The following is a 59,461-nucleotide window of genomic DNA, read 5'->3' on the forward strand; positions in this document are numbered from 1 at the left end:
GGTTGTGAATTAAATATGTTTTGTTGTGAAAACATGTTACTGTCGATGTTCCTGAACAGATTTCACTTGGTTTCCAAAATTAAGCACTAGGTAGCTGCATGGTTTGAGAGCCCATTGCATACAGAGTTTGTGCCGAATATCACCTGTCGCACAGCGACAGTCTGCATGCTCCTCAAACGGTGGTTGATGCATGAAGTGAAATAAGTGTTGTTATGAGCCCAGACATTTCTATATGGAATCCCGAGGGAAAGCAGAGTTTTGATGGTTGCCACTAAAAAGAAGAGGATCCCAGCAGCTACAATAGTTCTCAGCTGCTCTGCTATAGACCAGAGTAGCCTCCCGGCATGATTTAAACTGCAGACGGATTACATTTACTTTTCCCCTGCCCCTGTTCCTACCCATTCTATATTGAAACAAATTTGACATATTAGTAAAGACAAGACTCAATTGAGAATAGTCTGATGGGTGAAAATATGATCACTTGATGAGAGAACAGAGTGTGCAGCCTGATGCAAGGAACAGAGCGCTAGCTTTTTTTGCGAAATTATCTAATAGTCAATAGCCTATAGTCTCATCACGCATTCTTGATTTTCTAAGTCATTCTAAGGTTTGTATCATTCACAACTAAATTTGTCAAATAACTCAATCTAGTGTTTCAACTCATCACTTTTACACTCAACATAGCCACTTCATATGCACATTTGCGCCAGGATGGGAATAATATATTTTCTTTATTTTATAAAAAAAACAAGTTTTATCCCATCGTTGCAACTACTGTGCAGACTCGGGAGAGGCGAAGGTCGAGAGCCCTGCGTCCTCCTAAACACGACCCTGCCAAGCCGCACTGCTTCTTGACACACTACTCGCTTAAGCCAGTTGCACCAATGTGTCGGAGGAAACAATGTACAACTGGTGACCGAAGTCAGCGAGCATGCGCCCGGCCAGCTAAAAGGAGTCGCTAGAGCGCAATGACATTCCAACCGGCCAAACCCAATTGTGTGCTGCCTCATCAGTCTCCCGGTCACAGCCAGCTGTGACACCGCCTGGGATTGAACCCAGGTCTGTGGTGATGCCTCAAGCACTGCGATGCGGTGCCTTAAACTGCTGCACCACTTGGGAGGCCCTCCTTTCTATTTAATTAATTAATTAAACTTAAATTATATTATTGTTAATAAATTCATATCATATAAATGAATTGCACTGGACATATTCTTATTGAACTAGCCTAGAGCCTATGGATGGCGCTTAGCCAGATAACCTACAGTAGGAAATCAATTTTCTTCATATCATAATATTTCTTTAGACCTGCATAAAATAATTAATGGATTTATTATGATGTTGTATATTAAATGCATTTATTAGCCTTTTTAAATACAGATGTTTACATCAGCGGCTTGTATGAGTGGTGGCCTGGAGATGCAAAACATGTTTATATGAATTAACTGTCAATTACCGTGAGACCGGTAGTCGTTTGCATGACAATAACCAGCTGACAAAATGTTATAACCGCCACAGTGGTTAGCGATTATGGTATGAAGGTTTGGCTTGGAGAGGTTTTTGCCCCACATACAGCTGTTGTGTTGTGCACAGAAGTCCACAAGCAAAGGGAAAAGGTGAGAGGAGAGCACGTAGATGCGAGAAGGAATTATTGGCTACAATGAGCAAAGTGATGATGCTGTATGTGGCTGCTACGAAAGTGAACTAACTACGTGTGCGGGTGACACATTCCACCATTTTTGTTGCAAAACGTTTCTTAAATGGAAGCAAACAGAACGAAACTGGGAGGGACCTACCTGAACTCATTTTAGATGCAATACGAAACGTTTAGCAACTGTTTGACTAATGATTACACCCCAGTTGTCACCTTGACAACTCAAATTTGTCTCTCGGCCTGTGCACCTGTGTTATAAACTTTAAATTGTAGGCTAGGTTGTAGCAACCTCATGATAGGTATAGGGAAAATGTGAGTATCATGTAGTAGCCTAAACCTGTCAATTGTGGAGTTAGGTGAATAGAATATAAATGACAGTCATCCAATGTGGAGTAATAGAAATAAGGCCATGCTCATAAAAAAAATCAGTCTTGAACGGCACAAACCGCTTCCTTTTGGGAAGGGTAGCTCTCATTATACTATCGAACTACAAAAATCACTTATCTCCCTCACTAGCTTTAAGCACCAGTTGTCAGAGCAGCTCACAGATTACTGCACCTGTACATAGCCCACCTATAATTTAGCCCAAACAACTACCTCTTTCCCTACTGTATTTGTTTTATTTATTTTGCTCCTTTGCACCCCATAATTTTTATTTCTACTTTGCACATTCTTCCACTGCAAATCTACCATTCCAGTGTTTTACTTGCTATATTGTATTTACTTTGCCACCATGGCCTTTTTTTTTTGCCTTTACCTCCCTTATCTCACCTCATTTGCTCACATTGTATATAGACTTGTTTATACTGTATTATTGACTGTATGTTTGTTTTACTCCATGTGTAACTCTGTGTCGTTGTATGTGTCGAACTGCTTTGCTTTATCTTGGCCAGGTCGCAATTGTAAATGAGAACTTTTTCTCAACTTGCCTACCTAGTTAAATAAAGGTGAAATAAATAAAAATATATCAAATTGTAGACTTGTCCATGCAAGATGAATGAGCCGTGCAAGAAAAGCTATAGAAAAAACAATAACTATCTGTCCAACTATATTCCACTGACAAACAACAACAATGACCAGTAATGAGCACCATCTGAAGAACCAAACTCTCATGACTCCTGCTCTCTCTCCTTTTTAATATGGAACACCGCTGCAGCTGTCAAACAGTGCAGGGCTCGCTCCCCAGTGATTGACATGGCTGAGTGAGGACACATGGAGAACTGACTCTCACAGAGAGTACTCATGAATAACAACACTGTTGAGGCCCTTTACGTTTAACCCTTTGACCCACCACATAATGTCCTAGTTAGCAAACTTGCCCCTCTGTGTAATACACAAGTTAGACCAGTATCGGTTTATCAGGAAGTACCCCAGAGGGCTTGAAGGCCGGTGCTAGCAGGTATTCCAAGGAGGAGGGAAGTTTGCAGGCTTTCTGTACTGTATGTACTGTAGGTCTTCTCATCTGGAGTTATGGTTATAGTGCTAGAAATGTGAAGATTATAACTGGAGATCATATGTCACCACAAAATACATAACCAGATGACTTTATTACAAGAATGTTCTAAGACAAAATATAAAAATACGTATTCCCCCCCCCCCCCCCCCCCCCCCCACTGAGCAACAGATGAAGTGAAGCCTAACCACAATGACATGATAGCATAGCGTAGCTAGCGTAGCATATCATCGGTGAAGAGCTGCTATTTCAAACCTGACAAACACACAAAAGGCTTATCACTTTATGAAGGTCCAATCTTTCATTGGGATTGATACTGACCACCACTTTCTGTCCATTGTAAATGGATGGTTCCTGATTGATGTGTAAAATAACAAGTGGAGCGCAAACCTATGGCAAGAGTGAGTGAGAGAGACATGAGTGACGTAACTGTTGGTTCCAAGCCAACCGTTGCTTGGTACCAGATGGCAACGCCTACTGTATCTGTTGGTCAGCAGTGTGTGCGTGTATCTCTGCGCGGGTGTGTATGTGTACTTGATGCAGGACGGGGGATGGCACCCTTAATCACAATATAAGCTCTCTTTTTGTAAAGGCAGATCAGCAAGTGTATTTATTAGCCTTGAAAAAGACAATGGAATAAGTTGGAAAGAAGAGCTTATGTGTGAGACTGGTTTGATAATGATTTGATATATAGGCAGGAAACAACAAATGTATATATGATCAGTTGTTCACAAAGAAAAAAAAAAGAAAAAAAGAAACTGCAGTCTATGTGCTTCCAGACAGCTCCCATGCACCCTGGGATGCCAAGTATAAAAAACGGTTCGAACCAAACTAGTCTAATGTCTCTAATTTGCTCATATTTTCTGTCTTTGTATGCGGCAGTCACACACCACTCTGTGCTATTGATCTTGAGTCATTTAAACAAACAAGCCATACACCTCAACCTAGAGTTTAGCAGTCATATCTTTGTATCAAGAATGTCAAGGTCGAGGTTAGGCATATGTAGGTAAGGTACTGATCACAGATTTGGCACATCATTGTGCACCTGTTGTTAAACCATGACATATTATTGAGGCAAAAATTACAACCAGTAGCCTACAATTAGCTAAATAAAAACTAAATTGATTGAACATGACATTTATTTAAAAATTAATGAAATACATATGCCTATGTAGACTATATCCTATAGGCCTACTGTAGTTGGCCTACTGTAGTTGAAGTCGGAAGTTTACATACACCTTAGCCAAATACATTTAAACTCAGTTTTTCACAATTCCGGACATTTAATCCTAGTAAAAATTCCCTGTTTTAGGCCAGTTAGGATCACCACTTTATTTTAAGAATGTGAAATGTCAGAATAATAGTAGCGAGAATGATTTATTTCAGCTTTTATTTCTTTCATCACATTACCAGTGGGTCAGAAGTTTACAAACACTCAATTAGTATTTCGTAGCATTGCTTTAAATTGTTTAACTTGGGTCAAACGTTTCAGGTAGCCTTCCACAAGCTTCCCACAATAAGTTGGATGAATTTTGGCCCATTCCTCCTGACAGAGCTGGTGTAACTGAGTCAGGTTTGTAGGCCTCCTTGCTCACACACGCTTTTTCAGTTCTGCCCACAAATGTTCTATAGGATTGAGGTCAGGGCCTTGTGTTGGCCACTCCAATACCTTGAGTTTGTTGTCCTTAAGCCATTTTGCCACAACTTTGGAAGTATGCGTGGAGTCATTGTCCATTTGGAAGACCCATTTGCGACCAACTGGTGTCTTGAGATGTTGCTTCAATATATCCACAGAATTTTCCTCCCTCATGATGCCATCTATATTGTGAAGTTCACCAGTCCCTCCTGCAGCAAAGCACCCCCACAACATGATGCTGCAACCCCCGTGCTTCACAGTTGGGATGGTGTTCTTTGGCTTGCAAGCCTCCCCCTTCTTCCTCCAAACATAATGATGGTCATTATGGCCAAACAGTTCTATTTTTGTTTCATCAGACCACAGGACATTTCTCCAAAAAGTATGATCTTTGTCCCCATGGCAGTTTTGGAGCAGTGGCTTCTTCCTTGCTGAGCGGCCTTTCAGGTTATGTCGATGTAGGGCTTGTTTTACTGTGGATATAGATAATTTTGTACCTGTTTCCTCCAGCATCTTCACAAGGTCCTTTGCTGTTCTTCTGGGACTGTTTTGCACTTATCGCACCAATGTACGTTCATCTCTAGGAGACAGAACGCGTCTCCTTCCTGAACGGTATGACAGCTGCGTGGTCCCATGGTGCTTATACTTGCGTACTATTGTTTGTCCAGATGAACATAGTACCTTCAGGAGTTTGGAAATTGCTCCCTAGGATGAACCAGACTTGTGGAGGTCTACCATTTTTTCTCTGAGGTCTTGGCTGATTTATTTTGATTTTCCCATGATGCCAAGCAAAAAGGCACTGAGTTTGAAGGTAGGCCTTGAAATACATCCACAGGTACAACTCCAATTGACTCAAATTATGTCAATTAGCCTGTCAATTATATGTCAATCAGAAGCTTCTAAAGCCATGACATCATTTTCTGGATTTTTCCAAGCTGTTTAAAGGCACAGTCAATTTACTGTATGCAAACCGCTGACCCACTGGAATTGTGATACAGTGAATTATAAGTGAAATAATCTGTCTGTAAACAGTTGTTGGAAAAATTACTTGTGTCATGTACAAAGTAGATGTCCTAACTGACTTGCCAAAACTGTAGTTTGTACACAAGAAATTTGTGGAGTGGTTGAAAAACGAGTTTTAATGTCTCCAACCTAAGTGTATGTAAAATCAAATCAAATCAAATGTATCTGTCACATACACATGGTTAGCAGGTGTTAATGCAAGTGTAGCGAAATGCTTGTGCTTCTAGTTCCGACCATGCAGTAATATCTAACAAGTAATACAACCTAACAATTTCACAACAACTACCTTATACACACAAGTGTAAAGGAATGAATATGAATATTTACATAAAAATATATAAATGAGTGATGGCCGAACGGCATTGGCAAGATGCAGTAGATGGTATAGAGTACAGTATAGACATATATAAATATATTATTATATATATATATGAGTAATGTAGGGTATGAAAACATATAAAGCGGCATTGTTTAAAGTGGCTAGTGATACATTTAATTACCTCAAGATGGCAAGATGCAGTAGATGGTATAGCGTACAGTATGAGATGAGTAATGTAAGGTAAGTAAACATTGTATAATATAAAGTGGCTAGTGATAAATTGATTACATGAATTTCCATTATTAAAGTGGCTGGAGTTGAGTCAGTATGTTGACAGCAACCACTCAATGTTAGTGATGGCTGTTTAACAGTCTGATGGTCTTGAGATAGAAGCTATTTTTCAGTCTCTCGGTCCCCGCTTTGATGCACCTGTACTGACCTCGCCTTCTGGGTGATGGCGGGGTGAACAGGAAGTGGCTCAGGTGGTTGCTGTCCTTGATGATCTTTTTGGCCTTCCTGTGACATCGGGTGGTGTAGGTGTCCTGGAGGGCAGGTAGTTTGCACCCGGTGATGCGTTGTGCAGACCTCACTACACTCTGGAGAGCCTGCCGGTTATGGGCGGAGCAGCTGCCGTACCAGGCGGTGATACAGCCCGACAGGATGATCTCGATTGTGCATCTGTAAAAGTTTGTGAGTGTTGTTGGTGACAAGCCAAATTTCTTCAGCCTCCTGAGGTTCTTCACCACACTGTCTGTGTGGGTGGACCATTTCAGTTTGTCTGTGATGTTTATGCCGAGGAACTTGAAACTCTCCACCCTCTCCACTACTGTCCCGTCAATGTAGATAGGGGGCTGCTCCCTCTGCTGTTTCCTGAAGTCCACGATCATCTCCTTTGTTTTGTTGACATTGAGTGTGAGGCTATTTTCCTGACACCACACTCCGAGGGCCCTCACCTCCTCCCTGTAGGCCGTCTCATTGTTGTTGGTAATCAAGCCTACCACTGTAGTGTCGTCTGCAAACTTGATGATTGAGTTGGAGGCGTGCATGGCCTCGCAGTCGTGGGTGAACAGGGAGTACAGGAGAGGGCTGAGAACGTATCCTTGTGGGGACCCAGTGTTGAGGATCAGTGGGATGGAGATGTTGTTACCTACCCTCACCACCTGGGGGCGGCCCGTCAGGAAGTCCAGGACCCAGTTGCACAGGGCAGGGTCGAGACCCAGGGTCTCGAGCTTAATGACGAGTTTGGAGGGTACTATGGTGTTAAATGCTGAGCTGTAATCGATGAACAGCATTCTTACATAGGTATTCCTCTTGTCCAGATGGGATAGGGCAGTGTGCAGTGTGATGGCGATTGCGTCGTCTGTGGACCTATTGGGGCGGTAAGCAAATTGGAATGGGTCTAGGGTGTCAGGTAGGGTGGAGGTGATATGATCCTTGACTAGTCTCTCAAAGCACTTCATGATGGCGGAAGTTAGTGCTACAGGGCGGTAGTCATTTAGCTCAGTTACCATAGCTTTCTTGGGAACAGGAACAATGGTGGCCCTCCTGAAGCATGTGGGAACAGCAGACACCAGCCAGCTGGTTTGTGCATACTCTGAGGACGCCTCTGCCTGCAGCCTTGCGAGGGTTAACACGTTTAAATGTTTTACTCACGTTGGCTACAGTGAAGGAGAGCCCGTGGGTTTTGGCGGCGGGCCGTGTCAGTGGCACTGTCTTGTCCTCAAAGCGAGCAAAAAAGTTGTTTAGTCTGTCTGGGAGCAAAGCATCGTGATCGGCGACGGGGCTGGTTTTTCTTTTGTAGTCCGTGATTGACTGATTGACTGATACCTCTAGTGTCTGAGCCGTTGAATTGCGACTCCACTTTGTCTCTGTACTGACACTTAGCTTGTTTGATTGCCTTGCGGAGGGAATAGCTACACTGTTTGTATTCGGTCATGTTTCTGGTCACCTTGCCCTGATTAAAAGCAGTGGTTTGCGCGTTCAGTTTTGTGCGAATGCTGCCATCAATCCACGGTTTCTGGTTGGGGAATGTTTAAATAAACGCTGTGGGTACAACATCACCGATGCAATTGTTAATAAACTCGCACACCGAATCAGCGTATTCGTCAATGTTGTTGTTCGCCGTAATGCGGAACATATCCCAGTCCACATGATCAAAGCAATCTTGAAGCGTGGAATCCGATTGGTCGGACCAGCGTTGAACAGACCGGAGCGCGGGAGCTTCCTGTTTAAGTTTCTGTCTATAGGCTGGGAGCAACAAAATGGAGTCGTGGTCAGCTTTTCCGAAGGGAGGGCGGGGGAGTGCCATATATGTTTCGCAGAAGTTAGAATAACAGTGGTCTAGGGTTTTGCCAGTCCTGGTAGCACAATCGATATGCTGATAGAATTTGGGGAGCCTTGTTTTCAAATTAGCCTTGTTAAAATCCCTGGCTACAATAAAAGCAGCCTCAGGATATGTGGTTTCCAGTTTACATAGTCCAATGAAGTTCTTTCAGGGCCGTCAATGTGTCTTCTTTGGGGGGGGGGGGGGGGGGGGGGGATATACACGATTGTGATTATGATTCAAGAGAATTCTCTTTGTAGATAATGCATTTGATTGTGAGGAAGTCAGGTGAACAAAAGGATTTAAGTTCCTGTCTGTTGTTATGATCACACCACGTCTCGTTAATCATAAGGCATACACCCCCGCCGTTCTTCTTACCAGAGAGATGCTTGTTTCTGTCTGCGCGATGCATGAAGAAACCAGGTGGCTGTTCCGACTCAGATAGCGTGTCTTGAGTGAGCCATGTTTCCGTGAAACAAAGAACTTTACAGTCTCTGATGTCTCTCTGGAATGCTACCATGCTTGGATTTCGTCTACCTTGATGTCAAGAGACTGGACATTGGCGAGTAGTATGCTCGGGAGCGGTGCGCGATGTGCCCGTCTACGGAGCCTGACCAGAAGACCGCTCCGTCTGCCGCCTCTTCTACGGCGTCGTTGTTTTGGGTCGCTGGCTGGGATCTGATCCATTGTCCTGGGTGGTAGGCCAAACAGAGGATCCGCTTCGGGAAAGTCGTATTCCTGGTCGTAATGATGGTGAGTTGACGTTGCTCTTATATCCAGTAGTTCCTCCCGACTGTATGTAATGAAACCTAAGATTTCCTGGGGTAACAATGTAATAAATAACACGTAAAAAAACTAAATACTGCATAGTTTCCTAGGAACTCGAAGCGAGGCGGCCATCTCTGTCGGCGCCGGAAGTAACTTCCGACTTCAACTGTATCTTTTAATGCAGTCGTCTCGGTTATCATTTGCTTGTTTGTAACAATTCAAAAGACATTGGCAATTTTGTTCTGAAGTTATCAATAAATATCTTGATTCTATATTTAGCGGCTATCTTCTGGGAAGGGCAAAAAAAACATCTAAGGCACACACAGCTGTTCTAGAGTGGTCTGAGGCAGTCCAAATCAAATCAAATCAAATATATTTTTTATTTGTCACATACACATGGTTAGCAGATGTTAATGTGAGTGTAGCGAAATGCTTGTGCTTTTAGTTCCGACCATGCAGTAATATCTAACAAGTAATCTAACAGTTTCACAACAACTACCTTTTACACAGAAGTGTAAAGGAAACTTTGGTAACGATGGTTTTGGGAAGCAGCTCTGACATTTAATGATGCTCCTACAAAGGTTCTAACAATGAACATAGCCTTAAGATGCTTTTGGGAAACCGGGCTCAGATAGCTACGTAGCAAGTAAACAGTAATAGTCTTCACACAGGAATCGTATTTCTCTTTCTTTGCCAGAGGTAGCCTACTCAAGGCTTTACCAATCACTAAGAGTGCTATCTGTATTATTAAGGCCAGGTTTCAATCCATTTCAATTGAATTTCCCGATTGAGCCAACATCTGCTGCGTTTTACCGTGAATGCAAACTCCTTGAACATGGTAACATTGCCTTTAAAAGCTGTATTTCAAACAACCCCTGACCGGATTGAATCCCGTCCTTACACTGGCTGCTATAAGTGGCTAGGCAATGCTTGACACCGGAACTAGATAAGTGTTTGCTCTCAGTAAAACTAGCCATCTAGGACATGACAAAACAAAAGCTTGTATGTAACTTAGCTAGCTACCAAATGAAACTGGATTCTGCGGGCAGGTAAGCATACATGGCTACAATAGCCAGGACAACTATATACTGTAGACTATATGCACGTTTCATTTGTGAAACTATTACTGTATGCGAAATGGCCCCTAGCCTCTCTCGGGACTGTTTTCCACTGAGGTATAATAAAACTGGACACTGCGTCCAAGATGTCTTCCTGTTGTTTTCAAGGTCATCTACTCACGTTCGCAATGGAGATTGATTCATGGACTGTCTACAGTGCCTTCGGAAAGTTTTCAGACCCTTGACGTTTTCCACATTTTGTTACCTTATTCTAAAATTGCTTAAATTATTTTTCCTCTTCATCAATCTACACACAACACCACATAATGACAAAGAGAAAACAGATTTTTCGATATTTTTTGCAACTGTATTATTAATAAACAGAAAAGGGCCTCCCGGGTGGCGCAGTGGTTAAGGGCGCCATACTGCAGCGCCAGCTGTGCCACCAGAGACCCTGGGTTCACGCCCAGGCTCTGTCATAACCGGCCGCGACCGGGAGATCCGTGGGGCGACGCACAATTGGCCTAGCGGCGTCCGGGTTAAGGAGGGCTTGGCCGGTAGGGATATCCTTGTCTCATCGTGCACCAGCGACTACTGTGGCGGGCCGGGTGCAGTGCTCGCTAACCAAGGTTGCCAGGTGCACGGTGTTTCCTCCAACACATTGGTGCGGCTGGCTTCCGGGTTGGATGCGCGCTGTGTTAAGAAGCAGTGCGGCTTGGTTGGGTTGTGTATTGGAGGATCCATGACTTTCAACCTTTGTCTTTCAGGCCATGAGATTGAGATTGAAGGAATTGTCCGTAGAGCTCCGAGACAGGATTGTGTTGAGGCACAGATCTGGGGAAGGGTATCAAAAATGTCTGCAGCATTGAAGGTCCCCAAGAACACAGTGGCCTCCATTCTTAAATGGAAGAAGTTTGGAACTGGCCACCCGGCCAAACTGAGCAATTGGGTGAGAAGGGCCTTGGTCAGGGAGGTGACCAATAACCCGATGGTCACTCTGACAGACTTACAGACTTCCTCTGTGGAGATGGGAGAAACTTCCAGAAGGACAACCATCTCTGCAGCACCCCAGCAATCAGGCCTTTATGGTAGAGTGGCCAGACAGAAGCCACTCCTCAGTAAAAGGCACATGACAGCCTGCTTGGAGTTTGTCAAAAGGCACCTAAAGACTCAGACCATGAGAAACAAGATTATCTGGTCTGATGAAACCAATAATTAACTATTTGGCCTGAATGCCAAGTGTCACGTCTGGAGGAAACATGGCACCATCCCAACGGGGAACCATGGTGGTGTCAGCATCATGCTGTGGGGATGTTTTTCAGCGGCGGGGACTGGGAGACTAGTCAGGATCGAGGGAAAGCTGAACGGAGCAAAGTATGATGAAAACATGTTCCAGTGCGCCCAGGACCTCCGACTGGGGTTCACCTTCCAACAGGACAACAACCCTAAGCACACAGCCAAGACAACGCAGGAGTGGCTTTGGTACTAGTCTCTTGAGTAGCCGAACCAAAGGCCAGACTTGAACTCGATAAAACATCTCTGGAGAGAACTGAAAATAGCTGTGCAGCGACGCTCCCCATACAACCTGACAGAGCTTGAGAGGGTTTGTGGAGAAGAATGGGAGAAACTCCCCAAATACAGGTGTGCCAGGCTTGTAGCATCATACCCAAGAAGACTCAAGGCTGTAATTGCTGCCAAAGGTGCTTCAACAAAGTACTCAGTAAAGGGTCTGAATACTAATGTAAATGTGAAATTTCTGTTTTTTTATATACATTTCCAAAAATGTCTAAAAACCTGTTTTTGCTTAGTCATTATGGGTTATTGTGTCTAGATTGATGAGAATAAGAAGAAGGCTGTAAAAATGTGGAAAAGGTCAAGGGGTCTGAATACTTTCTGAATGAATCCGGTTACATCCGGTTTATACGGACCAACATCACATGTGCACTAGCACTCAGTGAGCACAGGGAGTAGCGCGAGCAGCGACGACGTCATCCAAAAACATGGCAGATATTGGATGAATATAAAATGTTTATATCTTCAGCTACAGTGCCTTGCGAAAGTATTCGGCCCCCTTGAACTTTGCGACCTTTTGCCACATTTCAGGCTTCAAACATAAAGATATAAAACTGTATTTTTTTGTGAAGAATCAACAACAAGTGGGACACATTCATGAAGTGGAACGACATTTATTGGATATTTCAAACTTTTTTAACAAATCAAAAACTGAAAAATTGGGCCTGCAAAATTATTCAGCCCCTTTACTTTCAGTGCAGCAAACTCTCTCCAGAAGTTCAGTGAGGATCTCTGAATGAACCAATGTTGACCTAAATGACTAATGATGATAAATACAATCCACCTGTGTGTAATCAAGTGTCCGTATAAATGCACCTGCACTGTGATAGTCTCAGAGGTCCGTTAAAAGTGCAGAGAGCATCATGAAGAACAAGGAACACACCAGGCAGGTCCAAGATACTGTTGTGAAGAAGTTTAAAGCCGGATTTGGATACAAAAAGATTTCCCAAGCTTTAAACATCCCAAGGAGCACTGTGCAAGCGATAATATTGAAATGGAAGGAGTATCAGACCACTGCAAATCTACCAAGACCTGGCCGTCCCTCTAAACTTTCAGCTCATACAAGGAGAAGACTGATCAGAGATGCAGCCAAGAGGCCCATGATCACTCTGGATGAACTGCAGAGATCTACAGCTGAGGTGGGAGACTCTGTCCATAGGACAACAATCAGTCGTATATTGCACAAATCTGGCCTTTATGCAAGAGTGGCAAGAAGAAAGCCATTTCTTAAAGATATCCATAAAAAGTGTTGTTTAAAGTTTGCCACAAGCCACCTGGGAGACACACCAAACATGTGGAAGAAGGTGCTCTGTTCAGATGAAATCAAAATTGAACTTTTTGGCAACAATGCAAAACGTTATGTTTGGCGTAAAAGCAACACAGCTCATCACCCTGAACACACCATCCCCACTGTCAAACATGGTGGTGGCAGCATCATGGTTTGGGCCTGCTTTTCTTCAGCAGGGACAGGGAAGATGGTTAAAATTGATGGGAAGATGGATGGAGCCAAATACAGGACCATTCTGGAAGAAAACCTGATGGAGTCTGCAAAAGACCTGAGACTGGGACGGAGATTTGTCTTCCAACAAGACAATGATCCAAAACATAAAGCAAAATCTACAATGGAATTGTTCAATAATAAACATATCCAGGTTTTAGAATGGCCAAGTCAAAGTCCAGACCTGAATCCAATCGAGAATCTGTGGAAAGAACTGAAAACTGCTGTTCACAAATGCTCTCCATCCAACCTCACTGAGCTCGAGCTGTTTTGCAAGGAGGAATGGGAAAAAATGTCAGTCTCTCGATGTGCAAAACTGATAGAGACATACCCCAAGCGACTTACAGCTGTAATCGTAGCAAAAGGTGGCGCTACAAAGTATTAACTTAAGGGGGCTGAATAATTTTGCACGCCCAATTTTTTCAGTTTTTGATTTGTTAAAAAAGTTTGAAATATCCAATAAATGTCGTTCCACTTCATGATTGTGTCCCACTTGTTGTTGATTCTTCACAAAAAAATACAGTTTTATATCTTTATGTTTGAAGCCTGAAATGTGGCAAAAGGTCGCAAAGTTCAAGGGGGCCGAATACTTTCGCAAGGCACTGTATGAGTGATGACAAAAATGCCCTCAGCAACAATTATTTGAATAATTCAATGGATTTTTTTGTGTGCACAAAGGTGATGACTAAAGTGTCTTATTAGGAATTTGCAAATTTGACTTCTCTATGTGGCCATGTATCTCATCGCATCTCACCAAACTCCAAATTAGGTTGCATATCATTATCAGGCCTAAAAAATGTATAGCCTTAGTGCCAGGCCAAAGAAGTGCTGTGTAGGTCAATTCACAGTTCACTGAGCTGGAATGAACTCGCTCACAATCCTCTCTGTTTAAACAGAGTAGACTAAAGCCAGCCTGGGTCAAGCCAGCCAAACAGAGGAAGAACAGAGCAGAAAAAGAAACAGAGCGAGAGAGAGAGAGTGAGATGAGAGAGAGAGAGACAAGAGAGAGGTGAATGACTACATTTGAATCCCCTTTTCAATATCTGTTCAATAGAATGTATGCTTTACTATAGGCCTGCACCTGTTTTGCTTACTCACAAAATAACAAGAATAATGTATTACACCATACAGAATCATCTCAAAGTGCATCATTTTTTGAAAAAATACAAATATTAATAAAATATATAAAAAATGGACACATCTATCTATAGATCTGCAAGGTGCAATCAGTGACTGTCTGCCAATTGTTTTTTGGGGGGGTTCCACAATCGTTGATGTCGTGCAGCATGTGGATTTGCACAAAATGTCAGTGAGAATTACAGAAATATCCCCCTGCTGTACTCTCCTACATGGGTACTCCCACTCCCTCCTGTGAGAGTGCAATGTTCTGGGACTACCACGCAAATGTGGAATATTTTGGAAATATCTCTAGGGACTAGGGGGAGGCTCTAAATTTCAGACTAAAAGTTTCAATGTTAAATGGGAGGGAACACTTCTCCAATCAGAACACCCTGCAGAGGTAACTGCGAGCCAACAGCAGGAGTCAATAGACAGTTCTGAGCAGCGTCACTAAAAAAAGAGGCTAATCATTCCAACTCATTGTATTTCATCATTGTCATTCCTTGTTACTTTGCTTTTTTATCAGACGATACGATAGGATATTTTCAGTAGCAGTCGTTTGCTAATGAAAAGGCGGGTATATAGATCAGGGGAAAGCAGACGAGGTAATTGAAGCAATTTCAGCGCATCACTTTTAATGTAGCCTCTAATGGGGAGAATGGAGGACAGCTGACACAATGAGACTGTCTGTCCTCTGCTGAGAACTGTGCTCAGAGAAATAGAGAGTCAGATGGACAAGACACTGATGTAGCAGCAGATCTGAGGAGCAATAAGACTTAAGCCAACGGCGTGTCCACCATTTGAACACAATCTGTCCCCACCAATCTGTTCGATAGTCAAACATTTTTCAAGGACCTCCAGTGTGTGGGTGTGCATGCATAATTGCAGTATCTGGGTGTCAGGGTGTTTGTGCAGGCTTTAGTACACCATTTCTGTACTCAATGCATGGTGTGTGCAGGGGCCGTGAGTGGTTTTGGTGGCAGAGGTAGGTAATTGCCTGAAAAGAAACACAGCTTTTACTCAGTCAAATTGCACACCAAAAAAAACAGGAATGCTCAGTCTTGAGCAGCACCACAATATATACTTGCAAAGGAATGGAATAGCTGAATAAAAATGAAAGAAGTCCAGTAGCTAAATAAAAAATGTACATGGGCAAGCTAAAATTGTCATCCCTTACTTGTCTGCACAATCATTTTGCCAAACAGGGGAGGGGGGGTTTAGGGATGCTGTCTCTTTTAATCTCAGTTGTGGGGAGGGAGAGGGAGCAGGAGAACCTCACTGACTAGACACCTATCCTCTCTCTGAGGGGTTTGAACTCATCTCAAAGGACAGGATCAGCTGAGAAGGTGAAAAACCAAACCCGCGAGCAGCATGCACTGATTTCACACGCGCACTGAGTTGGTGGTGCCTTCTGTTTCAAGTAGCAAGGCTTTGAGCATCCTGTCATATCTTCACATTCAAGCTGAGAGTAAAGTTGAACTTTCCATATGAGGCTGCCTAGCAATTCGACAAAGTGGAAATTAGATCAAGCAAAGCATGAGCCCTTCTATGTTTTGGAGCTGCCTGCGCTGAAATGGACTCTTCTACAGTAGTTATTGCGTTATTCATAGGTTTAAATAGGCAATGCTTGCAGTATAATCTCGTGGAAAATAAAATGGCACGAACATCTGTAAGGAGTGATCAAGAGTGAGACAACCCAAAGCTTTAAGGAAATAACATGTTGTCTGCTTTTCTCAAAGACATCACAGCAACAGGGACATGGGTCTCTATTTTTAGACACCAATGTTCCGACCATAAATGAACAACTTGCTCCTAGATGTGATCTGATAGTGTGCGTTGCACCTGATCTAGAGTAGCCTACATCGCTGGAGAACATGGAACGCCGTTTACCTTATTCATTTTCCTCAAGGGTTGCAAAGTGATGAGAGGTTTCCGGAAAATCTCCTAGAAAGCGACATGGGAGACATATAACTTTTGCACAATGGAATCCAGAACACTTTTATCTGCTAATAGAGGTCGCTACTCCTGTGAGACTTTATGTCGTTTTTTTGTCTTTGAAATATAATTTCACAGCAATTGTTTGTGTCTGTAAATTACAAGTTGAGGAAAAGTGTGGACAAAAATAACTCCGACTAAACCATTTCAAAAATAATAATTTCATCCTATCGAGACCAAATCTCCTGGGCTTTTATGGGAATTAAACACTCCTCCCGCTGTATGCTGCTCAGGGGGAAAATGGCGGAGTCTGAGAGCACTGAGGTAGGTGTGCAATCTTCGATTAATTCATAGGCAAAGCTACACAACAACGTGAGTGATGAATAGTCTACTGCGCTGTTACTGTCAGGTTAATTTCTCATTTCAAGCATGGAAAGCACATCGCGCACAAGTGCATGCTGGTACCTCTGCAATATATGTATGTGTTGGTACTCTTTGGGTCCACTTTATGTGTTGGTACTCTTTGGGTCCACTTTTGTGCAACATAGACTATGCCCTGTAAAATGTCTATACCAATTGGCACGCTCCACTCATACAATATTTTTATCCTAAGCATACAGTGACTTCAAACTGTTAATTGACCATTAGTTGAGTTCCGTAAACGTAATTGATTCGTGTGACACTCTGTTTAATAGGAGCTACCCTAATGATAGCCTACTCGTGTCTGCCACTAATTATTTTGGCGTGTTGGTAATCCAGAGAAAGGTTGCACTCGGTCAGTCACAGGTCAATATTCAGAGACACGTGATTTAAGGCGCAAGCCCGCGTTTATAGCTCGTGCGCTGTCCTTGGTCCTGTAGCAACCTGAAACTGGAACGGCTATTTTGGCTTGCTCCCTGAGTGGACCATCCGGCGAAACGCATAGCCGCGGTTTGTAGGGGTGCTGAGGGTGCTGCAGCACCCCCTGATAAATCACAATAAAAAACGAATTTATATACATATGAAACATTCCACCAAATTACTGCACTAGGCCTTTATTACTCCCTGCATGAGCAGAGAGAGGAGAACAATTCTCAACAGCAGAGCAGGGAGTTTACTTTAGATGTAGTTAACATGAGAATTGTAGCATTCTATGTTTGAGAGTAAAAGTTTGAGGAACAGAAGATAGGTGGTGAAAAAAAGATGACTGTGGTACCCATATAGTTTTGATACACTTTTTTTCTTGTCTCTGTCTGTTTTTGCCCATCCTGTTTGTCCATCAGTGAAAGTAATGTTTGTTGCCATGTATCTTCCTGCTTACCCAGTATGTGAATAGAACAGGTTATTCTGTGTGAATGGAGCCAGTGGTTGGAGCTGCCTGTTGCTCCACCCCCTGTTGACAGACCATCCCCATTACTCAGCACAACAAGGACAAAGACAAAGCTGCACAGTCAGAGTGGCTGCCGAGCACAAGACTGAGGAGAAGGACTGACTATCTTTAAGGCCAGATCAATATCACTGATAGCCATGAGAGTGAAATCTAAATCTTAAGATATATGTGCACCAGGGAACAGAAGATGACATGGGTTGAGTTGAATGCTCAAATGAGTTTTCCCCCTTTTTCCTCTCTTGATAATATGTCTGGAAGGGAAGGGAAGGAAATCCTGGATCCTTTTTCTTCCGCTGAGCTATGGGCTGATCAGACAGGCTTCTGTCTGTACACTCCCAGCAGGCATTACAGGTGACAATCAGAGTTTTACAGGCACACCTTCTGTGTAGAATTCTGCATCTTCTGCTTTCCTCAGACAGACTGACAGACATACATCCTGTCAATACTGTTAGTGTTGTCTCTAGACAAATACGCTTGGTCCACTCACCTCTGCTGCTCCATGGGAAAGCCAATGACTGTTGAAAGAACAAATGAGATAGGAAAATAGCAAAGAATATAAACTGCTGCAAGATCTGTTCTTCCCGCAGATTGGGAGCAGAATGCAGAGTGTTGTGCTAACACAAAATCAATTCATTGGGTTTTACAGTTTTATCATCATACAGTATGTCCTTCACCCACTGTTTCTCTGTAGAAGACCTGACTTTTAGAAATCTGCTCCGGCCCCATGATGTCTTTATTGTGTGTTACCATTCTCTAAAAACCCTTAGCAACAGCAGCAGCCACAGCCAATCCGCATCATCCAATCTCAGCGCGTGCAGCCCACCTCGCTGCCCAAGCCTGTGCCCTCTGTCCACCATGTCCCGCGGCCGCCCCATACTCCCCACGCTGCCTCCCTGCCTAGCTGCCCTGGCCGGGGGAAGATGGCCAAGTTCCTCAACCCTGAGGAGATGACCTCCAGGGACTACTACTTTGACTCCTACGCCCACTTTGGAATCCATGAGGTAGGGCTGCCCAGGGGCTGTATGCATCAAGCTTCTCAAACTTAAAGTAGTAATGCTGATCTAGGATCAGCATAAGATTAGACGGAGGGTCTTGATTTTAGATGAGCCCTCATACTATTTTTTATTAATATTATTATTAGTATCATTATTATTATTGTTATTATTATTAGTATCATATTATTATTGTAGGTATTAGTATTCTTAGTATCATTATTATTATTAGTAGTAGTAGCAGTAGTATCATTATTATTATTATTATTAGGAGTAGTAGTATTATTCGTATCATTATTATTATTATTATTTTTATTATTATTGGAATTATTAGTATCATTAGTAGTATTATTATTAGTATCATTCTTCTTCTTATTAGTATTATCATTCTTCTTCGTATTATTAGTATTATTACTATTATTAGTATATTATTAGTAGTAGTAGTATCATCATTATTATTAGTAGTATCATTAGTTTGTATTATTAGTAGTATTATTAGTATCATTATTATTATTAGTAGTAGTATCATAATTATTATTATTATTATTATTATTATTAGTAGTAGTAGTAGTAGTAGTATCATTATAATTATTATTATTATTATTAGTAGTAGTAGTAGTAGTATTAGTATCAATATTTGTATTATTATTAGTAGTAGTAGTATCATTAAAATTATAATTATTATTAGTATCATTGTTATTATTAGTATCATTATTCTTATTATTATTCTTATTATTAGTATTAGTATAATCATTATTATTGTCATTATTATTATTATTATTAGTATCATTATTATTATTATTATCAGTATCATTATTATTAGTATCATTATTATTAGTATCATTATTATTATTATTCTACTTTAAGATGCTTTGTACATATATTCTCAGTTCTTACCAACTGTGTTCTTACATGACTCTATGTAAAGTTAGTTCCACTAAAGGCCAGCCCACATTAGACCACTTCACAGAACTGCAGCTCCTCCCCAGAGATGTACTGTGTTCCAGCTAGTTCCACTAAAGACCAGCCAACCAGCCTAACACTTCACAGAACTGCAGCTCCTCCCCAGAGATGTACTGTGTTCCAGCTAGTTCCACTAAAGACCAGCCAACCAGCCTAACACTTCACAGAACTGCAGCTCCTCCCCAGAGATGTACTGTGTTCCAGCTAGTTCCACTAAAGACCAGCCAACCAGCCTAACACTTCACAGAACTGCAGCTCCTCCCCAGAGATGTACTGTGTTCCAGCTAGTTCCACTAAAGACCAGCCAACCAGCCTAACACTTCACAGAACTGCAGCTCCTCCCCAGAGATGTACTGTGTTCCAGCTAGTTCCACTAAAGACCAGCCAACCAGCCTAACACTTCACAGAACTGCAGCTCCTCCCCAGAGATGTCCAACTGTTCCAGGGTATATGGGAGGAGGGTGTCAGAAGGGTAGAGAGCATGTTTCAAGTAAGACCTGTGAGATGGGGTTTGTTCTGTGACATTTTTTTAATTCACTAGGTCAGATTGGTTTTTATACTTTCTGCTCTGTGAATGTTCCTGACAGACAGAGAATGGTTGATTTGACTTAAGAGAGATATGCAGTAACCCCCCACTGTTTTTCAATGTGGACCAGTGTGTCTGAAATGGAACGGTGGGATTACAGTGACTGGCGGATTCATGTTTAATATACTGTATTTCATCCACTCACACTACACTCAGTCTACGTTCATATTGTCAGGTAAGTTAATATGGCTTTGATTGAAAAACACCTTGTTTTTCACCTGGATACAGTGTTAGAAGTGGTTTTGACATCTCCCACCCTGACACCAATCATTTGTCACTGAACAGGAGATGCTGAAGGACGAAGTGAGGACGCTGACCTACAGGAACGCCATGTACCACAACAAGCACGCCTTCAAGGACAAGATCGTCCTTGACGTCGGCAGCGGGACCGGCATCCTGTCCATGTTTGCAGCCAAGGCGGGAGCCAAGCACGTGTACGGGGTACGAGAAGCTGTCTCACTCCTTGCTCCCTGTCTGGCCTCGGACTAGAATGTTATCAGGCAGAACCATCATAACCGACAGCGTCAGGAAATGCTGTGAAGCCTAGCCTGACAAGCCGCTTGCTCTCCCCAGACCGTGTGCATGCGTGCGTCGCGTGAGTGTGTGTGCGTGCGAGTGTGTGTCTGTGTACTTGTATCTTTACATGTGTATATGCATATGTACATATATTTGTTTATGAATGTATGAGTTTGTCACGGTGCAGACTTGGTTTACCTCAGGTGGTTATTTGCTGTCTGCTTGTCAGGCAGGTTGTCTGGATAAGCTCTCTCTATTTTAGAGCTCTCAGATGCTGAGTTGTGCATTGTGGAGCAGAAGTAATTTCCACTCTAGGCAAATCTGAAAATGCATGCTGGATTTGGGCCAGTAGCTTGTTGACACCCCTGTGGTTCTCATTTAGTACATTGGTCTTGGACAGGATTTTTTGTCAGTTTGTGTAACTGTGTGTGTGCGTGTGCGCATGCGTGTGCGTGCATGTATATATTTATTGTTCTGGCAATAATCACCAAAAAATGTCATTGGGAGGAAGGGTGTTTGACATGCTTTTCACATTTGAAAGACCTTTGGCAGCAATTACAGCCTTGAGTCTTCTTGGGCATGACACTACAAGCTTGGCACACCTTTATTTGGGGAGTTTCTCCCATTCTTCTCTGCAAATCCTCTCAAGCTCTGCCAGGTTGGATGGCGGGCGTTACTGTACAGTTGTTTTCAGGTCTCTCCGAAGATGTTAGATCAGGTTCAAGTACGGGCTCTGGCTGGGCCCCTCATGGACATTCAGAGACTTGTCCTAAAGCCAATCCTGTGTTGTCTTTGCTGTGTGCTTAGAACCGTTGTCCTGTTGGAAGGTAAAACTTTGCCCTAGTCTGAGGTCCTGAGCGCTCTTGAGCAGGTTTTTATTGAGGTTCTCTCTGTACTTTGCTTCGTTCATCTTTCCCTCCATCCTGACTAGTCTCCCAGTCCCTACCGCTGAAAAACATCCCCACATCATGATGCTTCCACCACCATGCTTCACCGTAGGGATGGTGCCGGGTTTCCTCCAGACGTGACGCTTGGCATTCAGACTAAATAGTTCAATCTTGGTTTCATCAGATCAGAGAATCTTGTTTCTCAGAGTTTCTTGAGTCTTTAGGTGCCTTCTGGCAAACTCCAAGTTGGCTGTCATGTGCATTTTGCTGAGGAATGGTTTCTGTCTGGCCACTCTATGACCATAAAGGCCTGATAGGTGGAGTGCTGCAGAGATTGTTGTCCTTCTGGAAGTTTCTCCCATCTCCACAGAGGAACTCTAGAGCTCTGTCAGAGTGATCAGCGGGTTCTTGGTCACCTCCCTGACCAAGGACCTTCTCCCCCGATTGCTCAGTTTGGCCAGGCGGCCAGCTCTAGGAAGAGTCTTGGTGTTTCCAAACTTCTTCCATATAAGAATGATGGAAGCCACTGTGTTCTTGGGGAGCTTCAATGCTGCAGACATTTATTGGTACCCTTCCCCTGTACCCTTCCCCAGTAACCTTCCCCAGTCTCGGAGCTCTACGGAACATTCCTTCGACCTCATGGTTTGGTTTTTGCTCTGACATGTTCCGTCAACTGTGGGACCTTATATAGACAGGTGTGTGCCTTTCCGAATCATGTCCAAACAATGGAATTGACCACAGGTGGACTCCAATCAAGACGTAGAAACATCTCAAGGATGATCAATGGAAACAGGATGCGCCTGAGCTCAATTTCGAGTCTCATAGCAAAGGATACTGAATACTTATGCAAATAAGGTATTTCTGCTTTTTATTTTTAACACATTTGCAAACATTTCTAAAAACCTGTTTGCGTTTTGTCATTATGTGGTGTTGCGTGTATATTGCTGAGGATTTTTTCCCAATGTAATCCATTTCAGAATAAGGCTGTAACGTAACAAAATGTGGAAAAAGTCAAGGGATCTGAATACTTTCTGAAGGCACTGTGTATATGCCTCGTGTAAGATCTTATGATCTGTGAACGGTACATTATGCAGACAAAATCTTATTGCCGTTATGTCCCTTATAGTGTGCGCTAACATATGGAGTATGTCTAGTTTATAACCATTTTCACAAATGTATTCAACATTACAAATATGAATATGAATCTCAGAAGTGCCCTTTTCATTATAAGAGCTATTGTTTGGAACAATATGCTGCACAAGTACATCACATTTCCAGAGTGGGCTCTCTGTTAATTCTGAAGGTCTGATACATTTATTTATGAGCACCAACAACACAGTGAATGGTAAATGGATTCAATGGATTTGATCTCATGGATGGTCATTCCTTGCAGGGTTTTTCTTGATCAAAATGGGGCTTACAGTACCTACAGAAAGTAGAGTGCCTTGAGAATGTATTCACACCCCTTGACTTTTTCCAATTTGTTTTGTGTAACAGCCAGAATTGACATTTTATTCAATTGAGATTTTGTGTCACTGGCCTGCACACACTACCCCGTAATGTCAAAGTGGAATTATGTTTTTAAACATTTTTGCAAAAAAAAAGTCAATAACCATTCAATCCCTTTGTTACGGCAAGTCTAAATAAAAAATAAAAAATAAACAAGTCACATAATAGGTTTTATTGACTCACTCTGTTAACATAATTTTTGAATGACTACCTCATCTCTGTACCCCACACATACAATTTTCTGTAAGGTCCTTCAGTCGAGCAGAGCATTTCAAACACAGATTCCACCACAAAGACCAGGGAGGTTTTCCAATCCCTCGCAAAGAAGGGCACCTATTGGTAGATGGGTAAAAAATGTAAAAAAGCAGGCATTGAATATCCGTTTGAGCATGGTGAAGTTATTAATTAGACTTTGGATGGTGTGTCAATACACCCAGTCACTACAAAGATACAGGCGTCCTTCCTAACTCAGCTGTTGGAGAGGATTTCACCATGAGGCCAATGGTGACTTTAAAGCAGTTAAAGAGTTTAATGGCTGTGATAGGAGATAGCTGAGGATGGATCAACAACATTGTAGTTACTCCACAATACTAACATAAATTACAGAATGAAAAGAAGGATGCCTGTACAGAATAAAAATGTTCCAAAACATGCATCTTGTTTGCAATAAGGCACTAAAGTAAAAAAACATGAAATTCACTTTATGTTCTGAATACAAAGCAAATCCAACACAACACATCACTGAGTACCACTCTTCACTCTTTCAAGCATGGTGGTGGCTGCATCATGTTATGGGTATGCTTGTCATCGGCAAGGACTAGGGAGTTTTTGAGATAAAAATAAATGAAATAGGCCTCCCGGGTGGCGCAGTGGTTAAGGGCGCTGTACTGCAGCGTGCGCTAACCAAGGTGGCCAGGTGCACAGTGTTTCCTCTGGCGCATTGGTGCGGCTGACTTCCGGGTTGGATGTGCGCTGTGTTAAGAAGCAGTGCGGCTTGGACGCATGACTTTCAACCTTCGTCTCTCCCGAGCCCGTACGGGAGTTGTAGCGATGAGACAAGATAGTAGCTACTACAACAATTGGATACCACGAAATTGGGGAGAAAAAGGGGTAAAATAATAATAATAACAACAATTTTAAAAATGAAATAGAGCTAACAGGCAAAACCCTCGAAGAAAACATACAAATAAATGTAAAGTCTGCTTCCCAACAAATACTGGGAGATAAATTCACCTTTCCACAGTACAATAACTTTAAACACAAAGCCAAATATGCACTGGAGTTGCTTAGCAAGATGACATTGAATATTCCTGAGTGGCCTTGTTACAGTTTTGACTTTTTTGAATCGGTTTGAAAGACTTGAAAAAGACTGCCAAAAGTGTATTGACTCAGGGGTGTGAATACTTATATAAATGAGATGTTTCTGTATTTCATTTTCTATAAAATTGCAAATCATTTTAAAAACATGTTTTCACTTTGTCATTATGGGGGATTGTGTGTAGATGGGTGAGAATTCTTTAAATATTTAATCCATTTTGAATTCGGGCTGTAACACAACAAATGTGGAATAAGTCAACGGGTATGAATACTTTCTGAAGGCACTGTATCTAGGTAAGACAACCACATATCAGCATCAAATATATAGGATACCAACATTCAATTTCAGGTAAATAATTAATAAATAGCATTTTGCAAGAAAATCATTATAATTCATATCTGAAATCTATGAATAAAACGTCTGAGAACAGTGATATTTTACACAACATGAAGGTACCAGAAGCAATCATTTCTGATGACAAAGCACAAATGTGAAAATTTGGTCGATATAACGTTTTGGAAATAAACTCTTCAAATGTAAAAAGCATGTCAAACATCCTTCCTCCCAAGGAAGTTTCTACGCTGGCGTGGAATCTCCCAGTGGTACAACTAGCCTATGTGCAATTACACTGTGTACAAAATATTAGGAACACCTGCTCTTTCCATGACATAGACTGACCAGATGAAAGTTATCATCCCTTCTCACCTTCACCTTGAATCCACTTCAATCAGTGTAGATGGGGAGAAGACAAGTTAAAGACAATTTTAAACCCCTGAGACAATTGAGACATGCATTGTGTATGTGTGCCATTCAGAGGGTGAATGGGCAAGACAAGAGATATGAGTACCTCTGAACGGGGTATGGTAGTAGGTGCCAGGCGCACCGGTTTGAGTGTGTCAAGAACTCCAACTCTGCTGTCAAGAACTGTATGTCAGGAATGGTCCACTTCCCAAAGGACATCCAGCCAACTTGACACCACTGTGGGAAGCATTGGAGTCAATGGAACGCATTGGAACGTTTTTGACACCAGAGTACATGCACCTGATGAATTGAGGCTGTTCTGAGGCTGTGTGTGTGTGTGTGTTTGTGTGTGTGTGTGTGTGTGTGTGTGTGTGTGTGTGTGTGTGTGTGTGTGTGTGTGTGTGTGTGTGTGTGTGTGTGTGTGTGTGTGTGTGTGTGTGTGTGTGTGTGTGTATGTGTGTGGATCATCTGGTCAAATTACTGTTCTTCCAATACCGATACTGTGCAGCACTTAGTTGAACAGTCTGTATGCAGATATGTGCCTGCCTTTAAGCCAACCTTGTGGAATTTATTCCTTAGAGGTAGCTATGTGACAATTGGAGACTGTCTCCAGGGAGAAGGAGCTGTGTGACTGCATGTGGGTGAGAGACAGTTTGATGCCTTCTGGCATCATTGGGAGCTGGGAGGCAATGTGAGGGACATTCAGATCTCTGTGGGTGAGAGCGCCCACTCAGGCATGGCACTGAAGGTAGGTTCTGGATCTGTCACTGTCTTCGGCAAAGGGAGAAATCAGTACCAATTAGTGTGAGCTGACACACACACGCGCGCACACACACACACTCACAGGCAACACATTATCGATGACATTCTCTCCTCTACATGCCATTTTACAGCAGGCCAGGCCTGGGGGAACAGATGTGTGTGGCCAGTGGTGGCAGGCTGGCAGCTGACTGATTACCATGGGCACTGCTACTAATGGGCTGTAGAGGTCCAGCTGTGCCCAGGTTGACAGCTCCAGAACAGCAATGCAAAGAGAAGGCAGGCCACAGCTGGGTCCTTCTACCCCGGCATTACCAAGGGCTCCAGCATTAGCCAGCTTCACCCTGTCCTCTCTGTTTTCCAGAGAATAAATGGATAAATGGATGAAAAATGTAATAAATTACATTACCCGCAAAAATATTGTAATCAGATTAGAGATACTTTGAAAAACAAGATGATAACTTCTTGGATCACTTTTAAATTCAGAAAGGATGTTTGCAAAAAGTACATTATGACAACTTTCTGCTTTCTCAATGACATTCAATTCATAATTGAAAAAAAGGCACAAGTTTAAGTTTGTTCCACCTGAGCGAGTCTGACCACATGTCAGAGATAACTATGATGACACACCGAATGCGTTTGATGGATCCTTTTTGTCTTCTTGTAATGCCTCTTAAGGGGATAGTAATCAAAAAAGTAACTGAAAGTAATTAGATTACATTACTGAGTTTCAGTAATCCAAAGTTACGTTGCTGATAAAAATTTGGACAGGTAAGAGATTACATTTAGAAAGTAACCTACCTTACCCTGGATACAAGCCCATAGTGGGAGTTATTTAGCGTACATGGGAGTAGAAGTCTATACCTGCAGAATCCTGACATTTTCAAGGTTTAATATTGATCGCTATATAATTATTATTATTATTTTTCAACCTTATTTAGCCAAGTAAGCTAATTGAGAACAAGTTCTCATTTACAACTGCGACCTGGCCTAGATAAAGCAATGCAGTGTGTCACAAACAACAACACAGAGTTACACATGGTATAAACAAACATACAGTCAATAATACAATAGAAAAATACTATATACAGTGTGTGCAAATGAGGTAGGATAAGGGAGGTAAGGCAATAAATAGGCCACAGTGGCGAAATAATTACAATATGGAAATTAAACACTGGAGTGATAGATGTGCAGAAGATGAATGTGCAAGTAGAGATACTGGGATGCAAAGGAGCAAAATAAATATAATAAGTAACAGTATGGGGATGAGGTAGTTAAATGGGATATTTACAGATGGGCTATGTACAGGTGCAGTGATCTGTGAGCTGCTCTGACAGCTGGCGCTTAAAGTTATCGAGGGAGATATGAGTCTCCAGCTTCAGTGATTTTTGCAGTTCGTTCCAGTCATTGGCAGCAGAGAACTGGAAGGTAAGGCGGCCAAATGAGGAATTGGCTTTGGGGGTGACCAGTGAAATATACATGCTGGAGTGTGTGCTACGGGTGGGTGATGCTATGGTGACCAGTGAGCTGTGTCATTTTGTAAATGAAATAGGAGGCTGATTCTAGATTGAATTTTGGATTGGAGATGCTTAATGTGAGTCTGGAAGGAGAGTTTACAGTCTAACCAGACACCTAGGTATTTGTAGTTGTCCACATATTCTAAGTCAGAACCGTCCAGAGTAGTGATGCTGGACGGGCGGGCAGGTGTGGGCAGCGATCGGTTGAAGAGCATGCATTTAGTTTTACTTGCATTTAAGAGCAGTTGGCAGCCACAGAAGGAGAGTTGTATGGCATTGAAGCTCGTCTGGAGGTTAGTTAACACAGTGTCCAAAGAGGGGCCAGAAGTATGCAGAATGGTGTCATCTGCGTAGAGGTGGATCAGAGAATCACCAGCAGCAAGAGTGACATCCATTGTTACAGAGAAAAGAGTCGGCCCGAGAATTGGGGTTGGCACCCCCATAGAGACTGCCAGAGGTCCGGACAACAGGCCCTCCGATTTGACACACTGAACTCTATCTGAGACGTAGTTGGGCCAGGTCAATTAGAAAGGCCTGCTTGCTGAAGTGTTTTAGGGAGCGTTTGACAGTGATGAGGGCTGGTCGTTTGACCGCGGACCCAGTGTGCACGGCATGACTGTGTCCCTGCTTTATTCATGTGAAGGCTTTCAATTGAATTCTCTAAAGTTGATAGAGGAGAGCCTTCATTATATAAAAACGTCTTTATTGTATAAAAACTACATTTTTGTCAGTTCAATAAATCAAGCACATTGGAAGTGCAGTGAGCGCAGTTGGGCGCTCCTGGTGGGGTTCCAGTCTATGGGCCTCGGGCCCCTAAAGTGTGGCCATTGTGAAATCCAGACAGGACGGCAGAGTACCACTGACATGGGGTGAGCTGCTTTTTTTATGCAGGCAGAGATCAAGCTGTGCTAATGTGCTCTGTGTGTGTGTGTTCGTGTCAGTGTGCCTTGTGAGTGTGTCTGTGTTAAAGGGGGAGAGAGAGAGAGAGAGAGAGAGAGAGAGAGAGAGAGTGAGTGGGTGAGAGGTTCTTCGGGTCCTGCTTCCATTGGTAGGACTGCGGGCAGGCGACTTGTGAGTGACCTGTACTTGGCCCATTACCTGAAGTACGCAGCTTTGACAGCTGGGCACAGGAAAGGACAGACTGATATATTCTTTGTTTCTTTAACTTTACTTAAGAGCACTTCAAGTTCTGGTCTCCCAGTGCTAACTACCGTCTCAGACCCCACCTGGTTGGACATAGTTAGAGAGTGGCATATCCCACCATTATGATCCAAACATTCTCCACGTGCGATGCACAGTGATAACTTAAGCCTTGTTCAGTCCCGTAATGAGTTCAAGCATCTCTTTATTTTGGTGATCACTGGTATTAGTGGCAAAATGTTTGAAATTATTTATGTTTTGCTTTTTCCCCAGATTGAATGTTCCAGTATATCGGAATACTCTGAGAAAATCATCAAGTCTAACCACCTGGACAGTGGTAAGAGCTGAAGGTCTTTCTTATTCACTGTGCCTATTCACTATTCTCCTCAGAGATGCAGTACAACAGGGATGTGTGGCAGAGTCTCTGAAAGGGGAGGATACACCAAGAACATGGGAAGTTGTGTGCGATAGGTTAATTTAAAACATAATATGAAGGTAACCTCTATTCTCACTTATCTGTAGTACGGTCATATTTTACAGGGGAACAACAACACATTCATGGAAAATGGTCACTCAGCTATCAAATCAAATCAAATGTATTTATAAAGCCCTTCTTACGTCAGCTGATGTCACAAAGTGCTGTACAGAAACCAAGCCTAAAACCCCAAACAGCAAGCAATGTAGGTGTAGAAGCACGGTGGCTAGGAAAAACTCCCTAGAAAGGCCAGAACCTAGGAAGAAACCTAGAGAGGAACTAGGCTATGAGGGGTGGCCAGTCCTCTTCTGGCCGTGCCGGGTGGAGACTATAACAGAACATGGCCAAGATGTTCAAATGTTCATAGATGACCAGCAGGGTCATATAATAATAATCACTGTGGTTATAGAGGGTGCAACAGGTCAGCGCCTCAGGAGTAAATGTCAGTTGGCTTTTCATGGCCGATCATTCAGAGTATCTCTACCACTCCTGGTGTCTCTAGAGAGTTGAAAACAGCAGGTCTGGGACAGGTAGCACGTCCGGTGAACAGGTCAAGGTTCCATAGCTGCAGGCAGAACAGTTGAAAATGGAGCAGCAGGTGAAATGGAGCACCAGGTGAACTGGGGACAACAAGGAGTCATCAGGCCAGGTAATCCTGAGGCTTGGTCGTAGGGCTCAGGTCCTCCGAGAGACAGAAAGAGAGAAAGAAAGAAATAATTAGAGAGAACATACTTAAATTCACACAGGACACCGGATAAGACAGGAGAAATACTCCAGATAACAGACTGACCCTAGCCCAATACTGGAGGCTGAGACAGGAGGGGTCGGGAGACACTATGGCCCCGTCCGACAATACCCCCAGACAGGGCCAAACAGGCAGGATATAACCCCACCCACTTTGCCAAAGCACAGCCCCCACACCACTAGAGGGATATCTTCAACCACCAACTTACCATCCTGAGACAAGGCCGAGTATAGCCCACAAATATCTCCCCCACAGCTCAAACCCAAGGGGGGGAGCCAACAGCTAACAGCTTAGCCAAATTGAGATTTAAGCCCTAACAAAATAATAGCAGCATAAACAAAGTGGCACCAGCAAAATAGATCTAAATAAATATGGATGGGGTAATTGAGTGGACCAGCTCATTTGTCACCTCCAGTGTGTTTTGGAAAGCTTTTGGCAAGCCAAGGACAGAGTGCAAACTGGGACCAATCCTGGGGGGGGGGGGGGGGGGGGGCTAAGTGTTAATTTCATGCTGACAAATACTTCCTTTCCTGGAGAAACTGTATTCAATAACTTCCATTAGGAGGACAAAAGCGATTGTCGCCAACTCATTTCTGCCAGAGTGAGATTTGTTTTCTTTAACCTCCAGCTGAGCTGGTTTACATGAGAACACTAAGGGCTGGCTCTACATAGGGAAAGGTGGCACTGGGATACCATAATATGGTATATGACGTAATGAGCGCTCACCACTAAAAGTGTGTCTGAGATCTTTTGTGTTCGTATGTGACAAAATGGCGTCACGGCCCAATAACAGAGTGACACATCGGTAACACTTTACCTAAAGGGGGTATACATAAGACATTCATAACATCTTTATGAAACCAGTCATAACACCTTCGAGTGTGGCAGTATCATTCATTATAATGTGGTGCTTACTGTATGTGTAGACAGGGCGCATAATGACTGGAAAGGGGACTTCAAATGTGAAAAAAATCAAATTTCAAGAAGAGGTAAATGTTTGCATCTAAAACAATATTCCCAGTGCAATATGGTGCAGTATATTTGAACTTCATTTTGTTTGTCTCGGAGGAGTTTTGCTTCAGAGCCCAGTCTTCAAGTCATCATTGTAGCCAAAAGTCTGATTTGATCTGAATGACAGAAATAGCTTGTTGTGTAAAGAGAATAGAGATGTTTAATCTCTGTGCTGTAGCCAGGGTCACCTAGTTTCCCGTTATACACTAAACTCCTTGCCATTATTGCATTACACAATTTTGGTCTCTACCAGACATCAAATACACTGAGAAAGTCAAAGCGTACCCAAAAGCACTTCAGCCCAACTTGAACAAAAAGGGGACTTGATAATCCCGAAAAAGCTTTCCTAACCACAGGATACTTCAACAGGTAACTATGCCAGCAGCATACCACCCTGTATCCCACTGATGGCTTGCCTCTGAAACAAAGCAGGGTAGGTCCTGGTCAGTCCCTGGATGGGAGACCAGATGCTGCTGTAAATGGTGTTGAAATGCCAATCCCAATACCCCAAGGCATTGATGGGAACATTGCCCTGTGTTGGGTGCCCTGTTTCGGATGGGATGTTAAACGGGTGTCCTGACTCTCTGTGGTCACAAAAAAATCCCCTGGTGCTTATCATAAAAGTAAGGGTGTCATCCCCGGTGTCCTGGCTAAATTCCCAACCTTGCCACATTATCATCCCCCTCATTCCTAATTGGCATATATCACTCCTCACCTGATAGATGATGTGTAGTGAGCGTTCTGGTGCAAATTGGTTGCCATGCATCACCCAAGTGGGTGCTACACATTGGAGGTGGATGAGGTGTGCTTCCCCCTTAATTTGCAAAGTGTTTGGGTGTCTCAAAATCGCTATACATGTCCAATCAATTAATTATCCCAGAGAAAAGAAAATGAGCTCTGCATAGATCTGTGTGTATTCAAACAGACAGGCTTGCATTTCAGTAAGAGGCTTTCATGAGAGAACGATAGAGTCGTTGCTTTGATCAGAGCTAACAAGGTTGTGTTTATGTCATTTGCAAGGACAAGCACACTTACTGTACGGATTCTTTCAGGTAAACGTGAAAAAAGACAGATGGTTATTTTGCTGTTTGTCAACTGTTGCGATACATTTTGGACAGTGCGCTAGAGTTGTTTGTCTCGGTGTTAGAATGATTTGGGGTGTAGGGTTAGGGGTAGAGGGTAAGGGTCAGCTGGTATGATTAGGTGGTTTCGGGTAAAGGGTTAGAGCAGAGTTTCCTACACAGCTGATTCAAATGATCAAAGCTTGTTGATTAGTTGATTATTTGAATCAGCTGTGTAGTGCTAGGGCAAAAAAAAAAAAAAAAACGGCACCCCCTGGGGTCCCGAGGACCAAGTTTAGAAAACCCTGGATTAGAGTTATGGTTGGTTCAATTCAGCCAATTCAGGAAGTAAACTGAAATTCCAATATCAATTCTAAATTTCCTCATTGCCAACAATGAGAAAAAATCAGAATTTGAATTTCAGTGTACTTCCTACATTGAAATTGAGTTGGGTTAGGTTTAGGGTTAAGGTTTAGGGTTAAGGTTTAGGGTTAAGGGTTAAAGGGTTAAGGTTTAGGGTTATAGAGGGTGAGGGTTTAGAAGAGACCGGTATAGCTCCCCCTGCAGGAGCAATTCACATGGGTGTTCCTGCTGGCCCACTGACCTTCATGTCTTAAAATAGTGATGGACTGCCATTTCTCTTTGCTTATTTGAGCTGTTCTTGCCATAATATGGACTTGGTCTTTTACCAAATAGGGCTATCTTCTGCATACCAACCCTACCTCTTCACAACACAACTGATTGGCTGAAACGCATTAAGAAGGAAAAAAGATCCACAAATTAACTTTTAACAAGGCACACCTGTTAATTGAAATGCATTCCAGGTGCTTTTCTGGCCTCTTCCTCCTTCCTGGCTTCCTCCTGAGGCTTCTCCCTTCCCTTACTGGCAGCTTCATTAAATATTACCCACAAAACACAAGTCTCAACGTCAACAGTGAAGGATCTTGGACTTCTAGGCAGAGTTCCTCTGTCCAGTGTCTGTGTTTTTTTGCCCATCTTAATCTTTTCTTTTTATTGGCCAGTCTGAGATATGGCTTTTTCTTTGCAACTCTGCCTAGAAGGCCAGCATCCTGGAGTCGCCTCTTCACTGTTAACGTTGAAGCTGCCAGTTGAGGGCTTGTAACGCGTCTGTTTCTCAAACTAGACACTAATGTACATGTCATCTTGCTCAGTTGTGCGCCGGGGCCTCCCACTCTACTTCTATTCTGGTTAAAGCCAGTTTGCACTGTTCTGTGAAGGGAGTAGTACACAGCGTTGTACGAGATATTCAGTTTCTTGGCAATTTTTCACATGGAATAGCCTTCATTTCTCAGAACAAGAATAGACTGACGAGTTTCAGAAGAAAGGTCTTTGTTTCTGGCCATTTTGAGCGTGTAATCAAACCCAAAAATGCTGATGCTCCAGATATTCAACTAGTCTAAAGTTAAAGTCCAGTTTTATTGCTTCTTTAATCAGAACAACAGTTTTCAGCTGTGCTAACATAATTGCAAAAGGGTTTTCTAATGATCAATTAGCCTTTTAAAATGATAAACTTGGATTAGCTAACACAACGTGCCATTGGAACACAGGAGTGATGGTTACTGATAATGGGCCTCTGTACGCCTATGTAGATATTCCATAAAAAAATCTGCCGTTTCCAGCTATAATAGTCATTTACAACACGTCTACACTGTGTTTCTGACCAATTTTATGTTATTTTAATGGACCAAAAAATGGCTTTTCTTTCAAAAACAAAGACATTTCAAAGTGACCCCAAACTTTTGAACAGTAGTGTACTTAATGAGTATATACTGCATACTATATACTATTAGTTAATTTTTGTATACTGTAAACGAACGGTATCCTTTCAGTTGAGAGTACTAGCGCATGTCTACTGGAAGTTGATGCTGTTGCTATGCAACTTTATGCTAGCTTGTTAGCATAAGAAATTACTAGCTAGACATCTTACGACTTCATTAGCAATGTCCATTGAGAATGCACCACGACTATACCACTTAGCTAAGCTAAGAATGACGTGAATAATCAAATCAATAAAAGTTTTCCTCCATCTGTATTTGATATTTCATTATTTGTGTCCATTCCTATGTTTAACCCTAAATGGCTCATCGGCACGCGATGCACTGTATGTGGCTCGAGACAGACATACCACACACAACTATGTAATAGTTCATATACTGGCAAGTTTGATGTATTAGTATCCACCTAACATTAGGGAGCTAGCTAATATACATACATACAAGCATCTGCTGTAATGATATGCTACGCAGTTTAAGGCTAGTAGTGTAGCTAACAAATAATCAGCCAACATAACATGTAACATAATATATTTGAAAAGTAATTACTTTTTTATTTAATTGCTCAACATTTTCTTAACATTTGTATTAATTAGTTAAAGCAATTAAAATTTACATTTTGTATTTACATTTGTATCATCTCTCATTGGACTTTCTTCAAATCTGCAAATGTTACGAAGCCATGTCCATTTTCTTGAAGAATTGCATTATGGGCCCTAAAAGCACAGCAATACTGTCCACTGCTTGTATATTTCGAAATTTGGCTTATTTAGTATGACATCCGGGAACTTTTGGCATGCTAACTATATCCATACTATGACCAATAGTACTCAATACATTTTTATAAGAACAGTCTGTAACGGTTTTCTTGATGAGAAGGAGAGTCGGACCAAAATGCGGCGTGTCTATTGCAATCCATGTTTAATGAAGTAACACACTAAACACAAACACTACCAAAACAATAAACTTAACGAAAACCGAAACAGCCTATACTTGTGTAACCTAACACAGAACAATGACATCAGGACACTAAGGACAATCACCCCAAAAACACACAGTGAAACCCAGGCTACCTAAATATGGTTCCCAATCAGAGACAATGACTAACACCTGCCTCTGATTGAGAACCATATCAGGCCAGACATAGAAATAGACAAACAAGACATCCAACATAGAATGCCCACCCAGTTCACGTCCTGACCAACACTAAAACAAGGAAAACACACACGAACGATGGTCAGAACGTGACACAGTCTAACTTTACACGCATAAAAACTGTGGATGGAAACGTGCTTAATGATTACAATCTTTCTGTATGAATGTATCTTCCCAGCTAGCAAATCATTTTCTGAGAACCGTGTTTCTTACAGCTTGGGTAGAACATGTGGTTCTTTGCTTATTTTGCATATAACCTTCCCACAACTTTCTGGAAAAAAATAAAATAGAAATTGGTAATGTTCTAGGAATGTTCTCCAACTGGTTTGACATTGAGAATGGTCTCAAATTGTTCAGAACACTTTAAGAAAGTAAGTTGAGACCCCGACTGAGTTAGAAGCAGAGCCTAAGTGATTGTGTTCTGTGCTGTGGTGTTGACCTCCTATGTACAGTACTCTTCACATAGACCTAATATGATTGGCTCCATGGTAATGGTGTGTTATGGTATGTCTTGCAGTTATTACTATCTTCAGGGGCAAGGTGGAGGAGGTGGAGCTGCCAGTGGAGAAGGTTGACATCATCATCTCAGAGTGGATGGGCTACTGTCTCTTCTACGAGTCCATGCTCAATACCGTCATCTTTGCAAGGGACAAGTGGCTGGTAGGCATGTTTGTGTGTGTGTGTGTGTGTGTGTGTGTGTGTGTGTGTGTGTGTGTGTGTGTGTGTGTGTGTGTACATATGTGTGCGTGCACATGCATTAACCAGACATGCTAGCAGAACGAACAACGCTCAAACCTCACAGACTTAACCAGGGATGAAAACCATAACCTGGCTCGGTGTTTGGTTCTTCTCACATGCAGCACAGCTGATAAATGACATGTCTTGTGTGCAGGATTGATTGCAGGGTGTTTTTTCCTCCCCATATTTTACACAGAAACCCGGCGGTCTGATGTTTCCCGACCGTGCTGCACTGTATGTGGTGGCCATCGAGGACAGGCAGTACAAGGACTTCAAAATCCACTGTGAGTGTGTTTGTGTGTGTGTATGTTTAGTTGGCCCTGGGCCCTCACATAAGTCCTGCTGCCCGTAACTCGTTCTCTATTCCCAGGGTGGATCTTACCTGGCTTATGTTTCTGCTTCGCTAATAGACCGTGAATGTAGAACAACCATAGCAGCACATGCAAAAAAAAGAAACACACACACACACACACACACACAGACACACATACACACACACACATTAGTGTTGGTGCATTTGAACTTTTCAAAGGCATAAGTGGTGATTGATCTGATATTACAGGTCAACAAACCTCTCCATCTCTGTGCTAGCCCACACTAAAGCTCTCCTGGAGGATTTGGTGGAATTGTTCGTCTTCATTTCAGCACAGAGACCAGAGACAAGAGCCATGGCAGCAGAACAGAGGACAAGAAGCAGAAGCAATACACACACCCACTCCACATACACACCGCCACAGCTAGGGAATTACACACCATGAGACAGAGCTCCTTAGGCTTACAGAAACCCAGGCCACATGACTGAGCACTGAAGAGAAGTCCAGCTAGTGCTGTTTCGCTCTCTGCATGTGCAGAGGGATGTTTTAGGGAAAGGAAAGCTTTGAGAAGAGATAGAAGACGATTGGGGCACATTGTCCATGTTGGTCCCAGTCTGGTTCCAACAAACAGATGCTTATACTGTAGATGCCTTTTGGGAAGGGATGGCATGCTGGATCACTTAGTGCTCTAAAATAATGTTATGTCTTCATGAGAGAAGGGCTGTATTCATTAGGGCATACCATAGCAAAACATTTTGCAACAGAAAATGGAAATTGGCATTTCTTATTGGAGAAAATCAGATAGTGCCTTCCTGTTTCAGTCCATTTTCTTATGTTTAATGCTTAAGGAATATGACCTATGACCTTCAGTTTTAGGGCATGAGAATGCACATCAACAGCTGAGGTGCGACCTGCTCATTATTCCTTCCTCCTCCTATCATTAAACTTAAGTGGTTCCACTTTAATGGGACACAATAGAGATGCTTACACACACACACTATCCTATCTTAAAGATGCACTTCGGCATCTAAAATGATACAAACATTTGACAGTCCATCTGTTTACTGCCATGCCCTGCACTGCAGTGATGGTTAGCTGGCAAAGTGCAACAGAGTCTAAGGAAGCTGTCTACCCGACCCTATAGAAGGGCAATGAAATACTGTAAATCCGACCTAGTGAGGGACGAATACAAAATGGCCCTCAATTCTGAAATGGCCCTCAATTCCCTGTTTAGTCCACTACTTTTGACCAGAGTCCTTGGGCCCTGGTCAACTACATAGGGATTAGGGTGCCATATCAGATAGACACAATGTATTCCTCCCTCTCTAGGGAGGACTTATGTAATATCCCTTCTTCCACAAAGGTGTTCCATAATGAGCTGTGTTTCCACAGGGTGGGAGAATGTGTATGGCTTTGACATGACCTGCATCCGTAACGTGGCCATGAAGGAGCCCCTGGTGGACATAGTGGACCCCAAACATGTGGTCACCAACTCTTGCCTGATCAAGGTCAGATATGTCTTCACTTCACTTACCTGGATTTCTGCATAAATGAGTCCTAAGATTTGATCTGATCTTCATCTTAGTCACAACAATAGACAAACAAAGTGTGCTTAAACTAATAACACACAAACTATTGTATTTTTCTTGTCTATGTTGAATACATCAATTAAACATTCACAGTGTAGGTTGGAAAAAATAGGTGAACCCTTGGATTGTCCACCCGGCATCCAGCGAACTGTCGTACAGTCCTGAACAGAACTACAGAGCTCACTCTACTTCCACCCGGCATCCGGCGAACTGTCGTACAGTCCTGAACAGAACTACAGAGCTCACACTGCTTCCACTCGCTCTGGAAGATGTTACCTTGAAGATAGGCTATACAGTGTAGTCGATGGTTCTCAGTTGTGATGAGAGTAGTAGAATACGTTGGTTTGAAGAGTAGTAGAATGGTCCCACTTAAATTCTCTTTTCTAGATACTTTACTTAGGACAGCTAATCAGCCATACCAGTGATTGTTCGGGAGTTGACGTTATTGTCTCTACCTCGTGTTGAGATTTCAAACCATTTTGGATGTGATTTGCAGCTAAAACGTCTCTCTGGTCTGATATGTTCATTCTTAACCCACCGTTTTATGCAGTTCATTCAAAAGTGGCGGTTCGTGAGGCTCAAACGCTCTCTGACCTCACTCAAGGGGCGGTGACTACTCACTTGTACAAAGTTATAGAAACAATTTCCTCTTATAGTTTCTAAGATCACATCCCTCTCTTAAAAAAACACTTTAATAATTTTTCATATTTCATACACAAGGATGGAGACTTCGTACATATAGTGTATTTACTTTTCAAGTTACAGTATCTCCTTAATAACATTTTGAATGACATCACAAAATAACAACAGAAATGACATTATTATTCTTTTGGTCGCCTCTGACCATTCCCCGGCGGGAAACATCTGTGGATAAAAGGCACATTTCTGTGTGAATTTGGAGAGGGAGATAGCTTAAAAGTTCTAATCCTTGATTTACAACAGGGTGTGAACTGTCAACCCCCCACCCTCCCCACGAAGGAGAGGGGTCATCCACTGCAAAGCTGATCCGACCCATCTGGATCCTCACAGGACAGTCATGACACTGTCATAGACACTATTATATGCATATATATACAATAACAGTCAAACGTTTGGACACATCTACAGTTGAATTCGGAAGTTTACATACAGATTAGCCAAATACATTTAAACTCAGTTTTCACAATTCCTGACATTTAATCCACGTAAAAATTCCCTGTCATAGGTCAGTTAGGAACACCACTTTATTTTAAGAATGTGATATGTCAGAATAATAATAGAGAGAATTATTTATTTCAGCTTTTATTTCTTTCATCACATTCCCAGTGGGCCAGAAGTTGACATACACTCAATTAATATTTGGTAGCATTGCCTTTAAATTGTTTAACTTGGGTCAAACATTTCGATAGTCTTCCACAAGCTTCCCACACAATAAGTCTGGTGAATTTTGGCCCATTACTCCTGACAGAGCTGGTGTAACTGAGTCAGGTTTGTAGGCAGCTCCTTGCTCGCACACACTTTTTCAGTTCTGCCTACAAAGTTTCTATAGGATTGAGACCAGGGCTTTGTGATGGCCACTCCAATTCCTTGACTTTGTTGTCCTTAATCCACTTTGCCACATCTTTGGAAGTATGCTTGGGGTCATTGTTCATTTGAAAGACCCATTTGCGACCGAGCTTTAACTTCCTGACTGATGTCTTGAGATGTTGCTTCAATATATCCACATAATTTTACATCCTCATGATGCTATCTATATTGTGAAGTGCACCAGTCCCTCCTGCAGCAAAGTACCCCCACAACATGATGCTGCCACCCCCGTGCTTCACGATTGGGATGGTGTTCTTCAGCTTGCAAGCTTCCCCATTTTTTCTCCAAACATAACGATGGTCATTATGGCCAAAAAGTTATATTTTTGTTTCATCAGACCAGAGGACATTTCTCCAAAAAGTATGATCTTTGTCCCCATGTGCAGTTGCAAACCGTAGTCTGGCTTTTTTATGGCGGTTTTGGAGCAGTGGCTTCTTCCTTGCTGATTTCAGGTTATGTCGATATAGGACTCATTTTACTGTGTATATAGATACTTTTGTACCTGTTTTCTCCAGCATCAAGGTCCTTTGCTGTTGTTCTGGGATTGATTTGCACTTTTCACACCGAAGTACGTTCATCTCTAGGAGACAGAACGCGTCTCCTTCTTGAGAGGTATGATGGCTGCGTGGTCACATGGTGTTTATACTTGCGCGCTATTGTTTGTACAGATGAACGTGGTACCTTCAGGCGTTTAGAAATTGCTCCCAAGGATGAACCAGACTTGTGGAGGTCTACAATGTTTTTGTGGAGGTCTTGGCTGATTTATTTTCCCATGATGTCAAGCAAACAGGCACTGAGTTTGAAGGTAAGCCTTGAAATACATTCACAGGTACACCTCCAATTGACTCAAATGATGTCAATTAGCCTATCAGAAGCTTCTATAGCCATGACATAATTTTCTGGAATTTTCCAAGCTGTTTAAAGGTAGAGTCAACTTAGTGTATGTAAACTTCTGACCCACTGGAGTTAAAGACACAGTGAATTATAAGTTAAATAATCTGTCTATTAACAATAGTTGGAAAAATGACTTGTGTCATGCGCAAAGTAGATGTCCTAACTGACTTGCCAAAACTATAGTATGTTAACAAGAAATTTGGTTGAAAAACTAGTTTTAATGACTCCAACCTAAGTGTATGTAAACTTCCGAATTCAACTGTACTCATTCAAGGGTTTTTCTTTATTTTTATTATATTCTACATTGTATAATAATAGTGAAGACATCAAAACTATGAAATAACACATATAGAATAATGTAGTAACCAAAAAAGTGTTTAACTAATCAAAATATATTTTAGATTTTAGATTCTTCAAAGTAGCCACCCTTTGCCTTGATGACAGCTTTGCACATTCTTGTCATTCTCTCAACCAGCTTCATGAGGAATGCTTTTCCAACAGTCTTGAAGGAGTTCCCACATATGCTGAGCACTTGTTTGCTGCTTTTCCTTCGCTCTGCGGTCCAACTCATCTCAAACCATCTCAATTGGGTTGAGGTTGGGTGATTGTGGAGGCCAGGTCATCTGACGCAGCACTCCATCTCTCTCTTTCTTGGACAAATAGCCCTTACACAGCCTGGAGTTGTGTGTTGGGTCATTGTCCTGTTGAAAAACAAATGATAGTCCTACTAAGCGCAAATCAGATGGGATGGCGTATCGCTGCAGTAGCCATGCTGGTAAAGTGTGGCTTGAATTCTAGAATAAATCACAGACAGTGTTATCAGCAAAGCACCCACACACCATCACGTCTCTTCCTCCATGCTTCCTTTTGGGAACCACACATGCAAAGATCATCCGTTCACCTGCTCTGCAGCTCACAAAGACACGGCGGTTGGAACTAAAAATCTCAAATTTGGACTCATTAGACCAAAGGACAGATTTCCAACAGTCTAATGTCCATTGCTTGTATGTTTTGGCCCAAGCAAGTCTCTTCTTCTTATTGGTGTCCTAGTAATGGTTTCTTTGCAGCAATTCAACCATGAAGGCCTGATTCACATAGTCTCCTCTGAACAGTTGATGTTGAGCTGTGTCTATTACTTGAACTCTGTGAAACATTTATTTGGGCTGCAATCTGAGGTGCAGTTAACTCTAATGAACTTATCCTCTGCAGCAGAGGTAACTCTGGGTCTTCATTTCCTGTGGGGTCCTCATGAGAGCCAGTTTCATCATAGCTCTTGATGGTTTTTGCGACTGCATTTGAAGAAACTTTCAAGTTTTTTAAATGTTCTGGATTGACTGACCTTCATGTCTTAAAGTAACATTTCTCTTTACTTATTTGAGCTGTTTTTTGTGACTGCACTTGAAGAAAGATTGGCTGACCTTTATGTCTTAAAATAATATTTGAGCTGTTTTGAGCTGTTCTTGTCATAATATGGACTTGGTCATTTACCAAATAGGGCTATCTTCTGCATACCAACCCTACATTGTCACAACACAACAGATTGGCTGAAACGCATTATGAAGGAAAGAAATTCCACAAATTAACTTTTAACAAGACACACCTGTTAATCTGCACATCTACCATTCCAGTGTTTAAATTGCTATATTGTAATTACTTCGCCACCATGACCTATTTATTGCCTTAACTCCCTTATCTTACCTCATTTACACTCACTGTATATAGACTTTTTGTTTTCTTTTGTTCTACTGTATTATTGACTATGTTTTGTTTATTCCATGTGTAACTCTGTGTTGTTGTATGTGTCGAATTGCTATGCTTTATCTTGGCCAGGTCGCAGTTGCAAATGAGAACTTCTCAACTAGCCTACCTGGTTAAATAAAGGTGATGAAAAAAATGAAATGCATTCCAGGTGACTACCTCATGAAGCAGGTTGAGAGAATGCCAGGAGTGTGCAAAGCTGTTGTCAAGGCAAAGGGTAGCTACTTAAAGAATCTCAAATATAAAATAATTTGGCTTTGTTGAACAGTTTTTTGGTTACTACACGATTCCATATGTGTTTTTTCATAGTTTTGATGTCCTCACTATTATTCTACAATGTAGAAAATAGTAAAATGAGTAGGTGTGTTCAAACATTTGACTGGAATTGTATTTATATTCCGGACTGACATGGTTCGTTCTGATATTTTTGTATTTGTGTGTATTGTTAGATATTACTGCACTGTTTGAGCTAGAAACATAAACATTTCACTGCACCTGCGATAACATCTACAAAATGTGTGTACCCGACCAATAAAATGTGATTTGATTTGTATATGTGGGTAGGATTTGTTGAGGCCCCGCAGTGTTAAAGCCTACAGTTTAATCAGAAAGCACTGACTCAGCGTTGTCTCTGGGCTCATGCAGAGTGGGATTTACATAACCATCTACCCCTCAGAATAAATAAAAAAAACATGACTTTAAAAACATAAGCTCATTCAACATGAACCTATTAAAAAACATTCTGTATCAATGAGGTTTGCAGTAGGCTATAGGCTGAATACATTATAATTGCATATTGGCTACACTTGAATTGCCCTGCCAATGTTATTAACCTCACACCAATTTTAAAAGTATATTTCAATACGTGATGTACTGGTAATAGATCATTTGTTGTATTACTTCTTGTGAGGCATAAATGTAAATCATTAGCGTGTTTTTTTATTTTAGTGGTGACTGATGGTGCCTATATGTGATGGTCAGTCTCAGCGGATGGAAAGTGGGAGGGAGATGGAGTGTGTGTGAGACTGAGAAGCCCCTTAAATTGAAATTGAAAGAGAGCAGCTGATAGGCTGCCTCTCACCGTCCCTCAGCTCTTCCTCCCTCCTCTGACTGACTCCTTCCATCTGATGGCGAAGTTCGAGGAACACTTTATTTCTGACTCACGCAGAAATTCATGTTGTTACTCGTATGACCAGGGAACGTGAAATCCTCCTCGATATTGGAAAGACACATGTCGCTAATAACAACGCAAGTCTATCGATACACTTTGTAACGCGAGTGGATGGGGAGCGCGTTTTATATCTTATAAAAGTGTTGAATAAAGTGACAGTGTTGAATACAATCTTAAACATGAAGTCAATCATAAAAACAGCAGATATTGCTGTACTCGTTGACAGTCTCTCTCTAGTTATGGTTTTTAAAGTTTCGAAATCAAATCTCACACGTTAGAGTCGACTATCAACTTCGCTGTGGGCTCGTGGAAGCTGCAGACAAAGTGATTTGATCTCATTGGTCAGCCGTAGACTATTTGCAATTGATTTGCTCTCCGGGCCCGCCGGGTAGGCGGAGTTTGTACCTTCAGACATTAAATGGTTGAAAATGGGAACACTTCGAGTACCTGGCTCGCAGTGCAGCTGAATCAAGTACAAATACAATAAAAAATGGTGCTTTTTGTTTGGTGATTGACTGACTAGGAAAGCCATGGAGATCGCGATCGAACGGTTGGTGATCACTGGGTTACAGTAAAAGGACAGTAAACAATCCACATACCAATCACAATTCAGAGTTGTATGACCTCAGCTGTAACTAGACCATATGTTACCGTAACGTGATCCTTCACATGCTGGCCATCCTTCACTACTAGGTACAGGGATTGTTCCATGCATGATGCTATGCATCTATTCCCATGTCTAGACCGCTAATTGTGTAGTTTGTCCGAGGTGCCCTTCTTATCTCGTTTATTGATTGGATTGTTCTGCCCTTTTTCTCATTTCCGATGTTACATAACTAAAATGTGTTTCTATTGTTCTAAAGCCATTAGACTGTAATAAGAGGAAGCAGGGAAATAATCTTTGAAACAGTCAGTGTTTTATATTCAAGATTTTGACTGGTGCCTTATTTGTCCTTCGCGCCTGTAAGATGAAACCCCTTTGAAAATAACAACCCACTCACAAGCTGTTGCATGTCTTCTAAATGGATTACAGGATGAATCGTGTCATTAATCTTGTACACAGACAGTGTGCAAAAAGGAGCTTAGGCTGTTAAAAAGATGAAATGAGTGCCTCATGTTCAGAACTTTACCTTTACTGTGAGTGAGATAGAGAGAGCGGAATTGAATTGTTGTCCTGCACTATAAAAAAAAATGACTTTCAGGAGTTTGTGGTGCATGACCAAAATAAACAGTTTTTACTCTTATGGAAGCTGGGATTTGTTTGCGAAAGGTAGCAGGAGCCTGACTTTGTTATTGCGCACTTTTGTTGTTTGTTTTTTTACTGCTGATTGCGCGATACATACAAGTTATTTTTCCACTGCAACTATGTGGGTCTCACCAGAACAGAGAGCTGTGTTCCACTACCATATGCTCTCCTCTCTATCCTCTCTCTCACTGCAGAATCACGAGGCATCAGATACCCTGTTAAAATGTGGGATATGAACCAGGGGAGGTCTATAAAGGAGCAGGACACCAGTACAACAGTACCCTGACAATAGTTACTGCCTTGGTTCTCCAGCCAAATGACCCCATCTTCTCCTCGTTCTCCCCCCTATAGTGGGGTTTCCTTGGCTGGTCCCTCTGGGGGGAGGGGGTACTGGGGTTTGGTTTCAGCTGCGTGAACCTTGAACCCAAAGGGAGAGGTTGGAGCAGAGTAGCAGAAAGCAGAGGCTTCAACCTTGACAGAGAGAATAAGGGACTCGGGGATAATACAGGACACAGTGCTCAGAGGCACCGCCACATAGATCATATGACACGCATATAAGACCTGCACCTGGACACACTCACACCTCTCATCTCCTTACAATACTTACTGTAAGACTTGACCAGCCTCCCATGGCACACTGCTTAATGGCCACCCACAGAGGACGAGTTAGGCCTACCGATGTAGAATCTTAATTTGACCTGTATTTTCGCAGCAAAACAAATCCTGCAGCAACATAATTTTGCTTGATCAGTGGTTAGGCTATTAGCTGTTCCAAATGAGGGTACATGAAAAGTGGAAGACTGTTTATATAACTGTGATTAGTACGGGTTTTCAGTGAATTTATGTAAGTCACAAAATTCTCAGCAACAAAAGAGTGATAAAAATATAATCCTACATCTGTACATGTACATGTACAGAACCCCAATCACTATGGATTCTGTATGTGATAAGCATTAACAATGCTAGATGTAGATGTAACAGAGCAGTGTGGTTATTCTCTCTCTTCAACAGGAGGTGGATATCTACACAGTGAAGACTGAGGACTTGTCCTTCACTTCAGCCTTCTGCCTTCAGATCCAGAGGAACGACTACATCCATGCCCTGGTCACCTACTTCAACATTGAGTTCACCAAGTGTCACAAGAAAACTGGCTTCTCCACCGGTATGTCCTCCACTCCCTTTCTCTTCTCAGTCTTGTTCTCTCTCTCTCTCTCTCTCTCTGATTTTTCACACAGGCTTCTATAATATATTATGAACTGGGTGCTTCGATCCCTGAACGCTGATTGGTTGAAAGCCGTGGTATATCAGACCGTATACCATGGGTATGACAAAACATTTTTTTTAATGCTCTAATTACGTTGGTAACCAGTTTATAATAGCAATAAGGCACCTCAGGGGTTTGTGGTATATGGCCAATATACCACGGCTAAGGGCTGTATCCAGGCACTCCGCGTTGCGTCGTACATAAGAACAGCCCTTAGCCGTGGTATATTGGCCATATACCACAACCCTTCAGGCCTTATTGCTTAAGTATACTACGGTATAAATACTATAGTATTTACTGTACTGCTTTTGCTGATTTTACTGTAGTATTCATTGTAGTGGTTTTGCGGACGAGAGTCAGCAAAAACACTACAGCGAATACTGTAGTTTTACTGTAGTATACTGTATTTTTTACAGTTAACTATAGTAGAAATACTATAGTAAAATAACTGTAGTAAATACTATAGTAATTAATGTAGTGTTGTTGTGGATTATAGTATACTGTAGTATTTACTGTAGAGTTTTTGTTTCATTATCTTTGACATAGAAGTGGAGTCTTTCTCCTTGAGGAAATGTACTGGAGAAATACTAAAATACAAATTGTTCACAACTTGTAGGTAGGTAATTCTGGGGCCTGAATGGATAGTTCAGCACTCCACTATTTTCTATAACCTGTATGGAACACAATATGATCTATACTTGGCATGCATGTTTCTCACTTATGGGTGGCACAAACTGAGATATGGGGAAGGGCAAAGGGCAGGGTACTGTATATGCAAATTAAATACTGAAGTATTTACAATAGTTAAACTGTAGTGTTTTTGCGGACTGTTGTGTTTTTGCGGACATTACTGTAGTATTTACAGTAATGTATTTACAGTGTTTTTACAGTAGTATTTACAGTGTTTTTTGTGTGAATAATGCTGTAGTTTTTACTATAGTATTCTACAACATTCTATAGTAAATACTATACATGATCAAGGGATACTACAGTGTGTAGTGCATTATTCTACAGTATACAATAGAATTCTATAGTAAGTACTGTTTTATTTTTTTCATGTGGGAGGCCAAGCTCCCTGGCATCCAGGACCTATATACTAGGCGGTGCCAGAGGAAAGCCCCAAAAATGGTCAAAGACTCCAGTCGCCCAAGTCATAGACTATTCTCTCTGCTACCGCATGGCACGCGGTACCAGAGTGCCAAATCTAGGACCAAAAGGCTCCTTAACAGCTTTTACCCCCAAATCAAATCAAATGTATTTATATAGCCCTTCGTACATCAGCTGATATCTCAAAGTGCTGTACAGAAACCCAGCCTAAAACCCCAAACAGCAAGCAATGCAGGTGTAGAAGCACGGTGGCTAGGAAAAACTAGAGAGGAACCAGGCTATGAGGGGTGGCCAGTCCTCTTCTGGCTGTGCCGGGTGGAGATTATAACAGAACATGGCCAAGATGTTCAAATGTTCATAAATGACCAGCATGGTCAAATTATAATAGGTCTGGGACAGGTAGCACGTCCGGTGAACAGGTCAGGATTCCATAGCCGCAGGCAGAACAGTTGAAACTGGAGCAGCAGCACGGCCAGCTGGACTGGGGACAGCAAGGTGTCATGTACTGTCATGTTGTCTTGTCTCTGTCCTTTCCCTTCACCCTGTCTCCCTCTGCTGGTCGTGTTAGGTTACCTTTTCTCCCCCGCTTTCCCCCAGCTGTCCCTTGTCTCCTCTAACTACCCATTCACCCCGTTCCCCACCTGTTCCCTTTTTCCCTCTGATTAGGTCCCTATATCTCTCTCTGTTTCTGCTCCTGTCCTTGTCGGATTCTTGTTTGTTTGTGTCATTCATGCCTGAACCAGACTGTCGTCATGTTTGCTGTAACCTTGTCCTGTCCTGTCGGAATCTGCCGGTCCATCTGAGCCTACCTATGTGTGGTAATTAAAGAAGCTCTGTTTAAGTTGATTCGCTTTTGGGTCCTCATTCACGCACCGTAACAGAAGAATCCGACCAAGAATGGACCCAGCGACTTCGGATCCTCTCCACTCAGCCGTCGAGATCCAGGGAGCGATGCTAGGCAGACACAAGCAGGAATTGTCTGCTGCTCGACATGCCGTTGAGACCCTGGCCACCCAAGTCTCCAACCTCACAGAACAGGTTCACCATCTCCGCCTCGATCCACCGGCCACTTCCAGGGCTTTCGAATCTCCGGAGCCCAGAATCAATAACCCGCCGTGTTACTCTGGGGAGCCCACTGAATGCCGCTCGTTCCTCACCCAGTGTGATATTGTGTTTTCTCTCCAGCCCAACACTTACTCCAGGAGCACTGCTCGTGTCGCCTACGTCATATCTCTCCTTATTGGACGGGCTCGTGAGTGGGGCACGGCAATCTGGGAGGCAAGGGCTGAGTGTATTAACCAGTATCAAGACTTTAAGGAGGAGATGATACGGGTTTTTGATCGATCTGTTTTTGGGGAGGAGGCTTCCAGGGCCCTGTCTTCCCTATGTCAAGGCAATCGATCCATAACAGACTACTCTATTGAGTTTCGCACCCTTGCTGTCTCCAGTGGCTGGAACGAGCCGGCCTTGCTCGCTCGTCTTCTGGAGGGTTTCCGCGCAGAGGTAAAGGATGAGATTCTCTCCCGGGAGGTTCCTTCCAGCGTGGATTCCTTGATTGAACTCGCTATTCGCATTGAGCGACGGGTTGATCTTCGTCACCGAGCTCGTGGAAAGGAGCTCGCGCTCTCCGTCGCCTCCCTCTCCGCATCACTACCATCTTCCTCTGCCGGCTCGGGTGCTGAGCCCATGCAGCTGGGAGGTATCCGCATCTCGACTAAGGAGAGGGAACGGAGAATCACCAACCGCCTCTGTCTCTATTGCGGTTCCGCTGGTCATTTTGTCACTTCATGTCCAGTAAAAGGCCAGAGCTCGTCAGTAAGCGGAGGGCTACTGGTGAGCGCTACTACTCCTGTCTCTCCTTCAAGATCCTGCACTACCTTGTCGGTCCATCTACGCTGGACCGGTTCGTCAGCTTCCTGCAGTGCCTTAATAGACTCTGGGGCGGAGGGCTGTTTTATGGACGAGACCTGGGCTCGGGAACATGACATTCCTCTCAGACAGTTAAAGGAGCCCACGGCCTTGTTCGCCCTGGATGGTAGTCCTCTCCCCAGGATTCAGCGTGAGACGCTACCTTTAACCCTCACTGTTTCTGGTAATCATAGTGAAACCATTTCTTTTTTAATTTTTCGTTCACCTTTTACACCTGTTGTTTTGGGCCATCCCTGGCTAGTTTGTCATAATCCTTCCATTAATTGGTCTAGTAATTCTATCCTCTCCTGGAACGTCTCTTGTCATGTGAAATGTTTAATGTCTGCTATCCCTCCTGTTTCCTCTGTCTCTTCTTCACAGGAGGAGCCTGGTGATTTGACAGGGGTGCCGGAGGAATATCACGATCTGCGCACGGTGTTCAGTCGGTCCAGGGCCACCTCTCTTCCTCCACACCGGTCGTATGATTGTAGTATTGATCTCCTTCCGGGAACCACCCCCCCCCCGGGGTAGACTATACTCTCTGTCGGCTCCCGAACGTAAGGCTCTCGAAGATTATTTGTCTGTAGCTCTTGACGCCGGTACCATAGTCCCCTCCTCCTCTCCCGCCGGAGCGGGGTTTTTTTTTGTCAAGAAGAAGGACGGGTCTCTGCGCCCCTGCATAGATTATCGAGGGCTGAATGACATAACAGTGAAGAATCGTTATCCGCTTCCTCTTATGTCTTCAGCCTTCGAGATCCTGCAGGGAGCCAGGTTTTTCACTAAGTTGGACCTTCGTAACGCTTACCATCTCGTGCGCATCAGGGAGGGGGACGAGTGGAAGACGGCGTTTAACACTCCGTTAGGGCACTTTGAATACCGGGTTCTTCCTTTCGGCCTCGCTAACGCTCCAGCTGTCTTTCAGGCATTAGTCAATGATGTCCTGAGAGACATGCTGAACATCTTTGTTTTCGTTTACCTTGACGATATCCTGATTTTTTCACCGTCACTCCAGATTCATGTTCAGCACGTTCGACGTGTCCTCCAGCGCCTTTTAGAGAATTGTCTTTTTGTGAAGGCTGAGAAGTGCACTTTTCATGCCTCCTCCGTCACATTTCTCGGTTCTGTTATTTCCGCTGAAGGCATTAAGATGGATCCCGCTAAGGTCCAAGCTGTCATTGATTGGCCCGTCCCTAAGTCACGCGTCGAGCTGCAGCGCTTTCTCGGCTTCGCGAACTTCTATCGTCGTTTCATCCGTAATTTCGGTCAGGTGGCAGCTCCTCTCACAGCCCTTACTTCTGTCAAGACGTGCTTTAAGTGGTCCGTTTCCGCCCAGGGAGCTTTTGATCTCCTCAAGAATCGTTTTACATCCGCTCCTATCCTTGTTACACCTGACGTCTCTAGACAGTTCGTTGTCGAGGTTGACGCGTCAGAGGTGGGAGTGGGAGCCATCCTTTCTCAGCGCTCCCTCTCTGACGACAAGGTCCACCCATGCGCGTATTTTTCTCATCGCCTGTCGCCGTCGGAACGTAACTATGATGTGGGTAACCGCGAACTGCTCGCCATCCGGTTAGCCCTAGGCGAATGGCGACAGTGGTTGGAGGGGGCGACCGTTCCTTTTGTCGTTTGGACTGACCATAGGAACCTTGAGTACATCTGTTCTGCCAAACGACTTAATGCGCGTCAGGCGCGTTGGGCGCTGTTTTTCGCTCGTTTCGAGTTCGTGATTTCTTATCGTCCGGGCTCTAAGAACACCAAGCCTGATGCTTTGTCTCGTCTCTTCAGTTCTTCAGTAGCCTCCACTGACCCCGAGGGGATTCTCCCTGAGGGGCGTGTTGTCGGGTTGACTGTCTGGGGAATTGAGAGGCAGGTAAAGCAAGCACTCACTCAAACTCCGTCGCCGCGCGCTTGTCCTAGGAACCTTCTTTTCGTTCCCGTTCCTACTCGTCTGGCCGTTCTTCAGTGGGCTCACTCTGCCAAGTTAGCCGGCCACCCTGGCGTTCGGGGTACGCTTGCTTCCATTCGCCAGCGTTTCTGGTGGCCCACCCGGGAGCATGACACGCGTCGTTTCGTGGCTGCTTGTTCGGTCTGCGCGCAGACTAAGTCCGGTAACTCTCCTCCTGCCGGCCGTCTCAGGCCGCTTCCTATTCCCTCTCGACCGTGGTCTCACATCGCCTTAGATTTTGTCACCGGACTGCCTTCGTCAGCGGGGAAGACTGTTATTCTTACGGTTGTCGATAGGTTCTCTAAGGCGGCTCATTTCATTCCCCTTGCTAAGCTTCCTTCTGCTAAAGAGACGGCACAAATCATCATCGAGAATGTTTTCAGAATTCATGGCCTTCCGTCAGACGTCGTTTCGGACAGAGGTCCGCAATTCACGTCTCAATTTTGGAGGGAGTTTTGCCGTTTGATTGGGGCTTCCGTCAGTCTCTCTTCCGGCTTTCACCCCCAGTCTAACGGTCAAGCAGAACGGGCCAATCAGACTATTGGTCGCATCTTACGCAGTCTTTCTTTTCGCAACCCTGCGTCTTGGTCAGAACAGCTCCCCTGGGCAGAATACGCCCACAACTCGCTTCCTTCGTCTGCGACCGGGCTATCTCCTTTTCAGAGTAGCCTCGGGTACCAGCCTCCTTTGTTCTCATCTCAGTTCGCCGAGTCCAGCGTCCCCTCCGCTCAGGCTTTTGTCCAACGTTGCGAGCGCACCTGGAAGAGGGTCAGGTCTGCACTTTGCCGTTATAGGGCGCAGACTGTGAGAGCTGCTAATAAGCGTAGAACGAAGAGCCCTAGATATTGTCGCGGTCAGAGAGTTTGGCTCTCCACTCAGAACCTTCCCCTTAAGACGGCTTCTCGCAAGTTGACCCCGCGGTTCATTGGTCCATTCCGTATCTCTCAGGTCATTAATCCTGTCGCAGTGCGACTTCTTCTTCCGCGATATCTTCGTCGCGTCCACCCGGTCTTCCATGTCTCCTGTGTTAAGCCCGCTCTTCGCGCCCCCGCTCGTCTTCCCCCCCCCCCCCCCATCCTTGTCGAGGGCGCACCTATCTACAGGGTCCGTAAAATCTTGGACATGCGTCCTCGGGGCCGTGGTCATCAGTACCTAGTTGACTGGGAGGGGTACGGTCCTGAGGAGAGGAGTTGGGTTCCCTCTCGGGACGTGCTGGACCGTGCGCTGATTGATGATTTCCTCCGTTGCCGCCAGGTTTCCTCCTCGAGTGCGCCAGGAGGCGCTCGGTGAGTGGGGGGGTACTGTCATGTACTGTCATGTTGTCTTGTCTCTGTCCTTTCCCTTCACCCTGTCTCCCTCTGCTGGTCGTGTTAGGTTACCTTTTCTCCCCCGCTTTCCCCCAGCTGTCCCTTGTCTCCTCTAACTACCCATTCACCCCGTTCCCCACCTGTTCCCTTTTTCCCTCTGATTAGGTCCCTATATCTCTCTCTGTTTCTGCTCCTGTCCTTGTCGGATTCTTGTTTGTTTGTGTCATTCATGCCTGAACCAGACTGTCGTCATGTTTGCTGTAACCTTGTCCTGTCCTGTCGGAATCTGCCGGTCCATCTGAGCCTACCTATGTGTGGTAATTAAAGAAGCTCTGTTTAAGTTGATTCGCTTTTGGGTCCTCATTCACGCACCGTAACACAAGGAGTCTGCTGACTGCTGAACAAGGAGTCATAAGACTGCTGAACAATTAATCAAATGGCCACCCGGACTATTACATTGACCCCCCCTTTGTTTTTTACACTACTGATACTTGCTGTTTATTATCTATGCATAGTTACTTCACCCCTAACTACATGTACAAATTACCTCGACTAACCTGTACCCCCGGACATTGACTCGGTACCCCATGTATATAACCTTGTTATTGTTATTTTGTTGTGTTACTTTTTTATAATGTTTTACTTTAGTACCAGAGCGCCAACTCTTTCTTGAACTGCACTGTTGGTTAAGGGCTTGTAAGTAAGCATTTCACGGTAACCTGTTGTATTCGGCGCACGTGACAAATAAAGTTTGATTTGTTTTGATTCATTAGCACTCTTTGTACTGTAGTACTAGCATCTCTCCAGTTCACTGTGTCGTTATCAGACCAGCTCCTGACAGACCCAGGGTTTCATCCTTTTAATTGGCAGCAGCAGCAGCAGATTACAGGCTAGGAGAGTCCTGTTGCTCCCTGCCCACCATCCTCCCATCCTCCCTGTGGGTTCCATCCCGATCTGTATTCACAGACAAAGACCCTCCTTTAATGAGCTCTTTGATGAGTCAGAAAGGCCTGGAGTACAACAGCAAACACTGATACCACTGGAAATTAGAAGACCTTTGAGTCCCCAGTTGATTTGCATGATCCAGAGAAGTTGTGTTATGAGCTGAGTTAATTCGGCAAGAATCGTGTTTGGATTTGTCAGTGAGCGACCTCTAGTGGTGGTATGACATAATCGCTCCTCTGTGATTATATGCATAATGTCTACAGTAGTTCGCCTTCATCAGAGTTTGTGATGCAAATAGGAGACTTTAAACTGTGATTTTCTGTGGCTTGCATTATGCAGAGGCAGTGGCTAGATGACCATGTGTTGTCACTCTTAAAAGTGGACAATGTCTTACTTTTGACCTCCAATCATATACAGCTCTTCCAGCTCTTCTTATATTGATTTGAGCCTATCCATCAAACCAAATCCCCTGAGCCAATGCTAAACCCGGCTAGCCTCACTCAACCTCTGATACACATCTAAATGCGCACATGGAGGCCTAAGTCCTCTATGGCCATTGATTTCCTATATTCTCCTGTAGGACAGGTATTTCTAGTTTCAAGTTTATTCGCCACGTGCACAGGATACAGCAGCTGTAAAACAGTACAGTAAAATTCTTACTTGAGAGATCTTTCCCAACATTGCAGTGATTATATAGATAATAGAACAACACAAGAAGTACAATATATTGAAGAAACACGAGAATGCAAATATATACAGGTATCTTATTCAATGTACAGGGGTACTGGAGTGGTTGAGGTGGGTTTATACTGTACATAAAACGTGACTGGTAGTAGGATATACTATACATGTAAACATGGATGAAAAGTGACTGGTAGTAGGAATATACTGTATAAATACTTATGGTAATACACTAATGGTAATATATACAGCACATGGAAAAAGAGCACACAGAGATACTCAGACATATGCTGTATGCTGCTGGAAAATATCACCCATTGAACCATCATAACAAACACAGCCTTATCTATTCCGTTCAGGTTCCCACTGAGTACAGCTTTCATAATCTGTGTGTTTATGCAGCATGATCAGCAACTCAATTTATCCATGAGCCCTCAAACGGCATGCCTTTAAAGTCTGGGGTACAAAGTTATCCCAGGACAGCCGGCTGAAATTCGATTAAAGTTGTATTGACCTTTGAGCCTTGGCCAAGCGGTAGTTTAACAGCGCAGGCACAGGTGGGCGTACGTTGTTTTGGGCGGGGGTATTGGCTATCAGCAGTATGCAGCTGGAGTGAAGCTGAGACACACAAATACAAACACACGCATGCGCGCATATCGTTTATAGACCCATACAAACACACATGTACACTCAGGTTCAAAATGATTGGCACCGTTGATAAAGTTGAGCAAAATAATATTACAAATACTTAGCTATATTTTAGGCTCCAACAATTTTTATTATTATATTATTTTAGAATACAATTGATCAGAGAAAAAGATTTTGTTTAACAAGTCATATTTTATTTTCTCAAAAAGATAGGGGTCAAAATGATTGGCACCCCTGTTTTCAATGCATTCCAATACCTCACCTTGCGAGGATAACCACACTGAGGCATTTTCTAAAATGTTTTATGAGGAGAACACATTGGGAGGGATCTTAGATCATTCCTCCATACAGATCCTCGATATCCTTCATCTGCTCTTATGGACTTCCCTCTTCAATTCAAACATCAGGTTTTCAATGGGGTTCAAGTCCGGAAACTGAGATGGCAATAGTAAAATGTTGATTTTGGGGTCAATTAACCATTTCTTTGTGGATTTTGATGTGTGCTTGGGGTCATTGTCTTGCTGGAAGATCCACATGAGCATATACACACAAGCACACATACTGTACACATGCACAAACACACACACACTTCAACTAGCAGAATGCATGTGGGCGAGGTAGTGGGAGAATGGAGATTGACAAGGACAAACGTCAGTAGGGAGGGTCAAGTCAATCAATTCCTCTTATCTGTCTATTATATCAATGTCATTTGATACCCTGATTTGAACCAGAATTTTAGCATGACCGATCCTCAGTGCTGTATCTACGCTTGTAAATAGCATGATGATCATATAGTGAATCACGTATATTCACAGTCAGAACCATGGGTAACATTTTTTCAGAACCAAGAGATTAAAAAAACGAAAAGAAAAAAACGTTGTCTAATGTTACAAAAGTTGTGTCTTCGTGACTAATAAGTGCATCAGAGGTCCAATGTCAAAGGTGAAAAGTAAAATTTATGTTAGTTTTTGTTGGGGGGCAAAACTTTGGCTAATGATTGTTTTGGTTTTAAGGGTCAGGGGTCATGTCCACTCTAAGAGCCAAATGAACTCTGCGCACTTCACTTGAGTTTCTGAACAAATCTCCCATTGACAATAATGCATTATTTATGTGAAAATATGAATTAAACATACAGATCTGAAGTTCAGATTTGGCCCTAACTGCATGCCTGTTTTCCTACAGCCCCTGATGCTCCGTTCACACACTGGAAACAGACAGTCTTCTACCTGGAGGACTACCTGACCGTAAAGAGGGGCGAGGAGATCATTGGCAGTATTAACATGAAGCCCAACGAGAAGAACATAGTGAGTGTTCTGGAATCTATGACCAGTAAAAAGTCATTCAATTTGAGACACTTGTAGGTGCGGTTTCCAGTCTTGGACTAAAAAACAAGGTTCAATGGAGAATCTGCTGAAAATGCTTTGTAGTGCTGGAATAGTTTTAATAGTGTTCGGTATACTGCCCCATCTAGGGACCAGAGTCCTGGGGCCTCATTTATCAACCGTGCATACATTTCATACTAAATTCTGGCATATATGAGCATTACATCCCCGCCTAGAAATTGCCCTCTATTTACCTTTTATGGTAGCAGAAACGTCATCATTTACTGTATGATTTGGAAATGTTGGAACTGGGCCATGACCGTTTCGAAAAGAAACACAACGGCAAATTTGATGACATTTCTGTAAAGGTGTGAATAGAACGTTTTAATATTTTGCAGTGACTTTGTCAAACGAAAAATGCATGCTCCCAATAGCAAGTGCCAAACACTGGCCGCACATTCTGCAAGATTGATTGTCTATTCGAACGATTGTAAAGTAAATGCTACAGCCCACACTTCTATGCAAAATAAAAATTGTTCTTCAATAACTTGTTGATCAATAGATGATTGTATTTCTCCTGCCACGGTATAGGCTTTGAGATGAAATAGGCTATGATTTCACGCTCCTATCGCACAAGAATACTGTAGCCTACCCATACTGTCAAATAGTTTAAATAGGGTACCAGTCTATTTACTTTCAAGCATGCTTGGCTGTTGAATGAGTGAAGGATGAATGGTAGCCTAATATGTGTTGTGTAGCGAGAATAAACAAGTCATGTCAGAAAAGGAGATGTCCTGCAATGTGATTATGATTTAGGCCTATTCAATAGAATATGAAGAAACATAAGGCTACCTACATGCTGCTGTGTGATCTCCTTACCAAGGCAAATGCATCATTACGTTTGAATGTTTTTATTAGCCTACCAGTGTGCGTAAAACACAATTCCCCCCAATACAGTTGTCCAACCATTAGAAGTTGTGTGTACGCATGGTCTGAGCTGTGCGTGGAGATGCACACTTTTCCCATCAAGTTCAAAATGTATAAATACCAACCTTTGCGGGAAGACTGGCGCATGCAAGGTTCCGAGTTTATTTTGTGCACACGCACCTTTGATAAATGAGGCCCCTGGCCCCTACCTACTGTATGATAACTACAGACACAGGTAGAGGTCATACATACATTTGTACTTGTCTAACAAAATAAAGTCATAAGGTCAAATCAAGTCATTTCAGGCAGGCGGGGCATTTAAACCAACATTATATGGCTAGAAAGAAACCCAATTCCACTACTACCTCTCTACAATAGACTGCTTGTTTGAACTTCAATCATCATCTTTTTGATAGAGGTCAAAGGAGAGAGAGCACTAATCACTCCCAGACCAAACAGCAGATGAGGATAGCAACAGCGTCAGTGCCCCACTCCTGATTGAACACTCACTTAGATTTCGCTCTCTTTTATTCCCCTGGTGAATTACCTCTCTCTCTCTCTCTCACACACAGCGTGACTTGGACTTCACCTTTGAGCTGGATTTCAAAGGACAGATATGCGAGGCAGCCATCTCCCACGACTACAAGATGCGCTAGCTAGGTGTCCAATAGGGAGAAGCCGGCGCGCTATGCCGCGCCTGCAGCCCCACAAATACACAGAGGGAAAGAAGAGGCACCTCTCGACAACAGACAATAATGAGGATGGGATGGAGGGAGGAGAGGGAGTGCATTGGAGGGATCAGAGAGGGTGGGATGGAGGGAGGAGAGAAGTTCGGATAGAGGTAGGAGATGAAGGGATGAGAGAGGGTGGGATGCAGGAATCAGAGAGGAGATAGAGAGAATAGATGAAGGGATGAGAGAGGATGGATGGAGAGAAATGGAGGGATAGGGTAGATCAGAGGAGGCAGGTTATGATGAGAGGAGCTCATCAGTGCAGGGCTGACACTCCAAGCAATATCAACATGCTTACTTTGACACCTCTAACTGGCACGTTACTGTTAGGCCAACTGTTCAGAGGACAACTTTGAATGTAACACCTTATGAAGAATGTTCTAGTCATTATGAATGTTATTGATTGATCTATACTGCATGTGAGAGGTGGCAACCAATGTTATCTTCTACAGCAAGTTTGGAGCCCATATGATCAATTACTGTATTTTTCAGGAACTTCACATTTATATTGCATATAATGATAATATATATATATATATATCCTACAGTCAGTAGTTATGATTTTTATTCAAATAGGCTTTTTAAATGACCCAATTTTGCATGTTTTTGGTGTATATAAAAATGTGTATTTGCAGTCAGGCAAAGTACTGTAGCTTTTCAGGTGGGTGCAAAATAACAGTATGAGAGCTCACATTTGCACAGCTTGCACTCCAAAGTGGTGGTCTGTGGTTTCTGTTAGAGCTGTGATGTCAACATTGTAATCAGTATAGACCGGGGCCCTTGTCTAGATGCCTGCAAAAGCTCCTGGCTACAAAGCCTACATCTATAGTGCTGTATTTATCATACTATAGACACAGTGGGGCAAAAACGTATTTAGTCAGCCACCAATTGTGCAAGTTCTCCCACTTAAAAAGATGAGAGGCCTGTAATTTTCATCATAGGTACACTTCAACTATGACAAACAAAATGAGGAAAAAAAAATCCAGAAAATCACATTGTAGGATTTTTTATGAATTTATTTGCAAATGATGGTGGAAAATAAGTATTTGGTCACCTACAAACAAGCAAGATTTCTGGCTCTCACAGACCTGTAACTTCTTCTTTAAGAGGCTCCTCTGCCCTCCACTCGTTACCTGTATTAATGGCACCTGTTTGAACTTGTTATCAGTATAAAAGACACCTGTCCACATCCTTAAACAGTCACACTCCAAACTCCACTATGGCCAAGACCAAAAAGCTGTCAAAGGACACCAGAAACAAAATTGTAGACCTGCACCAGGCTGGGAAGACAGCTTGGTTTGAAGAAATCAACTGTGGGACCAATTATTAGGAAATGGAAGACATACAAGATCACTGATAATCTCCCTCGATCTGGGACTCCACGCAAGATCTCACCCCGTGGTGTCAAAATGATCACAAGAACGGTGAGCAAAAATCCCAGAACCACACGGGGGGACCTAGTGAATGACCTGCAGGGAGCTTGGACCAAAGTAACAAAGCCTACCATCAGCAAGGGCATTGAAGATGAAACGTGGCTGGGTCTTTCAGAATGACAATGATCCCAAACACACGCCCGGGCAACGAAGGAGTGGCTTTGTAAGAAGCATTTCAAGGTCCTGAAATGGCCTAGCCAGTCTCCAGATCTCAACCCCATAGACAATTCTTTGGAGGGAGTTGAAAGTCCGTGTTGCCCAGCAACATCCCCAAAACATCACTGATCTAGAGGAGATCTGCATGGAGGAATGGGCCACAATACCAGCAACAGTGTGTGAAAACCTTGTGAAGACTTACAGAAAACATTTGACCTCTGTTATATACCCTTTGTTGGCAAAGACAAAGTATTGAGATAAACTTTTGTTATTGACCAAATACTTATTTTCCACCATCATTTGCAAATAAATTCATAAAAAATCCTACAATGTGATTTTCTGGATTATTTTCCTCATTTTGTCTGTCATAGTTGAAGTGTACCTATGATGAACATTACAGGCCTCATCTTTTTAAGTGGGAGAACTTGCACAATTGGTGGCTGACTAAATACTTTTTTGCCCCACTGTAATTAGGTAATCACAATTTTCAACAATAACCATGATCTCTTAAGTTCTGTAAAATGGTTGATATGGAGACACTGAAGCCACACCAGGGGAAGATCTTAATTCCATAATTCTCATGTCTTCTTGCCTCGCCTCCTCAAAACCCATTGGATGAGAAAGCCAGAGGTCCCGTCCCTCTGACCAGCTCCACTGGGTTTTGAGATGCAGACGAGGAGAGGACGCAAGGTTTATGCAATTGAGATCGCTCCCAGCATTTAGTGGGTGGGGCCTCACATCGTTACCATTATTTCCTCTGGCTCCACTGATCTCGGCTCTGCGACTGGCCTGTCCTCAGAGCCTCGCAGATCTCATCAGTTAGTCCCGTCCTTAGAATAGTAGCAAAGTGTTCATTCTGGCCTCTCTGCTCGGCACGTCAGTTGACAGCAGCTCCTTCCCTTGACCTGTGCTCTTACTAAGGTTG

The 59,461-nt window shown here is 43.0% G+C and overlaps 1 protein-coding gene across 1 annotated transcript; it reads left to right on the plus strand.

Moving 5' to 3' along the window:
• Positions 1-15,754: 15,754 nt before the first annotated feature.
• LOC110523264 (protein arginine N-methyltransferase 8-B) lies at positions 15,755-57,549 on the plus strand. Its single transcript, XM_021601811.2, has 10 exons — positions 15,755-16,676; positions 18,489-18,722; positions 20,548-20,703; positions 28,923-28,986; positions 35,407-35,549; positions 35,824-35,911; positions 37,334-37,449; positions 45,177-45,327; positions 55,150-55,271; positions 56,789-57,549. The coding sequence occupies exons 1-10, from the start codon at positions 16,608-16,610 to the stop codon at positions 56,870-56,872; spliced, it is 1,227 nt and encodes a 408-aa protein (XP_021457486.1). The 5' UTR covers positions 15,755-16,607; the 3' UTR covers positions 56,873-57,549.
• The last annotated feature ends 1,912 nt before the right edge of the window (positions 57,550-59,461 follow it).

The sequence above is a fragment of the Oncorhynchus mykiss genome, chromosome 1, assembly GCF_013265735.2.
Source record: "Oncorhynchus mykiss isolate Arlee chromosome 1, USDA_OmykA_1.1, whole genome shotgun sequence".
Lineage (NCBI taxonomy): Eukaryota > Metazoa > Chordata > Actinopteri > Salmoniformes > Salmonidae > Oncorhynchus > Oncorhynchus mykiss.

Excerpts from the sequence above, each read along its gene's own strand:
- LOC110523264 (XM_021601811.2), top strand. The coding sequence starts at position 16,608 with ATGGGAATTAAACACTCCTCCCGCTGTATGCTGCTCAGGGGGAAAATG. Across the intron at positions 16,677-18,488 it reads CGGAGTCTGAGAGCACTGAG|CAACAGCAGCAGCCACAGCC; the intron begins GTAGGTGTGCAA and ends AAAAACCCTTAG. Across the intron at positions 35,550-35,823 it reads TTGCAAGGGACAAGTGGCTG|AAACCCGGCGGTCTGATGTT; the intron begins GTAGGCATGTTT and ends TATTTTACACAG.